The sequence below is a fragment of the Nicotiana tabacum genome, chromosome 5 (assembly GCF_000715075.1).
Source record: "Nicotiana tabacum cultivar K326 chromosome 5, ASM71507v2, whole genome shotgun sequence".
Taxonomy (NCBI): domain Eukaryota; kingdom Viridiplantae; phylum Streptophyta; class Magnoliopsida; order Solanales; family Solanaceae; genus Nicotiana; species Nicotiana tabacum.
The window spans coordinates 146,721,508-146,793,596 of record NC_134084.1 but is presented as its reverse complement, the minus strand read 5'-3'; the positions used below and the strand labels follow the sequence as shown (position 1 = coordinate 146,793,596).

The 72,089-nt window shown below is 40.1% G+C and overlaps 1 protein-coding gene and 1 long non-coding RNA gene across 2 annotated transcripts in view; both read right to left on the bottom strand.

Annotated features, from left to right (window-relative positions):
- The window catches only part of LOC107770204 (uncharacterized), a 10,148-nt gene extending 7,056 nt beyond the window's left edge, over positions 1-3,092 (bottom strand). The window contains exon 1 of the long non-coding RNA XR_001644557.2: positions 1-3,092. This exon is cut by the window's left edge and continues 5,859 nt beyond it. This is a non-coding gene — a long non-coding RNA (uncharacterized LOC107770204).
- A 28,760-nt stretch (positions 3,093-31,852) lies between these two features.
- Positions 31,853-39,812, bottom strand: LOC107770203 (ataxin-3 homolog). The gene is made up of 2 exons (XM_016589481.2): positions 39,359-39,812; positions 31,853-32,653 (listed from the first exon to the last, which is right to left on the bottom strand). Exons 1-2 carry the CDS (start codon positions 39,590-39,592, stop codon positions 32,072-32,074), a joined length of 816 nt encoding a protein of 271 aa, XP_016444967.1. The 5' UTR covers positions 39,593-39,812; the 3' UTR covers positions 31,853-32,071.
- Positions 39,813-72,089: the final 32,277 nt, after the last annotated feature.

Sequence of the window (72,089 nt, the reverse complement as noted above, 5' to 3'; positions counted from 1 at the left end):
AAAACAATCATTAAGCAAATAGCGAGGGTGATGCCTAACTTCATTGTGAATCAGAAGGTAAGAAAAAACATCATTAGATATCTTGGAGAAAGTTGTGCTTTCCTACTGACTAGGGAGATGCAGGTTTTAGACCAATTCAAAGCTACTGTGATGCATTCCCCGCCAAGAACTGGTGGAATTTCAGAACTAACTTTTCTATGCTCAAGGACTTCTTGAAAGCTAAGTATTATAAAAGATCTCATGCATTTCAAAGAGACGGACTTATGTTGATTCTCATACCTGGAGAAGATTAATGGAGGCTAAAACTAATTTTGAGCAACATATTCTTTGGAAGATAGGTTATGGAAACATTTCCTTTTGGTGGGATAACTAGTTAGGGATTGGACCTCTAGCTAGACAAGTACCACAAGGTTATAGATCCAAAAAGATTACAGTTTCTCTCTTCATTAATTCTAACAGGTGGAAGGAGCAGGAACTCAGAAAGATCCTCCCTGATCACAATGTATATCAGATCCTTAATATCACCATTGAGCCTAATAGAGAGGATTATCCTATTTGGCTGGCTGATGAAAATGGCGAGTTCTCATGCAAATCAGCATGGAAGGCTACCAAAGTAAACAGAAATTCCTCTCTCACTCCCAAGAAAATCTGGCGCTCCAAAATCCCCTTCAAAGTATCCTTTTTATGCTGAAACTATTACATGAGAGCTTGCCTACAGATGACAAGACTCAAAGATTTAATTACCAGGGACCATCTAAATGTGATTGTTGTGGGAATCCTAATCAGGAAAACTATTGAACTTTTATTTTGTGAAGGGGATATGAAGCTGATTTGGACTTTCTTTTCTACTTCGTGTGAGATCCCTTATCAACCTCAATCCACCAGAGATATGCTTATCAAATGGTGGCTTGCTAAGCCAAAAAATAGCATACATGAACTACTTCAATGTACCCCCTCTATCATCTGTTGGGAGATTTGGAAGAGTAGATGCACCAGGAGATTTGAACATACTACTTTATCTATTATGAGAATCATTAATCGAGTCATCTGATTAACTAGTCTGATCTTGAATAGCCAATTTATCTCTTTGAGAGTTAACAACAAGTGGATGTATATATATGACAGAGTAGAAAGGCTAAGCAAAAACTACACATCAAGTTAAATACGGATGGATGTTGCAAAGGCAATCCTAGAGAAGCAGCCGGAGGTGATATTCTTAAAGACCATATGGACAATCCGATCCTGCCACTATTCTTACTTTGGTGTTTGTAGAAACAACAAAGTTGAGACTATGGCCTTACTTAAAGGGTTGCACTGGTGCATCAACAATGGGCACACCAATATTTTGGTGGAAACTAACTCCTTATTACTAGTCAGAATGATTAAAGGGGAGAACAAGATTCAGTCATACCTCAGGGATTATATCCATCAAATCAAATACCTGATGATTTAAGGGCAAACTCATGTTGGTCACTGTTACAGGCTCGTTTGCTAATATTGGAGTGGAGACTAAACAGGAGAGATTCTTCACTCATGGCCTCACCACGAGAGACTAAAACTTTATTGAAGAATATCAAAATGGCTTTATTCGCTCCAGAATAAGGTCCAAGAAGGGGCATTTCATATTTGATAATAGTTAAGACTACTCAAGTTGTATTGACATATAGGTTTCATTTCAAAGCTAGCTCTTTCATCTATAACATGATAGGGAATTCCTCTCTTAGTGAAAACTTAGACAATGCACAGAATTATCTTCGATCTCACTCACTCACTCTCCATGTATCTCTAGAGGCTAAGGTTTATGTCCTCCTCTGTGTATTCTTTTGGATTATCTAATAGACAGGTAAGGGCAATGCCAACCCCCCATCCCAACTACCATAGGGCAGCATACCCTGGGTGATGGCTTGAATAAAAAAAATACTAGCACTACTATACCGGATCTCATCATAATGTCAAAGTTAAACGTGCTTGGGCAAGAGTATACTGTGATGGATGACTCCTTGAGAAGTCCTCGTGTTGCATCCGGACCTCACTTGTGGATATTCAAAAGGCGAAATACATAAAGCGCCCCTTTAAGTTGTGCCCAACGATCATTTGAACATCTTAACTTGCCTTATGACCAGACAAACATTTCTGCTTGGTAGAAGTATATTCTCTTAAACACCATCCGCTGACATGACAAATTTTGTGTGTTACACTTACATCTACACGTGTGAAGATCTTGAAAATTAGGTTTATCTTTTTTTCCCTAAAACCAATGTGGACCCTACCACCTCCTCCAATTTTCTCCGTCTTCTGCGCTGCGCTGCACCATTTATCTTCTCCATCTTGAAAATAAATTCGAAAAAAGACGAACAAATAAAACAAGTTGAAACAAAAACCCAGCTGATAGCAATTGAAAAATGAGAAAAAGGGTTAGAGAAGAAAAGACAACTCATTCAGAACAATAATAGTAAAGATTAAAGAAAAGCAAGCGAAATTTGTAAAGCTTTTCTACACCGACTACCGGCGGCGATATCGCATTTGCCATTGTTTCACCGTTGAAGACCCACCATGCCTTTGAACCTCTTCAAATTCAAACCCACAAGAGTCATTATAAACAGGGGCATAAAAAATTAGAGAAGGAAGCAATATCACCGAAAACTTTTTGGCCAGAAAAGTGAGTACTTAACGGAAACTTTTCTGCAATCTTCCCTCTTTCATATTGTCCCCAATTATCTTCTCCATCTTCACCCTCCATGACAGAAAAAAACACAAAATTTTCATCACCATCCGCCATTAAACAAATCCAAAAACAATAAATCTTCTCTATTACACCACCACATAACCACTAACACTTCCTTCAATTTCCCTTATCGACCCCAAATCTGAAAAACTAAAAAGAACCCATCTAAAACCTTTGTCTGGTTTTGTTTATTCTGCTCCTATTGGCATTCCTCGATGTGTTTAGGCACGGAGTAGAGGTTTTCGGTGGCAATGTTTCCGGTGGCAATGTATAAAGAGGAAGCTGCAACTTCCATGGTGTCCAGCGTCCATGGTGTTGGTCTAAGTAGGTTTTATGGTGGTTTAAGGTCTGATTTGGGAAAATAGAGTCTTTTTCTTATTTTTTAAATTAAAAATAACAACTATTTCTTAATATAAACTATACTTTATTTAAGAAATGCACGTGTCATTTAATAATTTGTCAAATTGACATGTCATCCGCGAGCGTAACTTATGAGACGCACCTGTGTTAAAATAGAAGTGTCTGTATGGTGATAAGGCAAGTTAAGTTGTTCAGATGATCGTTGGGGACAACTTAAAATGGCGCTTTATATATTTCGCCTATTCAAAATAATTTACAGAATGAATTGATTTAGCTCTCTATTAAGAAAAAAAGTTGCTTGTAAGTTGTTGCTAAGAGTGTTCATAAAAATTCGAAAAATCGAACCAAACCGAAAACCAAACCAAATCGACCAAAAAAAACCGATACTTTTTGGTTTGGTTTGGTTTTGGTTTTGAATTTTAAAAAACCCATCAAATTTGGTTTGATTTTGGTTTTAATCAGAAAAAAATCAAAAAAACATCGAACCAAACCGACTATAGGAGTAGCTATTTTAAATTTGTTATTACATCTATATATATGTATATTTTTATACAAAGTTTCAAAAATTTAATGGTAAATGTTAATAGTTTGCACTTTTGTATAGTTATTGACCTTTACATTCTAGTTTGATTGGTAGTTTTCTTTAGTTAAGTGTAAGAATCCATTTCGTATTAAAAATAATATATTTTTAATTGAGTCCTTAAATTATTCATCATTATTTAATTTAATTATCATCAATATATCTTGGTAAATAATAGATTTTTCAAAGGGAAATTGATTTGATAGTGTTACATTGAAAATGTGGTCTCCGAAATATGTGTTTGTTAGTGATGTCTTATATTTAAGAAAAAACCGACAAATAATCGAAAAAACCGAAAAATTGACAAAACCCGACATAAACCGAATCGAGAAAAAACCGACTTAATTAGTTTGGTTTGGTTCTAATATTTAAAAACCGACTTACTTGGTTTGGTTTCATTTTAGAGAAAAACCGATCCAAACCGAACCATGAACACCCCTAGTTATTGCAGTGCTAATTGTGAGCCCCTTCGGGAAATTGCTTGCAAGCTACTTGCTTGATTGCAACCAGTGGCAGACCTAGAGCATTGAAGGTGAGTTCTTCGGAACTCAGTAATTTTTGCGTCTACTCTGTATATATATTAAGAAATTCATTAAATATTTATAAATAATTAACTGTGAACCCAGTTAGTATTGCATATTAATTTAATATTATGGTAGGACACCATAAACCTTAAATCCTGGATCCGCCTCTGATTACAAATTTACAACCCCTTCAGGAAGCTTCTTACATGCTACGTGTTTGCACTATTAGTAAGTTATTTGCTTGAGTGCAAGTCTCTTCAAAAAGCTGCTTGCATACTACTTGCTTGATTGCAATTTTTTAGAATGCAAATCTCTTCAGAAAAGTACTTTCAAGTTGTTTGCAAAGGAGTACTAATTATGCACAATTTTATGTATTCATAACACGTTTACATTTTTCAGTGTTCACGTTCTTTTTACGTTTGTACTGCATTGAGCCTTTGCAAGAGAATTTTACGTTTCACTTATTTTTTGTTTTTGCTTCACTAGTGTTTAACCGAAAAATAGATTTTTGGTCAAAATTAAGATTTAGAAGAAAACGGGTTACTAATAACCAAGTTTTACTTCACTTTCCTGATCGGCTATTTGTAAAATAGTGAAAATTATAGAGGGAATTAGCAAAAAGAAATAAGGAATAATCCAATAATAAATCCCTAAAATCAAGGTTATAAAGCAAAGAATTATAGAATGTATTTCAGTAGTACTTGGAATTTGTCCTTACAAATAAAATTATATATCCTTATATAGGAGTGTACAATCATAACGGTTTTTCATATAATTTAGGTTTATTATGGGCATTAATTGTATTGATTGCCCATTACCACAGATAGTCGTAATTGGCATATTTATTGCTTTGAATGCCTTATAAATGTTCCGATTTCCCTTCCTTATTTACTTCTGGTTCATGTATCCTTCCTTTTTTTTATCCTTATTCATTCCGTCCACGCCTCTTCTTTGACAAATGTCAGGCCCGATTCTTTTTTCTGTACTGTCTCGTGGGTATTTCTCCCGTGTCTTCCTATCTTAATTAATTCTATTAATTGAGAATGTCATTTGTTGCTATATCACTGCTCCACGCGTCATGCTTCGTCAGCATACTAGCATTCCATGTGTAATGCCTTTTTTCCACCAATACAGATAGCCCCTCCACTTTTTGAATATTATGGACTGATTATTCGGGAAGTGGAAATCTTTTATGACAGGAACTCTCTGCCGTTGTTTTTCGAATATAATCATGTCTTCTTCAGAACCGATGTGACATACATCACATCCATTTAATGCCCATGCCACGTGGCCTCTAACGATTGGTGCTGCAGTTTCTCAGCGCTTTTTAGGGTTTCTCTGCGGCCGCGTCAGTCACGATGTGACGGTTCCATTATGATGCTTTATAATGACCAAATTTAACAATGATCATGTCTCCTTATAAATACTTCATTCTTTTTTGATTTCTTAGAGTCTTCCTTCTTTAATATCCATCATCTTACTCCTGCTTTGTATCTTTCTGCATCTTTCTTCTGCCTTTCTTTGGACAATCATGTCTTCCCCAGATCTTCGCAAGGTAGTGATTATTGATGAGTTTGTTCCTTCTAATGCTCCCACTAGAATCAGGAGGGGTGGTAGGTTTCATAGTCTTGGTTCAATATCTAACTATGGTTATTCCTCTTAGAATAATGCTACTAAACCATCTTCTTCTAGGCCTGGGGCTCCTTTAACTCCTAGATTTTCTTCTAAAAATAGAGATTTAGCTAATCTTATGCGTGAACCTATAGTTGCAGAGATTGTTCCTCAATAATTTTCTTTTGTAATTGATCGTGAAACCATAAGAAACCAAGTTTCTTCCATGGCTTCCCTTAGCTCTGCTGGCCTTTACCCAAGTTTGATCACTACTGGCCTTATTTCCCTAGTTCGTAGAAAGTGTCACTAGAAATAAGATTTCCCAATTTTAGTTCCTGGTGACAACCAGAGAATTACTTCCTATCATGCAGGTTTTTCATTTGTCTATACCTACCCCTTCACTTTAGCGTTCAAACCTTCTATTGATCTAGTAATCTTTGAATTCTATCATTATTTCAATATGTGTCTTGGCCAGATTGGCCCCATAGTATGGAGGGCTGTTGCATGCCTTCATTATTTAGCAGAACCAGTTTTCGTGCCTTTTACTTTTCGGCACTTGCTTCACCTGTACTCCTCAAAGTTGTTTCGTGAAGTTGTCTTTACTCTCGTGGCTAGAAGTAAGAGAGTTTGGTCAGTCTAAAGACGGTAGGGACCGTGGCTGGTATGTATGTTTTGTTGCTGCTCCTACTAGTGGATTAGTGGGCGAAGAAAATATTCCTTTCCCGAAGAAATGGAACTTTGCATGTAAGTTTTTTTTCTCTTTAAAATATCTCAAAACACTTTATTATAATCAGATACCCAATTTTTCAGTAACCATGGAGGTTTTTGATGAAATTTCCAACTTTTGTGCTTGGGTAGAAAAGATGTTTACAACTGCAACTATGGAGAAAAGATATTGGAAATACCTTTCTCAAAAATTTAGTTGGAAAGTAAAGACGCACGGTAATTTTTACCTTCATAGTCTCTTCCTTTCTCTTCCTTGTTTATTCATGAATTTATCACCCCCCCCCCCCTTTAGGGTTTCCTATTCGTGGCACTAGTCATAAGTCTTGCTCATGAAAGAATTTTAAGTGCTTCTTCTTCAAAGAGGAAAAATGATGGGGCCCGTGGCTCTGATGGCGAAGAGGAAATAGATGAGGTTTCTTTAGTGTGAAGACCACGAGTTAGAAGACGTGTGATTTCTGATGATGAAACTACTCCTTCTCGTGACCCTCCAACAAGTTCAGTACCCTTTAGACTCACGGATGAGCTAGAGAGTGCTCTTTCAGTGATTTCCGATGAAGATGCTGCTATCCTCCCCCTGACTTTGTTGATTGATTGTTTGATCATGGCTTCGAGAGTGATAAAGCTATTGGGCTTCTTTCCGAAGAATTGCCTCTTGCTTCCCTTCCAGTTTCGGTTTCTATTAACCCCCCTCCCCCCGTGTCTCTTTCTGATGCTACCCCTGTTGTTACTCTCGTGGCTGCTCCACTTCGTCTGTTATTCCCATGGCTACCTCCCATGTAGAGACAAAACCTTTTAGCAGCAGGATGACAATGAAAAGAGTTGTTGTTGAGGTTCCTGAAGGTGAAAACTTACTAAGAAAATCTGGTCAAGCCGATGTATGGTTGAAGCCTCTACTAGGTCCCGTGAAGAAGAGGAAGTTAGAAAGCCATATCTCTCTGACTTTAATGAATGATATCGTTCATTCTTCTTTGAAGGTACAATTTTAATTGTATTTCCTTTCTTTTCTTTCTCCTATTCATCACTCTTTTTTTTGCAGATCAACTTGATTAGCACATAACCTATGAAAAGAGTTTCTCAGACGGAGCATCAAGTTATAGATTTTCACACCGAAGCTGACAACTGGAAAGAACAATTCGAAGGTCTTCAACTGGAAAAACAGGTTCTGGCAGAAGAAAAGAATGCTTTGGAACAACAAATGAGGGTGATTGCTGCTGAATAGCGATTGACAAAGCTTCTTCTAACCAGGTTAAAAACGACAAGGATATACTTGAGTCCTCTTTCACTGAACAACTTTCAAAGGCAACTGAAGAGATAAGAAATTTGAAGAACCTCCTTAACTAGAAAGAAGTTTATACGAGTGAATTGGTTCAAACACTTACTCAAACTCAAGAAGATCTCTGTATCTCTACTAGTAAGATTCAGTTCTTGGAAAGTTCTCTTGTATCTTTGAAGACGACTTATGATGCCTCTGAAGCAGAAAAAGAAGAGTTGAGAGCTGAGATTGACCAGTGGGAGAAGGACTATGAGATTCTCGAGGATAAACTATCATTGGATGTGAGCTGGGCTTTCTTAAACACTCGCCTTTAGACTCTAATTGAAGCCAACCAGAAGGGTTTTGACCTTAATGCTTAGATTGTTAAGGCTAAAGAAGCAATTGATAAAACTCACCAACATCAAAGCTTTTCTTCACCTGAAGACAAAGGTCCCGAGGGTGATGGAAATGGACTTGTTCCTGGTGAAGCTGATATTCAAGCTTCTTCTTCTCAAGTTAATCCTTCTTCTCCCATTGATGATGCTCCGGTGGATGATGCTCCTTAGTTTTTTCTTACTTTTATGTTTGTTCAACTTTTGGAAGTTTGTTGTTTTTGGGAAGGCTGCTTTTCGGTTACCCCTATCTTCTTTTGGGGTTTAATAACAAACTAATACCTCTATTTTCCCCAAAGTAATATATATGTGTTTCGGTTAATTTTACCATTTATTTTGCTCTTTGATATTTGAGCTTTTTCCTTGCATTTAAAAATGCTTTAATAATCCATGATTTTGATTAACACGGATTTTTATAAAAAAAAGGGCCCTTTTATGTAAACGACACTAATGAAGATGACGTCTTATCTTCATATTGGTGTAAATATATGAAAGACTAAATAGACAAAAAGGAAACAGTTTGAGGAAGTTTTATGTTTTAAACTTTCAAATAAATTCCGTACATCATTTTCTCTATTATTCGTCCAACACTTTCACAACTGCTTTTTTTGTAGCATATTTTCAGATACAAAATCGGGTTTATTATACCGTGACTAAATTTTGGACTTAACCTAAAACTCGTAGGAATTTGGAATGTATCTTGTATCCTTCTCGCGAGTTCACACCTTCTCAAGGTTGCTTCAAGGTTTTTGATTTAGGCTTGATTTTTGGCTCTTTTGCTTCTTTCTCTATATGCATAGTCCCCATAATGTTAGAGCTTTGAAGTATAAAATCTCGAACACTGGATTACTCCTTCTTTTTGGTCCATTCCCTGAAAAGGAAAATACAAACGGAACTCGGAGATATACGTTTAGATGATGACTGCATAACCCTTTTTTCCATCAGAAAGGTTGCAATCTAGATCGTGAATAATTTAGTATTCCCGCGTCTTTTAGGTCTAATATCATCATTTGGTACGGGCTAGCTTTTTGCCTATCATCTAAAATTATTAGTAAAATTCAAAAGAACAAAATAAAGTTATATCTAAGTGATACCTAACCATGGGTACTTCCTTTGTCTAAAAGTAATACTTCTTTGGAAGAACAACATTCTAGTTTGATGGTAGTATGCTGTCATCCATGGTCTCCAACTCATATGCTCCATTTCTAGTGATGCCTCGAACACTTATAAGAGCCTTCTCAATTTGGACTTAACTTTCCCGCATTAGTCGCTTTCGTTGATCGAAACACCTTTTTAAGAACGAAGTTCCTAATCTTGAAGAAGTACCTCAGATTTGCTTTCCTATTGTAATATCGCTCAATCATCTGTTTTTGAGCTTCCATCCTTATTCGCACTGTTTCTCTCCTTTACTCTAGTAAATCCAAATTCATTTGCATTTCTTCCTCATTTGATTCCTCAGTAGCATGTGTGTACCTCGTACTTGGTTCACTTATTTCTACTGGAATTAAGGCTTCAGTGCCATAGACAATTGAAAATGGAGTCTCATCCGTATTTGTTTTTGCTGTCATTCGATTAGCCCATAATACTCCTAGTAACACTTCTGGCCAATTGCCTTTTGACTCCTCTAATCTTTTCTTCAAACTATCAATAATAACTTTGTTTGTTGACTCAGCTTGCCCATTAGCTATGGTATGGTAAGGCGCAAATGTAATCCGTTTAATCTGCAAACTTTGAAAGAACTCTGTGATTTTCGTGCCTATGAATTGTGGGCCGTATCACACACGATTTCCTTTGGATCTCCAAAGCGACAAATAATGTTTCGCCAAATAAAGTCCATGACTTCTTTTTTCGCACCTGTTTGAAAGCTCCTGCTTCTATCCATTTTGAAAAATAATCTGTTAAAACTAATAGAAATCGTACCTTTCCTTTAGCTTGAGGTAACATATATCCATGCCCTATTTCATAAAAGGCCATGGCGAGATAACTGAATGTAACAATTCTACTGGGCGATGCATGTTATTGGTGTATCGTTGATACTTATTGCACTTGGCCACAAAGTTTTCTGCTCCTTCCTCCATTTTTGGCTAATAGCATCCTGCTATTATTAAAATCTTCACCAATGATCTTCTCCCATCATGATTGCCATAGTGCCCCTCATGTACTTCCCTTATCACATATTCCGTTTGTGAAGGAGCAAGGAACCATGCCAAAGGTTCACCGAATATTTTTCGGTATAAGTTTCCACGAATTAAGCAATATTGGGTGGCTTTTTGGCAAAGTATCTGTGACTTCTTCTTGTCTTCGGGTAAGATTCCATACTGCAAAAAGTTGACAAACTCGTTCCTCCAATCCCAAGTTAAATTATTAAAATTTACCTCGTTCTTGTCTTGATCGACCACCGAATGAAACAAATGTATTACAATAGCATTTTCTGCATTTGTTATCTCCATAACAAACGTGAGGTTGGCCAACACATCTGCTTCTGCATTCTCCTCCCTGGGTATTTGCACAGCCTTCCACAATTGAAATTGTCTGACTAATTCCCATAGCTTTTCCATGTATTGTTGCATTTGTGCCTCTCTTGCTATGTAAGTCCCCTGTATCTGGTTAACTATTAGTTGCGAGTCACTTTTGATTACAATATGTTCTATTAGCTTCGAGGAACCGCTAGTAAATAAAATACAAGTCCCCGGATTAGATCCGGTAAATACCTGTAATTCCTTTTCTACCTCAGGAATTAAATTCGTGCTGAAATCTGTTACAAAATATGCTAAAACCTATGATTTTATTGCCATTCTAGGCTGATATATGATATCATACTCACTGAGTTCTATTTATCACTTAGCTAACCTACCAGATAGTTCTTATTTATGCAACATATTCCTTAGAGGGAAAGCAGTTATTACTGAGATAGGATCACATTGAAAATAAGGTCTCAACTTTCTAGATGCTTAACTAATGTTAAAGCAAGCTTTTCTAGATGAGGATATCATGTATCGGCATCTAACAAAGATTTACTAACATAATATATTGGATATTATTTATCTTTATCCTCTCATACCAACACCGCACTTACCACCACTTCTGATACATCAAGGTAAATAAGCAGCCTTTCTCCGTCTTTTGGTTTGGCTAGCAAAGGCGGATTTGAAAAATACATTTTTAGGTCCTTAAGACTTGTTGGCATTTATCAGTCCATTCAAATTGATTCTGCTTTCTCAAAACTGAAAAGAATTTAAAACCCTTTTCCGAAGATTTTGAAATAAATCCGCGGGCTGCTATTCTTTATGTTAATCTTTGCACTTCTTTTTTGCTTGTGAGTGCATTCGGTGTTTCTTCGATAGCTTTGATTTGTGCATGATTCACTTCAATACCCCTGTTAGAAACAATAATACCTAAAAACTTACTTGAAGCTACGCCAAAAACACACTTTTCTGGATTTAGCTTCATATTGTATTTGCGGAGAATCTGAAAAGTATCTAACAGATGTTGAAAATGATCTCCCACTTGTGTTGATTTGACTAGCATATCATCAATATAGACTTCCATAGTCTTTCCCAAATATTCTTGAAATATTTTAGTTACCAATCTTTGGTACGTGGCTCCAACATTTTTTAGACCAAATGGCATGACTTTGTAACAGTAAGTCCCCTAGTCTGTGATAAACAAAGTTTTTTCTTCATCTAGAGGATCTATCTTTATTTGGTTATATCTTAAGTATGCATCTAAAAAAGTTAACAACTCATGTCCTGTGGTAGCATCAATTAGTTGATCTATATGCGGTAAAGGAAATGAATCTTTAGGACAAACTTTATTTAAATCAATATAATCTACACAAACTCGCAATTTCCCGTTCTTTCTTGGAACTACCACAGTATTAGCTAGCCAGTTAGGATATTTTACCTCTCGTATTGACCCAATTTTTAAAAGCTTTTGTACCACATCTTGGATTACTTGATTTTTAAAGGATCCCTACTTCATCTCCTTCTGATTGACAGGTGGATATGATGGGTCATCATTCAGTTTGTGGGTCACCACCTCAAGTGGTATACCTATCATATGTGAATGCGACCAAGCAAAGCAATCTGTGTTAGCTTTTAAAAATTCAATTAACTTACCTTTCATTTCTGGGCTTAGGTTTGCTCCGATGTAAAAATTTTTGTCTGGCCGGTATATAAATAGCACCACCGCTTCAAGTTCTTTGGTAGTTGTCTTAATATTTTTATTTTCTTCTAGCTCTTGAATAACATCGGGTCTTGAATCAACATCAGTTTGTCCTGGAAAGGCTTCGGTTGAGGTTTGTATTACGATGTCCTCAACTGAATTCTATAGTTGCTATTTTTCTCCTGCAACATCATTTACCGTGCTTGTAGCTACCATTGAATTGATACTTCTATAAGCTTGTTGATCTCCTCGAATCTGCTGAATCCTCTACTGTGAAGGAAATTTAATAACTTGATGCAATGTGGATGGTACAACATCCATATCGTGAATCCATGGACTTCCTAGAACTATATTTTAAGTCGTGTCCGCATCTATCACTTGGAACTTTGTGTCCTTGATAACCCCTTATGCAAATATGGTAAGCACAACTTTCCCTTTTGTGATAATGCTTGAATTATCAAATCCAGACAAAGACCATGCCTTTGGTATCACCTTGTTGTTAGCTTGCATTTCATCCACCACCTTAGTAGAATGATATTCACGGAACTGCATGGGTCAATCAAAACTCATTTTACGTTACTATCATGTACGAATAGAGATATTACCAGCGCGTCATTGAGAGGAATTCTGCATCTTCGTCATCAAATGTTATATTGTCTCCATCCAAGATTTGGCAAACTCGTTTCCCATGAGTGACTGTGACTTTTGACATCTTTTTTTGCAGCTGGTGTCACACCATAGACATCGTCTCCCCCCATTATTACATTGATTGTTCTTTTTGGCGACGGGGGTTTCTGTTCTTTATATACGATTGTCTACCTTTTTTGCTGAACAGGTCAGTTAGATAACCTTGTTTCAACAAATACTCGACTTCTCCCTATAGTAACCTACAATCTATTGTTCTATGACCATGATCGTTGTGAAATTCACACCAGAAATCTGGATTTCTTTTGCTCGGATCTGATCTCATCTCTTTAGGTCATCTCACCTTGTCTCCCATACCTCTTAAAACAATCACTAACTCATAGGTGTTGACATTAAAACTGTAATCACGACCCTCGCATTTGTATTGGAGTCATTGCTCGTGCATCCCATTCCTTTCTGAATCTAGATGAAGAACCCGTATATTTTTGCCTTGATATTGATTCAGACCGTGTGTTTTCTTACTTAGAATGAGAATCTCGCTCTGCAGGTCCCATGTAAGGCTTGTACCTATTTTTCCCGGTCCTTATTTCTGATTCTGAACATCTCGATCCTGCTCTTTCATCAATCCTTGGCTGTGCAACCATATCTTTTCTATCCGCAGCTTCGTGTTGTACCTATTGTACACCTCATTCCAAGTTGTTCCTGGAAATTCTCACAAACTTTCCTTTAGTCTCCTCGTGGCTTCTGAAATATTCTCGTTTAAATTGTTTGCGAATGCCATAGTTTCCCAGTTGTCAGGTACTCGTAGTAACATCATCATCTCCTATTGAAATCTATCCACAAACTCCCTGAGTAATTATGTATTTCCTTGTTTTACTTTAAAGATGTCTTCCATCCCTTTTTCCACTTTCTGAGTTCCGAATATGCTTTTATGAATGAATATACAAGCTCAGCAAAATAATCAATAGAGTTTTCAGGTAAAAAAGAATACCACGTTAATGCTCCTTTCGTGAGTCTTTCACCAAATGTTTTAACCAAAACTGATTCGATTTCCTGCTTGGTTAAATCATTGTTATTCATGATAGTTGTGAATGCAGTTACATGATCTCGAGGGCCAGTTGTTCCATCATATTTTGGAATATCAGGAATTTTAAACTTTTTAGGAGTCGGCAAAGGTGTTTCACTTGGCTTCCAGGGATGTTTTGAATATTTATCAATAACTACCCCTTTAATAACGGGCGGTATGCCAGGTATTTGCTCTATGCGATTATTTTGCTCTTTCATCTGTTTCTACAAAGTTAGTACCAAACTTTGTAAATCAGAATTATTTGGTATACCTGACCTTCCATCACGAGATTCACTGGAGTTCCTCCGCTTCCAAAATTGTCGATCCCAGAGCGTGGGTTTTCTAGGGTAGCGGTATTAACTGGTGGAGTAGTTTGTGGTGCAGTTGGCAATCCCATAACAAAGGATCTAAGAGCACTGTTCACATGCTCTGCAATCAATTGTTTTAGAGCGTCTTGTTCGACAATTTATTTGTCCCCTTGCTGATCATTAGCGTGTGACACAAATCTTTCAGGTGATCCGTCACGAGAATGTTGAGGAGATCCTTACGGAGAGAGGGGAGGTGGAGTTGCTCCCTCATGTGGGTTTAGCTGGTTGATATCATTAATAGTCGACATAGTTGTTTGTCAGAAAAAGAATTTGAAAAGTGAAAAAATTATCAGATTCCCAGTAACGGAACCAATTTGTTTAACTGAAAAATTGATTTTTGGCAAAGCTTAGATTTAGAAGAAAATGGGTTACTGATAACCAAGTTTTACTCCACTTTCCTGATCAGCTATTTGCAAAATTGTAAAAATTATAGAGGGAATTAGCAAAAAGAAATAAGGAATAATCCAATAATCAATCCCTTAAATCAAGGTTATAAAGCAAAGAATTATAGAATGTATTTCAGTAGTACTTGAAACTTGTCCTTACAAATAAAATTCTGTATCCTTATATAGGAGTGTACAATCATAACAATTTTTTCACATAATTTGGGTTTATGTTGGGCATTAGTTATAATGATTGCCCATTACCACAGATAGTCGTAACTGGCATATTTATTGCTTATGCCTTATAACTGTTCCGATTTTCCTTCCTTATTTACTTCTCGTTCATGCATCCTCCCTTTTTTTGATCCTTATTCATTCCGTCCACACCTCTTCTTTGACAAATGTCAGGCCCGATTCTTTTTTCTGTACTGTCTCATGGGTGTTTCTCTCGTGCTTTCCTCTCTCAATTAGTTCTATTAATTAAGACTGCCACTTGTTGCTATATCACTGCTCTACACGTCATGCTTCGTCAGCATACTAGAATTCCACGTGTAATGCCTTTTTCACCAATATAGATAGTCCCCCCACTTTCTGAATATTCTGGACTGATTATTCGGGAAGTGTAAAGCTTTTATGACGGGAACTCTCTACCGTTGTTTTTCAAATATAATCATGTCTTCTTTAAAACCGATGTGGCAGACATCACATCCATTCAATGCCCATGCCACGTGGCCTCTAACGATTGGTGCTACAGTTTTTCAGCGCTTTTTAGGGTTTCTCTGCGGCTGCATCAATCACAAAGTGACGGTTCCATTATGATGCTTTATAATGACCAACTTTAAAAATGATCGCGTCTTCTTATAAATACTTCATTCTTTTTTGATTTCTTAGAGTCTTCATTTTTTAATATCCATCATCTTACTCCTGCTTTGAATCTTTCTTCTGCATTTCTTTGGACAATCACGTCTTCCCCAGATCCTCGCAAGGTTGTGATTATTGATAAGTTTGTTCTTTCTAATGCTCCTACTAGAAGTAGGAGGGGTGGTAGGTTTTATAGTATTGGTTCAATATCTAACCATGGTTCTTCCTCTCAGAGTAATGCTACTAAACCATCTTCTACTAGGCCTAGGGCTCCTTTAACCCCTAGATCTTCTTCTAAAAATAGAGATTTAGCTAATCTTGTGCGTGAACTTAAAGTTGCAGAGATTGTTCCTCAATAATTTTCTTTTGTAATTGATTATGAAACCATAAGAAACTAAGTTTCTTCCATGGCTTCCCTTAATTGTGCTAGCATTTACCCAAGTTTGATCACTATTGGCCTTCTTTCCCTGGTTCGTGGAAAGTGTCACTGGAATCAAGATTTCCCAGTTGTAGTTCCTGGTGACAACCAGAGAATTAATTCCTATCATACAGGTTTTTCTTTTGTCTATACCTACCCCTTCACTTTAGGGTTCAAACCTCTTATTGATCTAGTAATCCTTGAATTCTGTCATTATTTCAATGTGTGTCTTGGCCAGATTGGCCCCATAGTATGGGAGGGTTGTTGCATGCCTTCGTTATTTAGCAAAACTAGTTTCTGTGCCTTTTACTTTTCGGCATTTGCTTCACCTGTACTCCCCAAAGTTGTTTCGTGAAGGTTTTTTTACTCTCGTGGCCAGAAGTAAGAGAGTTTTGGTCAGTCCTGAAGACAGTAGGGATAGCGGATGGTGATAACTAGGAATTATAATGCATTTTACACTCCTTCATGCTCAGGTTTTGATTAGAAATATGTACAAAATAGTACCAAAGGCTCACAAGTTGTGCATGATTGTAGGTTTGATCAACAAGGTGACAAGGTATCAAAAACCAGCTCAAAAGGGAGTGAAACTTTCACAAGTACCAAAACCAGGCAAAGCTCAGTCAAATAAGGCTAGTGCGGCCGCATACCATTCTGTGCGGTCCGCACAAGTGAAGTTCAGAGAGTGTGCATCTCAGGCCAAAAGGCAATGCGGCCGCAAAGGATTTTCTGCGATCCACATTGGATTCACTACGGCCGCACTCGATTTAGTGCGATCCACAGAGCTAAGGTTCAGAGAGTTGTCAGTTTGAAGATTGAAGCCCAATGCGGTCCACGCTCCATTTCATGCGGACCGCACTAGAAGCCACTGCGACCGCACTCAATTTTGTGCGGTCCACATTGCCCAAGTTCAGAGAGCTGGATATTCAAGTCAAGAGCCTTAGTGCGGCCGCACCTTATTTTGTGCGGTCCGTACTAGACCCCGCAAGGGTATTTTTGTCCAGATTTTTTAGCTTAGTATAAATAGCTTCTTTTCCCATTTTTAGGTCATCAGATAGTTTGTACTGAAGGTTGCGCTCGTGACTTCGATATTTTTAGCTGTTTTGAGTAATTTTAGCTTTATTTCAACATTGAATCTTCAAGTTTAATTTAGCAATTAATTAATATGAGTTTTTCTTCATCTATTCCTTTGTTTTCTTCTCTAATTATGAGTAGTTAGACCCATAAGCTAGGGTTGTGGCTCAACCCTAGTTTGGGTAATTGATGAGTCTTGTGTTTTGATGCTTGATTGTCTATGGGTGTTTGATATTTGGACTAATTTCATGTTTAATTGCTGAATTAGTGGTTGCAAACACTAGTTTGTGTTTAGTTGACTTTGGCTCTTCTTGAGAAAGAGAGCCTAAGTCTCTGAAATTGGTCCAACAAGGAATTGGGGCGTACCCGAGATTGATAGCCCCAATTAAAGGGTTAAACCTAGAGATAGTAATACCCGACTTGAACCTTGATTGCTTGTGAAAATTTGCATACCCAATTGGTCATGAGAAAGTCAATTCGTGCCAAATCACTCGAACTACCGAGAGGTATAGAGTGAGTAGAATCGTGCAATGGTTATATCATACTCCCCAAATGTGACAATCTAGCTTTAGACTCAAGAATTCGTCAATTGACCACCTAGGCGAAAGTCACTACCCTGGTGCCTTTTTAATCATTTGAACAACTCGCAATAGTTTAACTTTAGATTATTTTAGTTTAATTGAGCATTGTAGTTTTATAAAATTAGAATCATAATCAAAACCAAAAATGTGTAGAAGTGCAATTTAGAGCAAATGCACAACTCCACTTTAGATAGACAACCGACTCCAATATCTAGCTCCCTGTGGAGAGCGATCCCGACCTTAATCAGGTAAAAGCTGCTTCAACCTCTCTCGCTACTCAATAGTAGTGCAGGGTTGGCCTCAATCACTTTTTGGAACCGTTGCCAGGAAGCTAACGGTTTTGGATATCTATCTATATAGTTTTGTGTATTGTTCTTCTTTCTTTCTGTGTTACTAATTTTTTTGTGTCACAACTTTAGGTACAAAATGGCAGCAAACTTAAACAATGCACCTCTTGGAGATCTTCCGCCGAGGGAGGAAGTAGATGATAATGTTGAAGATGAGGTCCTTGCTGTGCCTCACGGACAAAGGAGAGGCCGCCAGTCCAATGATAATATTCCAAACCCTCCCCTGCCACCTCCAAGAGTGGCTCCTAGAGTGCTTCCAAACCAAGGCTATGCAAGTGCAATTGTCCCACCCCGGATCCGGGTGGGAAATTTTCAAATAACCAATGTGATGCTAACTTTGCTGGAGCAGCGTGGGTATTTCACGGGCGCTGCAAATCAAAATGCTTACAAACATCTCAAGGGGTTCGTGGATACCTGTTGGGGGAGCAAGCAAACTAATGTGTCCGAGGATGCTCTCCGGTTGAGACTCTTCACATTTTCACTTAGAGGGAAGGCATTGGATTGGGTTGAGCGACTTCCCAACCATTCCATCACTACTTGGGATGAGTTGGCGGATAAGTTCATTGCAAAATTTTTCTCACCTGGGCATATGGCTGTATTAAGAGATGAGATCTTGGCGTTCAAGAAAGATCCCACAGAACCTTTGCATAAGATTTGGGAGCGCTATAGAACAATGGTGAAGGAATGCCCCAACAATGATATGACCGAGGCGATGATCCAACAAACTTTTTAACGGGCATTAACACAACAAACCAATGCATAGTGAACTATTGGGGGCAACATTATGAAGTTATCTTATGATGAGGTTTGTGACATACTTGACGAGATGGCTGACACTTCTTCTGCATGGCAAAGTAGAGCTAACGTGCCCCAGAGTGACCCCACGGTCACTCATTAGCACAAGGAGTTACATGATCATGGGCAGGCTATAGCTGAGTTGACAACTACTATGAACCAACTAGCAAAGGCACAGTTGCAACAAGTTCAAAATCTTCGCCAAGTGAATGCCATGGAGGGTGTTAACATGCTTGTCAACAAAAGAAGACAAAGAGGTCAACAGAGCCAAGGGAATTCGGAGCAATTTGACAATGATTGTGGTGGATTTCAAGATGATGGTTTTGATGGACAAAGTGAAGAGGTGTAGTACGTGAATAATTATCAAGGCCAAAGAGGCAATTCTGCCAACCAACAACAATGGAAACCACAAGGCAATTGGGCAATCAACAACAACAAGGCAATGGTAATTGAGGGAATAACAACCAAAACTCCAACTGGGGCAATCAGAACAACAATCAAAACAATCAAGGAAATTGGAATGGTAATAACAATTGGGGTGGCAACAACAATCAAGGTGGATGGAATAATGGAAACCAAAGAAATCGGGGTCAAGGCTTTCAAAGGCCCTCAATGTACCAACAACCGAACAATCCACCCCCATTTCTATCTCAAGGTCCCAGTTCTTCTAGCAATGATATGGGGAAAATTGAAATGATGTTTGAACAGATGATGAAAAAGAGCACGGATTCTGATGCTCAGTTGTCTTCCCACAATACTTCGATTCAGAATTTGGAGGTTCAGTTGGGCCAAATCTCACAGTCCTTGAATACTCACCCTAAGGGTGCTCTACCAAGTGATACGGTAGTAAACCCGAAAGGTGGGAACAATCATGTTATAGCAGTAATTACAAGGAGTGAACGAGGCGGTGATGTGAATGCCTCCAAACAAAAGCAAATCTTGAGTGATGATGTTGAGTTGTAAGAAGATGAAGTTCCTTTTGTGGTTGAAAATGTGATTGATGATAATGTGAATGAAGAAGTGAGGATTGATATTCAAGATACCGAGGTAGAAACTCAAAATGATGTGAACCCATCTAGGGAACACGTAATTGACATGCCATAGCCGGTTGTGCCTAAAACCAAGGCTCCTTTGCCAAGCCCACCTCCACCTTATCCTCAAAGGCTTGCGAAGCAGAAAAATGAGAACCAGTTTAAAAAGTTCATAGACATGATGAAGAGCTTATCCATTAATGTGCCTTTAGTGGAGGCTCTTGAACAAATTCCAGGCTATGCTAAATTCATGAAGGACTTGGTGACAAAAAACGGTCTATGGATTGTGAAACCATAAAGATGACTCACCAAGTTAGTGCAATAGTGCATTCAATGGCCCCGAAGCTTGACAATACCTGTGCTTTCACTGTTCCTTACACCATTGGGAGTGCGGACTTTGCAAAGGCTCTATGTAATTTGGGGAATAGTATCAATTTGATGCCCTACTCAGTTTTCAAAACTTTGTGTATTGGGCAACCTAGGCCGACTTCCATGAGGTTGCAAATGGTGGATAGAACGATGAAGAGACCATTGGGTATTATTGATGATGTGCTCGTCCGGGTGGATAAATTTATCTTGCCATCTAACTTTGTGATCTTGGATTGTGAGGTGTATTATAAAGTTCCTATCATATTGGGGAGACCTTTCCTCACTACGGGGAAGACCTTAGTTAATGTGGAAGCAGGGGAACTCACCTTCCGGGTGGGTGATGAAAAAGTGGTCTTTCATGTGTGCAAGTCAATAAAGCAGCCCAACAACACCGAGGTGTGCTCTTTTGTGGACCTTGTCACAGCAGTGATAGTCGATGACACCAGTGCAATGATCAATGTAGAGGACCCATTCGAGGCCGTATTGTTGAATCTTGATGTCAATGATGATGAGGGCCGAGTGGAGTGTGTGAATGCTTTACATAGAATGGGCTCTTACTCTTATGAGCCTAGGAAACTCTCTCTAGATTTCGAGAATAGGAAGACTCCACCAACAAAACCTTCAATTGAGGAGCCTCCGGTGTTGGAGTTAAAACCGTTGCCTCCACACCTCCGGTATGAGTTCTTAGGCCCAAGTTCTACTTTGCCAGTTATTCTTTCCTCTTATATTACTAACATGCATGTTGATGCTACATTGGCGGTGCTTCAAAAGTGGAAAAAGGCAATTGGATGGACTTTAGCTGATATTCGGGGGATAAGCCCCGCATTCTGTATGCACAAGATTATTTTGGAAGATGATGCAAAGCCCTCATTGGAGCATCAAAGTAGGTTGAACAAGGCAATGCAAGAAGTTGTGAAAAAGGAGGTGATCAAGTGGTTGGATGTTGGGGTTGTGTACCCCATCTCTGATAGCTCTTGGACTTCACTTGTGCAATGTGTACCGAAGAAGGGTGGCATGACCGTGGTTGCAAATTAACAAAATGAGTTGATTCCTACCAGAACCATCACCGGTTGGAGGGTATGCATGTACTACCGCAAGTTGAATAAAGTGACCCGCAAGGATCACTTTCCTTTGCCTTTTATTGATCAGATGTTAGACCTACTTGCTGGGCGTGCCTTCTACTGTTTCTTGGATGGGTATTCTAGGTATAACCAAATCTTGATTGCTCCGGAAGATCAGGAGAAGACCATATTCACTTGTCCATATGGCACCTTCGCCTTTTCTAGGATGTCTTTTGGGTTGTGTAATGCACCAGCTACATTCCAGCGGTGTATGATGGTCATTTTCACTGATATGGTGAAAGAAATTTTGGAGGTATTCATGGACGACTTTAGTGTTGTGGGAGATTCAATTGATGAGTGCTTGAAAAATCTTGATAGAGTCTTGGCCCGTTGTGAAGAAACCAATCTTGTTTTCAATTGGGAGAAATGTCACTTTATGGTGGAAGAGGGCAAAGTTGTTGGGCATAAAATTTCAAAACATGGTATTGAGGCAGATAAAGCAAAAATTGATGTGATTTCAAGGCTCCCTCCCCTACATCTGTCAAGGGAGTTCGAAATTTTCTTGGGCATGCGGGGTTCTACCGGAGATTTATCAAAGACTTTTCGGAGGTAGTGAATCCTTTGTGCAAGTTGTTGGAAAAAGATGCCAAGTTCGTGTTTGATGACAAATATATGCAAGCCTTTGAACTTCCCAAACATAAGTTGACCACCACTCCTATCATTACCGCATCTAATTGGAGCTTACCCTTTGAGCTCATGTGTGATGCGAGTGATGTTGTAGTTGGGGCGGTTTTGAGTCAAAGAGTGAACAAAATATTTCATCCGGTGTACTATGCGAGCAAGACAATGAATGATGCTCAAGTGAACTACACGGTGACCGAGAAAGAACTTTTGGCTATTGTGTTCGCAATGGAAAAATTTCGGTCGTATCTCATGGGTGCCAAGGTCATAATCCATACCGTCCATGTCGTACTCCGGTACTTGATAGCGAAGAAGGATTCTAAAGCTAGACTGATACGATGACTCTTGTTACTTCAAGAGTTTGATTTAGAAATTGTGGACCGGAAGGGTAGTGAAAACCAAGTGGCGGACCACTTGTCCCGCTTGGAGGAGGAGGGGAGGCCTCGTGATGGCCTAGAGATCAATGATTCATTTCCCGACGAACAACTCCTTTCGGTGTCGATGAATGGTATGCCATGGTTTACAGATGTTGCTAATTTCCTTCTGACTGGTATAACCCCGTGTGAGCTCTCTTCTAACCAAAGGAAGAAGCTCAAGCGGGATAGTTTGGATTTCTATTGGGATGAGTCGTACTTGTTCAAGATTTGCACAGATGGTATGATCCGAAGGTGTGTCTTAGAGAAAGAGCAATTGAGTATCTTAGAGGCTTGTCATTCCTCTCCTATGGTGACCATCATGGCGGGACGAGGACGACTTCTAAAGTTCTTAGTTGTGGGTTTTATTGGCCAACTTTGTACAAAGAGGCAAGTGAACTTGTGAAGAGGTATGACTAATGTCAAAGAGCGGGTGAAATTTCGAATAAAGATGAAATGCCTCTCAATACCATCCTCGAGGTTGATATTTTTGATGTATGGGACATTGATTTTATGGGCCCATTTGTTAGCTCGTGTGTGGGAACACATACATTCTTGTGGTGGTGGACTATGTTTCAAAGTGGGTTGAATCCGTGGCTTTGCCCAACAATGAGGCCCGGATTTTTGTTGCATTTCTCAAGAAGAGCATTTTTACAAAGTTTGGTACTCCTTGTGCAATCATAAGTGATGGGGGGTCTCATTTTTGCAATAGAGCTTTTGACACTTTGCTTGCAAAGTATGGTGTCAATCACAAAGTTTCTACTCCCTATCATCCTCAAGCGAGTGGCCAAGTTGAAGTCTCCAATAGGGAAATCAAGAGCATATTGTCAAAGACGGTCAATGCAAATAGGACCGATTGGTCAAAGAAGTTGGATGATGCTCTATGGGCTTATAGGACTGCTTACAAGACTCCGATTGATATGTCTCCGTATTGATTGGTGTTTGGGAAAGCTTGCCATCTACCGGTTGAGTTAGAGCACAAGGCCATATGGGCTTTGAGGAAGCTAAATCTTGAGTGGGATGTTGCAACCAATCTTCGTGTATTCTGATTCCATGCCTACACTAGTTCGTCCTTATACAAGGACAAGATGAAGTACCTTCATGATAAATATGCTCGTAGCAAGGAGTTCAAAGGGGTGATTTGGTTCTCTTGTTCAACTCTCGGTTACGTCTGTTTTCGGGAAAGCTTAAGTCAAAATGGAGTGGACCTTTTGAAGTGGTATGTGTGACCCCGTTTGGTGCACTTGATTTAAAGAACAAAAATGGGAAAGTTTTCAGAGTAAATGGGCATAGGGTCAAGCACTACTTGGGAAATATTGATGACACCCACGTGGTGGCATTTCTTCATCTCAAATGATTTGATGGTAACCTGCGTCATGCCGCGATGTTAAATCAGGCGCTTCTTGGGAGGTAACCCATATGTTCTTCTTATTTTTCTTTGATTTTCATTGTAGTATAGGATTTATTTTTGGACTGACTGTTGTGAGATACTACAGGATTGTGTTGATACAGTGCAGGACAAAGTGGAAAAAATTTGTTCAAGTCTCTGAAGTTTGCAATGCAGATCGCACTACATTTTGTGCGGCCGCAAAGAACTTAGTGCGGGGGCACACAAATCAGTGTGGTCCGCACTGATAATGGACGAAATAACCGCGGCCGCATTATACTTTGTGCGGTCCGTGGTGGACCATTGCGACCGTAGTGGTATTTTGTGTGGACCGCAATGGTTGCCTTTCTCAAACATTTACAATGCTGTGTGGTGCAGACCGTACTGCCTTTTGTGCGGTCCGCGGTGGGTAGGTAAATTGGGCCCAATGACTTTTTCTATAAATAGTACCTGAGGCCCACTATTTGAACTTTTCGATCATTTTGCTCTAAAAGCCCTAAAATCATTGTTCATCACTAAAATTGCACGAATTCATCTGCATAGTCTCGATTAATTATCATACGTCTCACATCTGGTAACTTTTACTTCTTTTCAGTTGTTTAATTTTATTATTTTCATTAAATTTTTGTTTTCTTAGCTTTTCTTCTATTCTTTCCCGTATTTCTTTTGGATTGGTAGCTTAGGTTAGTTCATTTGCTGCTTAAGTTAGGATTAGGTAGTTAAAATATTGGGCAAACACTTAGGGACTCTTTAATTAGTAAATATTTGGACTTAAAATGAACATTTGATAAACCCTAAGTTGGTGCTATGTTTTGGTACTCTGTGCGGACCGCGGTGGAAATTGTGCGGTCCGTAATGGCATTTTGTGCGGACCGCATTGCTCAAAGTACTGAAACCTGATCATTGAGGACCGCTGCCGCATTGCATTTTGTGCGGTCCACGGTACCTCAATGCGGACCGCATTGCCATTTTGTGCAGTCCGCAGTGTATTTAGTCAGAGAGTGGGTAGTCTGAACCCCACCTTTGTGCGGACCACGGTGCCATTTTGTGTGGTCCGCATTGGCCTCTGTGCGGATGCACTGCATTTTATGCGGTCCGCACTCTGTAACATTTGATACTGTCTGCAATATTTTCTTTCCTGCAACTGTGAACTTCATTGCTTCTACTGATACTAACAAACCATAACTGAATGTTGTTTGCAGACAATGGTGAAATCTAGAGGCAAAAGTGGTAAACAACTAGCAGAGGAGAGTCCTCCCAGGATGGTAAAGGTAAGAACATGATAAGACTAACCCCACATGTCCGTCAAAACATAAAGAAATAAGGAAAATCATCAGAGCGGCAGATAGGGCCATTGACCAGTCAGGGAGTAAGTATGAGCCCTCCCGGGATATATCTTCAGACTCCGTGCCAGAGTATGTTGAAGACTGGCCGGAGAGAAACAGATTGAGAGATACACATTCACCTCCAGCTTCTCCCACTGCCCAAGCTTTAGTACGAGTTTCTTCTGAGTCATCTGAGGGCTCAGCTGACGGTAGTAGAAATGAATACTCCACCTCTCCCACAGCTTCATTATCCGGAGAGGGTGCAATACTATATAACGGGGAAAAAATAGAAGGGGTGAGCCTCGGGTTGGCGGGGTAGAATGAACTAGAAATCCGGAGGTGTGGCAAGACCGCTTTGTGAGTGAGGTGGCCTATTATAAGTTCAGAGAATGGTGGCATGTGAGGAAATTGATTCTGGAGCGGAGTTTTGTGGATAGAGACATCTTGCCTCACAACCCCAATGTGAGAAGGTAGTTTAGAGAGAGAGTGGGCCGGGAGTACTTCTTAAACACCTTTGAGGATGCAAACGATCACATGGTCAAGGAATTCTACACCAATGTTGCCCACATCAAAAAGGGCACCAAAGTGACCAAGGTGCGGAATTTGAAAATACTATTTGAGGGGAAAGCAATAAATGACTACTTGGGCTTCGATGAAGAGGATGAAACACTGTATTTGGCAAATATGGAATTAGGTGAGAAGGTCCGTCCTTGGTTGGCACAGTATCTGGCAATCCCAGGTACCACCCCCAATTGGTTGAATGCGGGAGTGAAGATCTTAAGGAGAAGTTTGAATTTCGAGGCTAAGGGGTGGGAAACATTCGTGTACAGCAGATTGGACCCCACTACCCGTGACAACTCACTCCCTCTTCACTAGGCAATACTGGTAGAATCAATTATGGCGGGGTACCCGATTAATGTCGGGAATGTCATGTCTCGGGTGATTATGCAGGTAGTCAGTGAAGGTGACAGAAACTACCCCTTCCTCAGCTTTTTAACCATGTACTTCAGGGACCTAAAAGTAGAGAAGCGTCCATTTGATATCAAAGTGAAAGAAAAGGCCCTGTTCTTATGGTACAACATGTAGGGTGATGACAACCCTAAAAGAAAGAACTACAAAGGAACAACCACTGCTTCAACTGGCCAGTCTGAAAAGCCAGTAGTGGTAGTGGCTCCTACTTAGACTTCTTCCACCTCAGCGGACATGCCCCCTGGTCCATCCACTTCAACAATTCCAGACATACCTTCCACCCTGACCTACCTAGTGATGGCCCACCGTCTGAGCCAGGCCCTTCTCAGCATCAACAACTGGCCGTAGACAGCTTCTTCTAAGTTGTCTGTCCTTACTTCTACAATGGTAGCTCAGTCGGGACCTCCGCCTCCACGGGTCCCACAGTCAATTGAGGATGCTCTCAAGGATATTCTGGACAATCAAAAGAAAATCCTTGACACTCAAAAAGTTATTACGGATGCTGTGGATTCTCATGGGAAAGCTCACAAGAAGCTTTCTAGGGAGGCTAAGAAGATGAGGAAGATGCGGGCTTCCAAGGAGTCCGTGAAGGAGTTGAGGTTGACAAGTTGAAGGCAAATCACCTGCCTTTGGATTTATTGCTAGATGACCCGATGCCAGCAGCCCATCCCTAGCCAGTGCAGTCGAAGAGGCCTCACAAGAAGAAGAGGGTGATTCCCCGTGCAGATGACGCAGTCATACAGTTGGAGGACCCACAGGGAGATTCCTCCAGCCAGCCCCAGGAGTTAGCCCAGGCCTCGGTCCAGGTCCCAGCAGAGCAGCAGGTCATAGGGAGCCAATCTCAAGTTCCCGAGCTTACAGAGGACCCAGGGACCACTCAGGATCCCATGCAGACAGATGAGCCATAGGGAGTTTCTATATCCTCTTCCCTTTTATTTTTGGTGCTTATTTTCTTAGTTGGCATTAAGGACAATGCCATCTTTCATTTGAGGGGGTAGACCCTACTTTGATTTGATTGGATGAATGTATATATTTGACAGATTTTATGCTTTCTTTATTTTTCATCTTTGGTATGTATATAATTTTAGCACTTTATTACATTTCCCGCACTTTTTATCTTGGGTATGTATATAAAAGTATGTTCCATTGTATATATTCATCTCCCTTATTGTATATTCGATTAAACCCCCCCTCTTGTAAATATTCATTTTACTTTCCGCAATTTTTTCTTTCTTAACTTCTTATTTGTGTTCGTAGCTTCTTGTTTTGGATTTTTGCAATAAGCCTTTGGTTTTCTTAATGCCACGGTTCTTTCCAAATGTGGAATTTGTGTGAACCGGGTGGCTCTTCCCGATGATGGATAACATGACTACCTTCTTAAGGGTTTGAGTCTGTTTTTCTTTTCTCTTTACTTTTTAGTAGTTAGTGGTTAAGGGTGCCTCAAGCAAAGCTTCACTTGGGCCTAGCACATTTGCTTTTGATCTCATGGTCAAAAACAAATTGTTGTGTTTAGAATGGTGAAAGTCGTGACCTTGAGACTCTTTTGTTGACCGATAATCATCAAGTGTTTTTTTGAGACCATTGTGTGCTCAAATCTTATCTAATATTGTTGTGGGCCCCCGACTCTGTGTCTTTAGCGATCCCATAGCTTGTGTGGTGAGAAATTTGCATTGCAAGTCTAAGTCTCGAGCCATTGGTCTAGAACTTGCCCTGAATGTTTGTTGAGGCAAAATCCTAAGTGAATTTTGACTTGAGACATGATTATAGGCTCTCCTTGATCCAAATGATAGCTTGAACACTTCCATACCCCACCAATGATAAAAATCCCTAGTCAACTCTTTTGAGCCTTAGACCTTTTTCCTTCAAGAACCATAATACAAGCCTTTACCCGTTCTAAAAGATACCCTCTCTTGGCACCCGATCTTTACTTAGCACATGGAATAAGTATAAGTTTGGGGGAAGAGACGAGGATGGCAACAAAGTGATAAAAAGGTACAAAATGAAGAAAAGAAAAGGCAATGAAAAAGAAAGAAAAGCAAAAAGACAAAAAGAATGTTCAATGTAGAAATGAATAAAAGGGATTCAAGAAAATCAAAGAATGAAAGGTGTGGAAAATTGAGAAAGGAGAAAAGATTTGAAATGAACAAGAAAGAGTGACAGTGTGTCTCTATAACCTCTTAGAAAGAAGTGAAATGACTTAAAAAGTCAAGTGAATGTGTGCCAAAATGAAACAAAAGAAGTGCTTAAGGGAAGAGGGAACCTACTTAGACCAAACATTTCCTACCCTGAACCAAAAGCCTTCACTATGTCTCCACAAAAGCCCTATATGATCTTGAGTTAAATGAAGCTTACATTAGTGGTGACTCACATAAGGGGTAAGTATATGGTACTTAGAGCCGGACTTGTGACTTTTCCTTGAGAGAGATGAGTGTGTTTCCATTAACCTCGTTCTGAGTGCCACTATCCTAAAGGTGAGGTTTGCTTAGGGAAAGTTGAGGATGTATGAGTTTGGGTTCCACAATGACCAAAGTAATAGAAAAAGTTCATTGATATGTAGAGTCAACTCTTGATGCTCTTGTGTCTCACTTAATCTATGGTGTTTAAAAGAGTAAATATTGTTAATGATTCATTTGTATTGAGGACAATTGTTAGTCCCAATTGATGCTAGATGAGGTCACTTTAGGACAGCTGAATTTTCTTGGATTTTCTCTTAAGGGGTGGGTCTTATTTTGTTTGCTTGAGGACAAGCAAAAGCTTAAGTTTGGGGGAGTTGATAACTAGGAATTATAATGCATTTTACACTCCTTCATGCTCAAGCTTTGATTAGAAATGTGTACAAAATAGTCCCAAAGGCTCACAAGTTGTGCTTGATTACAGGTTTGATCAACAAGGTAACAAGGTGTCAAAAACCAGCTCAAAATGGAGTGAAACTTGCACAAGTACCAAAACAAGGCAAAACTCAGTCAAACAGGGCCAGTGTGGCTGCATGCCATTCTGTGCGGTCCGCACAAGTGAAGTTCAGAGAGTGTGCATCTCAGGCCAAAAGGCAATGCGGCCGCAAAAGATTTTCTGCGGTCTGCATTGGATTCACTGCGGCCGCACTCGATTTAGTGTGGTCCGCAGAGCCAAGGTTCAAAGAGTTTCCAATTTGAAGATTGAAGCCCAATGCGGTCCGCGCTCCATTTCATGCGGACCACACTAGAAGCCACCGCGGCCGTACTCGATTTTGTGCGGTCCGCATTGCCCAAGTTCAGAGAGCTGGATATTCAAGTCAAGAGCCTTAGTGCGGCCACACTTGATTTTGTGCGGTCCGCACTAGCCTCGCATGGGTATTTTTATCCAGAATTGTCAACTTAGTATAAATAGCTTCTTTTCCATTTTTTAGGTCATCAGATAGTTTGTACTGAAGGCTGTGCTCTTGACTTCGTTTATTTTAGCTGTTTTGAGTAATTTTAGCTTCACTTCAACATTGAATCTTCAAGTTTAATTTAACAATTCATTAATATGAGTTTTTCTTCATCTATTCCTTTGTTTTCTTCTCTATTTATGAGTAGCTAGACCCATAAGCTAGGGTTGTGGCTCAACCTTAGTGTGAGTAATTGATGGGTCTTGTGTTTTGATGCTTGATTGTCTATGGGTGTTTGATATTTGGACTAATTTCATATTTAATTGCTGAATTAGTGGTTGCAAACACTAGTTTATGTTTAGTTGACTTTGGCTCTTCTTGAGAAAGAGAGCCTAAGTCTTTGAAATTGGTCCAACAAAGAATTGGGGCGTACTCAAGAGATTGATAGCCCCAATTAAAGGGTTAAACCTAGAGATAATAATACCCGACTTGAACCTTGATTGCTTGTGCAAATTTGCATACCCAATTGGTCTTGAGAAAGTCAATTCGTGCAAAATCACTCGAACTACCGAGAGGTATAGAGTGAGTAGAATCGTGCAATGATTATATCATACTCCCCAAATGTGACAATCTAGCTTTAGACTCAAGAATCCGTCAATTGACCACCTAGGCGAAAGTCACTACCCTGGTGCCTTTTTAATCATTTGAACAACTCGCAATAGTTTAACTTTAGTTTATTTTAGTTTAATTGAGCATTGTAGTTTTATAAAATTAGAATCATAATCAAAACCAAAAATGTGTAGAAGTTCAATTTGGAGCAAATACACAACTCCACTTTAGATAGACAACCGACTCCAATATCTAGCTCCCTGTGGAAATCGATCCCGACTTTAATCGGGTAAAAGCTGTTTCGACCTCTCTAGCTACTCAATAGTAGTGCAGGGTTGGTCTCGATCAGCTGGTATGCACGCTTTGTTGTTGCTCCTATCAAAAGACTTCATTATAATCAGATACCTAATTTTTCAGCAACCATGGAGGTTTTTGATGAAATTCCCAACTTTCATGCTTGGGTAGAAAAGATGTTAACAGCTGCACCTATGTAGAAAAGATATTGGAAATATCTTTCTCAAAAATTTAGTTGGAAAGTGAAGACGCGCAGTAATTTTTACCTTCAATGTCTCTCCTTTCTCTTCCTTGTTTATTCAGGAATTTCTCATCCTCCCCCCCCTTCCCTTTTTGAGTTTCCTATTCGTGGCATTAGTCCCTCGTCTGTTCCATTAACCAAACTTTCTGTAAGTCTTGCTCAGGAAAGAATTTTAAGTGCTTCTTCTTCAAAGAGGAAAAATGATGGAGCCCGTGGCTCTGATGGCGAAGAGGAAACAAGTGAGGGTTCTTTAGTGTGAAGACCACGAGTCAGAAGACGTGTGATTTCCAATGATGAAACTACTCCTTCTCGCGACCCTCCAACAAATTCAGTACCCTTTAGACTCACGGATGAGCAAGAGAGTGCTCTTTTAGTGATTTTCGATGAAGATGTTGTTATCCTCCCCCTGACTTTGTTGATAGATTGTTTGATCATGGCTTCGAGAGTGATGAAGCTATTGGGCTTGTTTCCGAAGAATTGCCTCTTGCTTCCCTTCCAATTTCAGTATCTATTAACCCCCCCCCCCCCCCCCCCACACACACACACCCCGAATCTCTTCCTGATGCTACCCCTGCTGTTACTCCCGTGGCTGCTCCACTTCGTCTGCTATTCCGTGGCTGCCTCCCATGCAGAGACAGGACCTTCTAGCAGCAGGATGACAATGAGAATAGGTGTTTCTCTCGTGCCTTCCTCTCTCAATTAATTCTATTAATTGAGAATGTCATTTGCCGCTACATCACTGCTCTACGTGTCTGCTTCGTCGGCATACTAGCATTCCACGTGTAATGCCATTTTCCCACCAATACAACTAGACCAGTTGTTGAGTTTTTGCTGTGTTTGAAAACGTAGCCTTTTTCAAACCAAAGCAGCACAAACAATAGTTTTCAATCTTTTGAATCATGCAAACTATTTATTACTTCATTTTACAGAATTTGTATTGTCCGGAAAAAAATAAATTAGAACTTAATAACAGGAAATTGATAAAGTGGCTTTGTTCTGGAGGCGCTTATGCTTTACTTATCATCGAAGACCACAGTTTACTAATAAGATGCTTCCAGCTGAAATTTCAGATAAGTACCAGTCTAGCAGATGCCTGAACAAAGCCAATAAAATTATCACAGGACTAAAGAAAGAAAAGAAAGTAAAGTGAATGGAGGAAGAAGAAAATATAACACATAAGAAAACAATAATTGTAACTAAATTGTATCGTAAAAACAGATTGAATGGAGGAACTAAATAGCTACAAAGTACAAAGTCCAGGAAGATATAGGTTTTCCATTTTTGTTTTCAAATTTGTATAGCTCCATCTTGGTCTCAGCCAACAAACAACATCACTGTGTATTTTTCTTTTTAAATAAGTAAAAACATCACTGTTTAGGCTGCAGATTATGAACTAGTATCCAACACTGGATACAATTTTGAATAAAAACTGTTCATAAGTTTTTTCGGCTTAAAACACTGTAAAATATTTCCTTGTCATGCATTAGCTGCACTTTTGTCCTTATTTTCATTTTCCGAGGTGTCAGGTTTGCTGCTGACAGCGGGGGAAGAATCCATCAAGCTGGCAGCAATTGCAGCTTTCAGATCCTCATCTTCTTGATCTAAAAGCATTCCATCTTCCTCATACTGGCGGTATGGGTCAGAAGGCCACGAAGTTTGACCACTTCTGCCACCAGTTCTCTGTGCTGCGTTGCAGGACTTGGTAATCCTCTCTGCATCTTCTGGTAACAGCCATTGTCCATATCCATTAGAAGCTTCAGAAGAACTGATCGGACATTCCTTGGGAAAATTTCCCTTCACCAGAAAAATGCTCCAGCCAAACCCTTTCAAAGAGTCTAAATAGGCTGAAAGGTAAAATTTGGAAAGGTGCTCAGGCGCAGCCTTAAGACTGTCAAAGTTGTACCACTCCCCATTTACTTTCCTGATACAGAACCAATGGTCCTGCAAGTGACAGATAAATGCACTTTCCAGTTCTGGATCAATCTGAGCCGGCTCAGCAACTGGGCTGTCCAGTGGAATGATTTGCAGATCCCACACCTCCAGTGCCTTTTGCAAAACCTGCCACCCAATTTCAAGTTAAAAATTAAGCTCTGCAGATAAAGCATAATGGTAATATAAGAAAAGCAATGGAAAAATAGATGCCACAGGAACAAGCAAGTTGTATGTTCATAGTGCCTGATTCCCTAGTTATGTCACACGCTAATTTGTCTTGCTCAAACTCAAACAGTTTAAACAAAACTTTGGGCTACATAAATGAGCAATAAACCCAGGCTAAAGCTAGACATTTCACTTGCTAACGGGGCAAACTAGATTTGCATTTCCACCATTCTTTTATGTCTAGCTAGTATATTTAATGGTGGCCTCAAAATCAATACCACCTGCATATCCAAGGAACAGGTAATCATTTACCATAGAGGATAAACAACATGAGAATAAATAAAATGCATGTCGGTAGGTTGCATTGAAGAAAGGAGAATTATTAAAAGGTTAACAAGAACTTTTAAATTCCAAACCAGCATACAGACATGTAGATCCAGTATTGGCTACATATCTATCTCTCTTTATTATCACCTGTGAATTTACATGCTTTTGATAGGGACAATTAATTGGTGATCTTCAAGAAATAAGATGGCAATGAGCAGCACTCCTGCCTCTCAACACCTTCCGTGATAATTACCTTATTTACAAAAATTTCATCCCATAAACATGCTCTTACATGCTAAAAGTAGACCACTAGGGATATTGACAATCATTATAATTCCTTCTTTATTTTGGAAGAAGGTATGTGTATAATAATCTTTCCTTCTATATCTGTTGAAAAAATAGGCTTGCCGAGCTTATGTTTTCAATTGATCGAAATTGGGACCCTACCAGATATTTAAATATTTGAAAGAGAAGATGTGATATTTGATTAGGAGACTAACATCAGACAACATTTACTGCAGTCACAAATGCTACTTTCTAATCTTTTTTATTTTTGCTTTTTTTAATAACGGAGGTGTTTAAGCCCGTGTGCTGGCACCTCAACTATTCCATCGAGTACCCATTACCTTTTCACTAGCACAGGCATCAATATACTATCAATCAAAGCTCTTTCACAACTAATATGCCCTAAACTATAAATAAAGTTCTCAAAGAACTTTCAAAATCAGGATGAAGAGAAAATTATAACTAAAGAAGAAACCAGGATCATTTGCCAAACAGCATTTGCAAACAGCAGGAATCAGAGCAAAAGCTCATCAACAGTTTGACAACGAAATGCCATACAAATACATAGTGGTTTTCATCCATATTATGTTCTCTCCTCATTGTTGCTCAAATTCTATCACTTTTTTCCCCTTTCTTTTTCTCTCTTTTTCCCTTTTTGATACAGTGGCGATATCAAGCCAGCTTTGCATCTCGGCTAGTCCATTAAATACTTGTTACCTCTCACCAGCACATGTACCAGGTAAGTCTGTCCACCAAGACCTAGACAGATAACACAAGTTCACCTAGTTTCATCTCTATTCAGATTTCACTAGATTGTTACTCCACCTCTTTGACCGAGGGCCTCTTTTCTCTTTCTTTTTATAAAAAAGTTCTTTTTTGTTCAAAATATGACATGTCATACTTTTGCGTAAGCTGGTGATCAATCCTTAGATATAAGAATGATTACAAGACCATCTCATATTTAAAAGTTACACCCATCAGCACTCAAACTAAATATTATTGATTGTATTTCTCCTTTTTAAACTTCAAAGTTCAATCACGTCAAGAAAGAAACTAATTTACTTCTTTGATGTTGAGCTTGAATCTAGTCTCCTAATTAGAAATCTCTTCTTTAGTTTCCACAAACGCAGAATTCATTATGCTTGGTACACATTTACAGAAGTCCCATAAGAACATTAAACTTTGTTACCTGAAGAGAATATAAAACCAGATTGCATTTGGTAATAAAAAATTTTAACAACAACAACAACATACCGTGGGGTCTGGTAATAAAAAATTTTATTTACCAAACAAAAAAAGAATATAAAACCAGAGGAAAAATCTTGCTCACTAAAAATATGGAGCCTTCTCTTCAATACAGACTCAAATCCATTGCATACACACTAAATGTTATAGAAATAGTTGACAAAATAATCTGATAAGATTCTTATTGTGTTGGAAATTGGTATCCATTCCATTCATAGACAGGATATATCATATTAAACTTGGATTTTGCATCCTTTATATACAAGATTTCATTACAATAAAAGGCTGGATCCTGTGTTCCTTGGTAATCAATAGTTTTATGACAGTTCAAAACTGATGAGATATTTCCTCAGTTCATATGTCTACATATTTCGTCAGATCTGAAATTGCACTCCTGCTGAAGTCAGCTCTGCCTAAAGTGAATAAAACACGCACCATAAATCAACTCAATTACTATGACAGAAAGTGATACAATTTCTACACTCATGGAAGTTCAATTGATGACTATGTTTTTTTTTTTTAAAAACTGAGGAATATCTGATGGCAACTGGTGCACGGTTTAAAATTCGGTGGATAATGGGTCCGACCTTCTGCCCTTCTCCAATTAATACCAAGCTTTTGTTTTCGGGCAGGGTTCGAACATGTTACGTGCACCTAACCCACAGATCACATGTTGCGCCCTTACTACTAGATCAACTCCAAGTCCCTGGGGCCAAATGATGGTAAGCTGCGCATTCAGATTTTAGAAAGAATAAAATATATTCATCTCACAAACTTCATCCAGAAATACAAAGCAACACTCCACCACTATCACCCCATAAAGGTCCCTTAATGACGTGTAATTCAAACCGGTAATAATTATGCTACAGAAAAGGGTTTTCGACTTCCGTATTACGTATTGTAAGTGACCATGATAACTCTTTATGTAGGAAAGAGATAATATTTGATTAGGAGACTAACATCACACAACATTTACTGGGGGCTAACATCACACAGCATTTACTGCAGTCATATCAAGGTGCTTTAATCAAAATTCTTTCACAACTAAAAGACCTTAACTCGACATAAAGTTTCCAAATTAACTTCCAAAGTGAGGATTGAAGGGAAAATTTAACTGAAGTAGAAACCATAGTCATCTGCAAAACAAAAAGGGATCAGAGGAAGTACCTATCAAGGACTTTGTTAACAGAAGAATATGCTAATACATAGTGATCGTCATCTAAGTTATGACCACCTCCTTTTTCTTTTTTTAAGAAAATGTTTACCTCCTTTTTCTTCTCCTTCCTTTTTAAGATAATCTTTTTTTGTTGGGAAGTCGGGTGGTTATATTAGATCATTTCATATATGTCTTGTGATGTGGTGATTATTTGCTAGATTAACGAGTTTAAAAATTGAACCCATCAGTGCACAAACTTGGGTTTAAATAATACTTCTCCTTTCTTCACTATAAATCTCACTGAAAAAATTTACTTCCTTCATATTGATTCATGGTAGATCTGCCAAGGACAAATTTAATTAACTGGCATGATATTACAACTAATAATCTAGTATGAACCTGGTCTACTGAATAGAGATCTCATCTTTAGTTTTCACATATATAAAGTTATCATGCATACGTAACAGAATGTTTACCGAAAATTAAAAATTTTATTGTTCACTGAAGAGAACCAAAACACAGCTTGCACGACGAAGCATCCCAACAGGCAGTTTGGATCTAGAAACCAGGCCCAGACAGAGGTAACACATGGACCCCACTCTCCAATAGAGGACGCGTTCCAGTCCCCCAAATCTATTGTCAAAAAGGAAGCAATTTGATATAAATTTTCGACACTATACATTCAGATGTTTCCTCTTCCTGCTACTACTTTGATATCCTTTTCATTTATAAATAAGATATTGCATTAAAGCTGGACGAGTTCCTACAATATCAGTACTTAAGTGACATATTTAAAATTGATAAGATATTTGTTTACGCAATTTGTTGGGGAGGGGCGTGTTGGCTTGGGGAGTGGGTGGTGGGGGAGGTAGTGCGGAGACAATATGTTGAGGATTGCTTTCCTGGTGGGAGGTAGCACTATAGCAGGTAACGGGTGGAACAATCGAGGTGCACACAAGCTCGTCCAGACACCACCATCATTAAAAAAGAATATGATTATGATTCTTGTAAATGGAGTTAGGGCGTAGTGCACGATTCATAGTAAGGAGGTACTATGGTAAGTTGCTACTTGCAAGTTAGAGAGAAGTCGTGTTTCCTCATCTATCAATTTGGATCCTAGGGTGCCAGAAAGATATGCTTTTTATGCTTGGTTAGTGGTTAGGGGTGCGATTCTGACGGTCAAAAACCTGGGAAGAGGAGGATCACATATGTTAGTTAGTGTTTAATGTGCAAACAGTTGGGAGAAGACGTGGATGATCTCTTACCGCATTGCGAAGTAGCATCAAGTTTGTAGTGGGAGTTTTTTAGATGGTTTGGAGTACATGAACATGCCGAAACTATGAAGAATGCACTATTTAGTAGGCCGTTTAAAGGAAGGAATTGAAGACACCTTGTGTGGGTTGTCATTTTATTAGCACTTACGTGACAACATGGGGGGAAAGAAATAGCTAACTTTTGAATGGGAAAGAGCTTGATTTTGTGCAGTAGAGGAATAACCTCATGATTTTAGTTTTTTTTGGCGCACCCATGAGATTCTTATTTGTATAGAAAATTAGGCGTCTTTCGTAGAGAATCATAAATCATATCTTCATGTGGATTCTCTATTTCTTTGGTATATCTCTGTGCTTTTGTATGGAGTGCTTTTCCATTATTAGTAAAATTATTCCGTAGGAACATGCTATCATGCAATACGTGAATTTCCACCTTGTTGAAGATCTATTAGCGCACCAGAATTTCCACCTTGTTTAAGATCTAGTGGTACTAGCGAAAGGCTTAAATGAATAACCATCGTTGTCAAGAACTTTACTTTTTGAAATGGAAAGTACAAATTTTGTTTAGGCATTTTATCAAATCCAGAATTCGAGACTATTTCTGGAATCCAACTTTACCGAAAACAAATGCAAAATACACATTAACCCTAAATACAATTATAGGAAGTTCCACAATCTCTGCATTCATGGAAGTTTACTTGACTGCTTAAGCTATTTTTGCATATTTTAGAAAACAACATACTAAATTGATCCCACATGCATCTCCCAAGGTTAAATAACAGATAAAATACCACGATAGCAACGAGAGTCCAGATCAGCAAATTCAAAATGAAAGTATCTCATCAAAATAATCATTTAAATCTTCAAAATGTAGCCAAACTCATTGGGAACTCTTGACTTCCAAATTTAAATATCATTACTATTTAGATTAACAAATTAACATTTTTCACATCCAAGGACGTGGCCCAGTGATCAATGGTCAATGATGGGTGAAAACCTTGGAGACCAGGGTTCAAATCCATAGACAAAAAAGGCCAGGTTATTTATTCCAATCGATCTAAGGCTTGGTGGATGGAGTTATCCGATACTTACGTCGGTGGAAGGTAGCAGGTACCCGGTATAATAGTCGAGGTGCGCGCAAGCTCGCCCAAGCATCATCCTTATTAAAAAATAGAAATTTTCCAAAGTATGGTAGGGCATATTGACAAAACATGGCAATATCCATGAAGATGAATTTGCCCATTATATTCAAATGGTAGCAATACTGGTAGAAAGGAATGCAAGGGAAACTACGTCCTGCACCCTTGATTATATTGCAGGTTTTGGATACGAAAAACAGAGGAATAGGTTTAGAAGATACAAAAGTGATCTTTTTTGTCCCAATTTGGTACCTTATTAATAGAATTTTTACCTTATCAAAAAAGAAGAAGATACAAAAGTGTGTTCTCAAATGATGTTCCGATCCAAGTACCATATCATTATTATAAAATACAGAAAACCGTCTCTGCTTCTCATTAATCAAGTACAAACTGCAGATATTGCTATCAGTTTATAACTCTAAGCTATACAAGTAAGACTTGATTGTGAATCAGCAACTCCGTGAGAGAAGTGTCATCCATTAGGACTTGAGAGAAATTTCAATTCCATAATTGAGCAAGTGAGCTAGGTCAGATGTGGAGCTACACAGAAGATGGACCTGGCTCTTTTCCTATTGAAGCTCGATTGAGTTTCTGGCAAATCATTTTCACCTAATTACATGCTTGCATATTATACACAATCAACCAAGCTTGAGCCAAAAACATTTAGCACACACATGACGCATTACAGGACTATGTATACCAAAGAAGTGTTAATTTAGATTTTATGCATCTAATACAAGGGTTTCAATCAAAAAGCGAGTTGAAACTCAGCTGGAACAGTTCAAACCTTATCACAATAGGATTATGAATTTCAACACAGGATTTCAAAAGGGTTTAAACTGCTCAACACTACTGCTTTCACATCAATGCTAAATACTCAAGATAAACATCATACAATAAAGAGCTCTAGACTACCGAAAACCTATCATTTCCTTATCAATCTTAGTTTGAATTAGCATTATTCAAAAGCTGACTAAAATTGACTCCTTGAGTCACACCAATAGTCATCCGATGTCAAACATAGCACAAAAGATACAAAGCAGCATTCAAAATAAGCAACTTACGCATCAATTTTCCAACAAAAATCCTGTCTTTACTTCCATATACGCTCAATGAAAAAGGTAAAAACATTAATTACACATAAATTTAATTTCCATTCATAAATCACTGCAGAATCACAAGACTTCAATTTTCAATTAGCATAAAGCGCATAAACATAAAATACACGTGTCTGTGTGTGAACCTGGATGCTGAAATCGCCGTCGAGGGAAACATTATGAGACTGTTCCGGAACAAAGTCGCCGCCACCTTGTACCATCATCTGCCGCTCCGCACGGTCCAGATCGGAAGCCACCGCCGCCAAATCGAACTCTGAGAAGAACGGCCCTTGTAAAACGGTGTTCACACAATGCACTGCGCAAAGCTTAGATTCTTGTACCTCATGGTACAACATCCCTCCATTGCTCACACCTTCCATTTTCCCTTCAACTTTCTTTGCCTTATCACGAAGCCAAAGCAAAAAAACCCTAGCTTTTCGATCAGAACACGCCTTTTATTTTTTTATTATCAAAATATAGTCTGGGTGAGAGATGTGAATGTGAAGTTCAGTTAATTTGGAAGGTAGAACAGGTTAGACTTGAGGGTGCAGAAACAGAGTTTGGTCGCTTCTTTATCCTTCTTCCTAATTGACACGTCATCTGCTATTCTCGGACCCAAAGGTTAAAAAAATTGATATATATTCATTTATTTGCATTAAATCATAGTATAAATAGATTATTATGTCGATCACACGAGCTCTCATCCATTAATGATGGTTAAATGATACAAACAAGTAATTTTTTAGCTGTTTTCGCATAGATTAAGAAATTCACATTTTAACATTAATTAGTAATAAAATTGATCACATTAATATTTATTATCTCTTCACATAAATACTCCAACATTATTTACTCCAAGGGGAATGTAGAAAAAGAATAATTAATTCATTCTTGAAATCTGAAAAAATCACTTATTTTGGACACAAAAAAAGACCAAAAAATTACTTATTTTGAACAGGAGAGAGTAGTATTCTCATCCGTATTAATCAATTAAAAATGATAAAATAACTATGTATACATTAATTGTGAATAAATATTTGCCGAGTTGAGAAACATCTCATTTATTCATTGTCTTTTTTCTTTTCTAATATTGTTTGTCTTTTGGCAAAATACATAAATATTCCCTTTAAGTTGTCATGAACTATCCGGCAAATATCTTATATGAGCTCATTTTCAATTAAACACTTTAAGTGATTATAAAGTGTATCAAGTAAATACTCGACGTAATCAGCCGATGTGTGTGATACACATTTCAAAATAATTTTAAGAACCAATTGGTATTAACACGTGGCTAAACAATTAAAATAAAATTAATAAAAAATTAGAAAACCTAATAAAATATAAATTACAAATTAGTCACCACCACTACCCTACTTCTTTCTTTCTTTTCCCCTTTTCCTTCTTCAACTCTTCTTCCCCAACAACCACATATAACAAAATACACAATCTTTTAATCCAGAAAATAGCTTAATTACATAATTATTTGTTTTGCTGGTAGGTTAAATCAGGTTTTCACATAATTTTGCAGGTGCTTCTTTAAGGGCCCATTATGAATAACATTATTGTGCTTCATTTCTTATAATTCCGTCGCCGCTGATGACACCGAGCAAAACAGGTAGAGTTTCGCTACCAGTTGCTAAACGACAAATTAATTGGACCATGAAATTTTTCAAATTATAGCCTCAAAAGGGAATTGGAGAAGGTCGATTGCCGGAAATGAGATTGAATTTTTATGCATGATCAGTGACTTTGTTATGGAGTAGTGGTTGTTATTGATTTTTTTTTTAAGATTGAAGGAGAAGAGATGAATTAATGGCGGAAAGTGGAACCGTGAAAGAGTTGTTGATATTCCTGTGTTTAGGTCAAGAAAATTTGGTGATGGAAATGAATTATTTTAGGAGTAAAATGGAATTAATATGGGAAAAATTAAAACAGTGGGATCCACATTAAAATTATGGTGGAGATGAATTTTTCGGTGAAGAAAGTGAAATTAACCGGGGGGAGGTTATAGTGGGACCCACAAAAAAATTAAGTTTAATTTGAAAGACGAGAACAGAAAAACACAATAAGATCCATGTCATCCTAAGGTATCTACTAGGCACACTTTTACCGAGTAGAAGTGTCTAACCGAAAATAGACTCAGTTAAGGGGTTTGCCTCATGATTGAGGACAATTTAAAGGGACTATTTATGTATTTCGTCTTTCATTAAAAAAATCCTAATATAACTGCATTCCAAAAGTTAGTTTATAAACTAAATAGTGCTAGACCATATAAAGATACTACTATTACTCAGTATCTAAACCAAATTACCAATAATATGATATATATAGAGAGAGGATAAATCAAGATCAAAGAAAGGTGTGTACGGGTAAAATCGGGGGCAAAGTTTCCTACGATTCCCCGGTGAGAGGACGAAGGGGAAGCACAGATCGACGAAATAATAGTTGAGGTCGGCAACCCCTCATATCGAGACCTAGGAAGAGTGAACGATATATATGACATCCGACATGGTAAAGCAACGCGCTCCGGACCGAGTATAACTTCTAGACCTCGGGAGAGGCGGTGAATGGTTATGCATGACGGATAGGGGACCGTAATATTTGTCCTCAATCAGATATGACGGCGCGAATCTCGTTCAATATCGATTATGGATCAATAATTACCGGAAAAAGAAGATTTTACCTTTTTTAGACTTATACTAGGACTGAAACTCTCCTACTATATAAAGGGGAAGTTTATCTTTAGTCTGACACATTGTAATACGCAATTCAAGGCAATATATGTAAGCCTCGTGAATTTTTATAATTAATTCAGACTAATTTCGAGATTTAAGGATGTAAGTTAATTAAACTGAACTATAAAAGATTAATTAATAAAATTATATTATTGGATAAGTAAGAAACTAAGGGTTGTCCATGACTAAGGGGACAAGGAGACAAGAGCATTAAATCGAATTAAAAATGAACAAAGGAATGGAAATTAAGAAAAATTTAGTAGCTTGATAATGGAACTCATTTGAATATAAAATGAGAAGTCAAAAGAAAGAGGTCCAAGGCAAGTTAGAGCTTGCAAAGGCAATGAACTGAAGTGGTAGCGCCAAAGTCGGCGTCCGCATTTTTTAGGAAATGGGATAGGTCGCGCGATATTGGCGCGTCGCGCCTGCCCCCGCGTCCCAACGACTAAAGCTAGTTGTTTCTTTTTTGGCAAGGAATAAGAATGGGCCATAAGACAGATATTTTAATACTTAAGATATTTTAATTATTTGGGACTTAATTATTGAAAATCTAGAGAGAAGGAAGAGCCATCTACCATTAATATATCTTTAAGGTATGAATTAAATGTCTTTCTTTAGTAAAATTTGGTTCATTTATTATATCTCTTAACTCTCCAACATCATGGAATTCATAGATCTTTGAAGAAAATCTCAAGGACACTTCAAGAACTCAAATCTAGAAAATTCTAGGGTTTGACAAAGAGGTAATATCTTCACTCCAAACTTAGGTATTATACTCCATGGGCGTAGTAGAGTGTATTATGAAGGTAGAATTTTATTTAAACTTCTATTCATGAAACCCTAAAAGAGTTGGTTGGTAGGGAGGATGAATAGTGTTGGGTCTTATTTGAACGATGTTATTTCAATCTTCTAGTGGAACGAATAGATCCCACAATATGTTTAATGAAGGATTTGGAGTCAAAATTCAAGGATTTACCTTCAAGTGATGAAATGGGGATTTTTGCTAAACTTATGAAATTAGACTTAAAGTTTTAGACACTTAGTTGGGTTAGTTAGTATTGTTGTGACGCGTTATTGAATTATGTGAGTTCGTATATGTAGATTGAGGCTTGTCGGCATTATCGGATCATTCGGGTAAGGTTGGAAGCGATTTGAGGTACGTTGAAACTTATTACCTTCAGAGCTTTTCTCCAAACTCATATCAAAACACGATTAAATTGGGCTTCTAAATATGAGTCCTATCTTGTGGGGACGAGCGAGTTGGGATTGTACCATTTCTTGCATCATAGAAGATTTGAGTGCTATGAATATTATTTTGTTGAAATGTTATTCAAATTTTAAAACTAAACAAATGAGAATAGCACTTGTAGTATTTTTTTTTTTAAAACGCAAATACATGAGTTGTGAAATATTTTAGATTTAACTATTTTCAAATAATTGATTTAGCTATGAATATTGTCATCGATAAATGTAAAGGTTTTGGGAGTTACTTAAGTTCACCGAGATTGACCTTGGATATTTTTTCTCATTAGGTCATGAAACTACACGTGCCGGTGTAGGCGTAGAACCTACCTTACGGTTGGGGACTACGACAGTGTACTTCCCATTAGGGGGTACTATCGTGCTACTTTATTAGCACGGCTGAGTCGATTCGTGCGGCACCACGATGAGACGACCTGAGCAAGTAGGGTATATGATACTTGCCGCTAGGTACATAACCTAGTTGACCTTTCCTCGTGTCAGTGATAGTATAGTGCTCCCGGTAAATGAAAAATCTAACATGATTTTGTAAAGATCAACGCTAAAGGAAGACATTGAAATGTGTTTTATCTTATTATTTTATTTCTAAATTGTTAATTGATATAAATGTTTCCTTCTTATATCAATTGTTATTGCATATCTTACAACTTCTTAAGGCTTGTGTTATATTTTTTGTTGGGGAACGGTTCGTGATTCGTCCTAGACATGTGGAGCTTAGGCCTTTCGGCCACATTTTTATTTCTGTTTTTAGGGACTGGACCTGAGCAGCTTGGACCACGTGGGTAGGACAGCTCTACATTTCCTGTTGATACTTTTGGCGAGACTCCACCCTCGCACCCGTGGAGGACTTTATTATATTATCATTCTTTTGAGCCACCGGGTTATGCCTTAGTTGGCTATGTCATTCCGTATCACAGAGATTCCATAGACAATAGTAGTATTCATTTGACTGAATACATAGGCAGCCCCTTAAACTTGCACCTATTGAACCTGTACCTATTAGACACCTATTGTTGTAAAAAATGTATCTTTTAAGCACTTTTTGCTGATGTGTCAAACGCGCGGTTCTCACTTCTTCCTAACACGTAAAAGCATTAATTTTACACTATCCTGCCGGAAGCACGAGTTCTCTCCGAAAAAATAAAAATTCAACGATCATCTTTTTTAGCCTACATTCTTCTCTTCTCCGGCTATATCAACCAAGTCAACCATTTTTTTCCTTTTTCTTCAGATGTAGCTATCGCTACCACCACCTCACTCGAAAGGCTTGTTCCTTTTTACCGCATTAACTTATGTAATTATCTGAGCATATGCCAAATTGGGCGGCCATGGTTTTTTCCTTCCAGAATTCGATGGTGATAACCAGTTGTGTTGATACCAATTAGATTATTTGAGTCAAATATATCGGTCAACGCCATCCACTATGAAAAATCCACAAAACATAACCATGTTCCTCACCTTCTCTTTTTCTTCAACAAAACCCATTCATTAATTCAACAAAACAGAGCCTTGTTTTCCTCGCCTCTCTTTCTTCAACTAAAACAACTTACTCAATTTTGAGTTCTTCAGTAGACCTCTTCCCCAATTCTTGAGGAATTGAAGTATGTAGGCTTCTCTTCTTCAACGCCCAGTTGAGGATTAGTGGTGTATAACATTAAGCATAATGTGGCAAATTGTACAACTCCATGAATGTGTGTCTGTTGTTTGCTTTGATCGATAAAAGAAGAGATCTAGTGGGTTTACCGTTCGTTAGACAGATTATTTCAGTTTTACTTTTTATATATCTTTTCTTTGTTTGCTGACATGTAATATTTTTATTAGTTCTGGTTGTTAGGTCAGAAGAGAGTGATATGCACGCACTTCATTTGGTTTAGAATTGTCATATTTGTGTTTAATAGACACATTTTGATAAAGATAAGGTGTTTAATAGGTACAAGCCTTAGTATAAGTGTATAATTGGAAAAACAGTACAAGTTTAAGAGGTTGTTTATGTATTCAGCCTATTCATTTTGGGTTGTAATCCTATGGTTACTCATATGGCATGCATGAATGAAACTTTCTTCTACCTTTTTGAAGTTTTCTTTCGAAGTAAAATAATTGCTTAAAGATTATTTTTTTATGATTTGGGTTATATATAAAGATGATTGTATTTGAAGAGGCTTTCATATCCCCTATTAGGTATATAGATGAATATTAATTTATGGGATGGTTCACTCAGGTCGGGTAGAGTACCGGGTGCCGGTCACGTGGTTTTAGGGCGTGACAATACAAAAATTTACTTTTGTCTTCTAGCTATAGTTCAAGGCATTACTTGTTTGTCATGACCGAGCTTGCACCGAGGGTCCGATCGAGGACGAATTCCTCTGTTCAATCTAAGATTAGATTTGGTCACCATATTGCAATTGGTTTGATCATCTATTTTGTTACTAATTCATCTATCTTTTCTTCTTAGTTGTTCATATTAAATTAAACCATGTATCCTTCAAAACGCATATAAATTTAATTGTTACTCATTTTTGGGGTAAAACAATTTGGCGCCTATTGTGGGGCTAAGAATAATAGTGGTTATTTGATACGAATATTCATAACACACCCTATTTATGCTTACTCTTTGAAATCTTAATTTCAGGTCAAGCCTAAAAATGTCAAACTCTCAGTCTGCTCATTTGACGTTGAGTCAGTCCACATTGGCGAAAATAATAATGTGGTTCCCATTAATGATTGTAAGCACGTGATTTTTGCTTCACGGACAATCACTCCAAAAGAAAACAAAAAAATAGTGACAAATGACCTCGCTGTGCAATTTTTCGATTTTTCGTGACATGTGCTGTTAGTCATTTGTGGTTCGGGCTATTTTGCATTTAATCTTATCGATCAAAATACAAAGTATGTCTGTCATGGTAATCAAACCATAATTCGGTCATTAAAAGAAAATTCACAAAAAATATGCAGCTTTTATTCTAGGCTGTGATTTTAACCATTTTTAAAAATTTTAATATGTGTGTGATAATTGTTTAGGTGTTGATTAATGGGTGTTTTTAAATTCATTTTAATTTAGTTGTATTATAACAAAAAAAAGTGAAGAAATCGGATTGGACCCCAAATGAGGCCCAAAGCCAATGCAAGACCAAGCCCAACCCAGGCTGCCCCAGCAGGACCCCAAACGACATCGTATCAGTATCCCTGTTGGAACCGTTGATCTGATTCAAACGGACGGTCTTGATCAGACTGCTCATTTACCCAAACGACGCCGTTTCAGGCAAGATGATCTAAGCCGTCCAACCCCCATTGATCCAACGGATCCATGTCCTCCTCTAGACCCGTTAACATGACCCGGTCCATTCCCCCTACCCGGTCTCACCCACCATCACCCTCAAACGACGTCGCCCCCCTTTAATGAATAGATCCTGGCCCTTGATCTCACATGATCCGACGGCCAGGATCTAAACCCCTAGATCGTATATAAGCCTTCTATCATACCCCACGCCCCCTATCCGAACCCCCCCTTCACTCGTCTTCTTCACCAAACCCTGAACCCCCCCGAAACCCTAGCAGCCGCCATGGCTTCCCTTTCACCAGAACCCGGCGGCATGGACGCCGGTGACCACCCCCTGAACACCCTAGGACCACCTCACTGTCCTGAACACGGATCTGCTATCCTTTTGCTTCGAATCAGTCCCTAGTTTCTCGAATCTTCATTTGAAGATTCAAGTCGAACCATGACCTACACCAAACCACACCATACTCGTACCAGACACTCCCCAGACCTCCCTCGTGACCAAACCAGGCTTGGTTTGGTCCGAATCTAACTAGGGAAGCATAAATCTCAAATCCGCCTTTAGAAACCCTAAAAATTCTGATGTCCGGTCGGTGTCCATTTGAACCAGACGATTAGGGTCTAATGGACCTTAATCGAAGTGTTCTCAGTGGAGAACACTTCGATTAAAGCCCGTTCAACCCCAATAAAGGTCGATTCAAATCCGAGTTAGGATTTGCTGATTCCTTTTCCAAGACTCCCAGGTATTTTTACTTTATTAGTTCATGTGTTTTGTTATAGTTAAAGGTCTGTTTGTATGGCCAATTGTCTGTAGTTGATTTGCTGTGAATTCTAACTGCCCCGTCCATTTTGCCCAAGGTTTCTATGTTTGGTCAAGCCCTTCTTCATTTTTTGTGTATGTTTGTAAGCTGTGCAGTCAGCTGAATTTAAATTTGATCGATTAATTAGTCCCCAGTACAACTTGGTTTATGTCAGTGCAATTTGAATCACATACTGATACTTTTGGATTTCTGGTCATTGGTTTCGATTGTATGTATTACAATTAGTATAGTCGAGTCGATATACGTCGTCAATTAGTTCAGTTTGGAATGGCGATAATCTGATCTTTGTCATTGGTTTGTCTGCTGAGATTTTGTTGAATTCAATTAGGAACTGAGTGTGTGGCTTGAGATTTGTTCAAATTGAATCAAAAAACATTTGAGGGTGTGTTATAGTTGCAGTTCAGGCTGTGATTTTTAAATGGATAACATGTTCTCTTGGTTTAAATTGTGGGTAGCATGTGTATGGTTAGCTGTTAAGGAATTAAAATAATTGGACAGCATGTGCTGTCAGATTATATTCCTGCTGCCCATGCTTTGGCTAAATAAATAAGAGATTAGGACACTTTAACAACAAAATAGAGAGGGTCTGTCAGGGACCTCATGGGAGGTCTGGTTATTTAAAATAACTGAGTGGAAAAACAGCAGGGAGAGGGAATTCTGAGTTGTCCAGCAGACTGTAAAGTGCTGAGGGTAGGCTATAAAAAGGCAGACCTTCCGTTAGAACATGGGGGATTTTTTTTGGAGCCTGGAGAGAAGGTTTTCTTAAAAAAGGCTTAAAGAAAGAAACATAAATTCTCAGAATATTGTAACCAAACACTGTCTGAAACTTACATAAGAGTTCAAGCTAGTCAAAGCTGTCTTGGCCAATTGTTGTTGGTTATTTGCCAAGTTGTTTGGGATCATTGGATTGTTGTTGCTATTGCCATGAACATTCTGGTTCTCGGTTGTTTTCTACTCTGTTTTCTGGGATTTTCTGCTTGGTTCTCTATCACTTGAAGGCTTCATAATTGAGGCTGGTTATTGCTGTTGGTTGTTGTTGCTGTGTTTGCTGCTTGGTTGCCCGTTGCTGACATCTTTCTTCTTCTCCTGTCTATTGTTCAAACATCCAGGTACACGACTAATACTGTCAATGTAATCTGAAGTTGAGTATGAATACAAAGAGAAGAGTTGAAGATCGTTTATTTTATGTATAGCCTGTACACTGAATGATATGTAATGTATGATAGTTTACATTTTGTTCGGATACTGAGTTAGTTTTCACACATAGCAACTGTCAATGTAGGGTAATTTGACATCCAATTGTGTGCGTAGGCTGTTGGATAAAAAATTTCGACCATGTAGTAGGTTGTAGCTCAGAAATTAATTGAGTTTGTGATTAGCATGTCCAGTAACGCGTGAACTATTCATCATTAATTAACTGTTTTTCCCTTTAATGAACTGTCCCGTTATAACTGATAAACCACGCCTGTAGAACAAAGAACAAGTTCACGGCCTCAACTTCACGGGGGTCGAGCCCAGGTTGAAACAGACCAAGCAGGCCCGCACCGGATAAATAGTGGCCCAGGTCTGGCCCATCCCGCATGAGCTGGATTTGGGCCCATAATGTTCGATCCGCTGTCCGTGCGCGTAGCCACGTTTTCTTATTATGTAAAAGCATTTTGAATCCTGCTATAGAAAAATCTGCAAGCATGTAATTAACTAGGACTATCTCTGTTTTCAATTAGTAGAGACAAACGCGACAGGAAGCGTAGTTGCTATAGGATATCCTTTTAAAATAAGAATGAGATGAGCCTCGACAAATAAAAAACGCACAAGATGCGGGGCCCTCGTTAAATGTATATATCAAAGCATTCAGTTTCCAAGGCGGGTCGTTTAGCAAATTTCACGACCCTCCCGGAATAATAACGCGATAGTATCTTTAGGCGCGTGTTTAATAATCTATTTTCTTAAACTCGGGTGTGCATTTCATGCGACCCAAATCCAATTCCTAAAACATTGAATAAAATATGTTCCGGATCGCGGGTGCATTTCATGTGACGCAATCCAAAAACATGTTTTAAACGATGTTCACATTCCTTGTAAAAATAATGATAATAATGATAAAAGCGGTTAAAAGATAAAATTGACACATAAGTTCACATTTGTATAAAATCAGATAATCAAGCCGAATATAACAGTTGAGCGACCGTGCTAGAACCACAGAATTCGGGAATGCCTAACACCTTCTCCCGGGTTAACAGAATTCCTTATCCGGATTTCTGGTACGTGGACTGTAATATGGAGTCATTCTTTTCCTCGATTCGGGATTAAAATTGGTGACTTGGGACACCCTAAATCTCCCAAGTGGCGAATCTGAAATAAATAAATCAATCCCGTTTCGATTGTCCTTTAATTGGAAAAAACTCCTTTGTACCCTCTCGGGTGTGGAAAAAGGAGGTGTGACAGCTCTGGCGACTCTGCTGGGGACTTCCTGACCCAGAACCACTGGTTCAGGGTTAGAAATTCGAGCTTAAATAAATTGTTATATTCAGCTTTATCTGATTTTGTTACATGATCTGTGCTCAATGTGCTAACTAACTGCTTTACCGCTTTGATATTTTGTGAACTGTATATAAATTGTGCCGAAACCCATATCCTCTCTGAGTCTTCTAAATCATGAAGAAGGGCGTACTTCGTACGGCTTCTTTTCTGTATAGTGTCAAATCCCAATTTAGAACGAGGTTCGGACAAGTTGCTAAGCCGGTGAAGCTTCTGTATTCCCGGTACGCTGCCCCTCCGGCTCGAGCTGTCCGCTTGGGTAAGCCAGGTCTAGAACAAACACCCAGGTTCTGAACCTAGAATAACTCAACTTCATGCCGGATCCCTAGTAGGAACGCTTATTTGCATCATGTGCATTTTTGACTTAGGGGACTCAACACAGGGGTTGGGTCCGTCTAGGAATAGCAACCTGAAACAGAAAAGGCCATCCTGATGCATCCTGCTCACTGCTTGAGCATTTATTTGCTTCGAACATGCATGATGACCGGTTTTGAATGTTGGGAATTTTTTACAAAAAAAAAATGACAAAGTTCAGATATAAGAGAAAATGGGTATATTTACTTAACAGTTTGTTTTACTAAAAACAAGGGAAAAGAGAAAAGAGAAAAATAAGAAGCTGAGAATGAGGAATGAGTTTTTATTTTAGTTTACTTTATTTTCAAAAAAAAAGAAATAAAAAATAATAATAATAAATAAATAAACTAGTTAGTTTATTACCCGAACTACGTCGGTTTGATTCTCACCGGATGTGGGATACGTAGGCAACCCTCATCGGGTCCAACTCCTTTTTTTTTCATTTTACCAATAATGATATACCATATATACTTTATTATGACCTGAGAGTCATGGTCTGTCCACGTATTGTTTTTTTCCAAATTTTTTTTGTTTGGAGTCAAAATAAAGGTTTTTGTTTTTGCCTAAAAAATCACCTTAATAAATGTGCAGGATGAGCACAGAGCAAAATGAACCATTCTCGGCCCTCAGCGAGGTCCCTCTACAACTACACATGTGGTGGAATGACTTGGAAGCCGATAGCAAAGGGATAGTGGGAAGAGTATTGGAAGGTTTTGTCAATTTGTTGAGTGTTAGGCCGAGGACAGATATTCTGGAAGCTCTAATACCATTTTGGGACCCAACCCGCAATGTATTCCGCTTTGTTGACTTTGAACTTTCACCAACACTTGAGGAAATCGCCGGATATGCGGGATTGAATGAGAGGTTAAGAGGGCAATATTTACTTTCGCCGAGGCCAGTATCTCCGCATGCGTTTCTGGATCTGCTAAGCATCAGTCGGAAGATACAACATGATGATTTATCGAGAGGATGTTGTGATCTCCATTTCTTGTATCAGCGGTACGGAGCTCCGCAAGGTTTCGAGGAACCAAACCTTGGACTAACTCATGGCGGGAACAGAAACAAATGGGAAGCAAGACGTACTTTGGCTTTCATTACAGCGTTCTTGGGAGTCATGGTCTGTCCTAGGAAGGATAAAAAGATAGAGATAGGCCTTGTAGGGATGGCCGACGTTGCAATCAAAAGAGCCGACAGTACTGTGGTCCCTCTGATTTTGTCTGAAATCTACAGAGCTTTGACTATATGCCGAGAAGGGGGCAAGTTCTTCCAGGGCTGCAATCTGTTACTTCAGTTATGGATGCAAGAACACCTCCATCACCGAGTAGGATACATGAACCACGGGTTAACCGAGAGGAATTGTATCAGCGGTTTCGAGAAGCGCATGACAGGCGCCAGATTTCCTAAAGGTGTCGAAGCATGGTTTACACGGTTAAGGTCAACAACAGCTGACCAAATTGAATGGGCATTCGGTTGGTTGATTGTTACTGAGGTGATCTACATGTCGGCTGGAGAATGTCATGTTCTCTTAATGGGACTTCGCAGCATCCAGCCATATGCCCCTCATCGGGTATTACGACAGCTGGGCAGGTTTCAAGTAATCCCTACTGATGAAGATTTGAGCAAGCATGCCTTGGAGCTGAGCCCGGGAATCATATTTCCTGAGGGGAAGATTAGAAAGCTGTGGCACGAATGTAGATTCTTGGAACCCAAGACCATGGTATGAGAACTAACTAAAGGTGAGGTAGACCCAAAGTACGATGCTTGGTTCAAAAGAAGGTTTCAGATTCGGCAAAGACCTGCTAAAAGAGCCCACGTCCAACAATTCACAGATGATTCACAGGAGCAATGGGGATGGTTAAAAAGGGAGGAAGGTTACCGGATTGAAATCGGGAAGCTAAAGCAACAAGTTGAAAGGCTTGTATTTGAGAACAACGTGCAAGTCGCCTCGGAGCAGGCTGAAAGAAATAAGTTAGCCCAAGAGAACCAAACCCTGAAGGCCTACCTTCGCCAAGCCAGTAAGAGTAACGTTGACCGACAGAAGCATCGCTCCGATGAAAGATTGATAGCAAGTTTGAGAAATCAGGTCGGCCAAAGCCAAGAAGAATTAGAACAATCAGAAGCTTGCATAGCAAGGATGAAGGTCAGATGGGCAAAATACACAATGGCCCAGAAGCAGCGTCTGCAATAGGTCATAAGGGATTATGAAATGAGCATCGGGATATTAAGGGAAACGAACTCCGCTCTACATGATCGGATCGTCAAACAAGCACGAGACGCTCAAATCGACAGGAGACATTGTTACGATGCAATGGCCTGCATGGAAAGGCAAATGGAGCTGTTCCAAGATCGACTTGCCAACAATGCTCAAGCACTGAGATTGAAGAACCGGCAAATAGAGCGATTATTCGCTGAAAGGGACAACATTCGAGGAAGGATCGACGAAATTGGGCACTACATCTACACGAGATGCCTAGCATATGAGCAAATGCCTCGGAAAACCCTCCTTGATTCCATCATGGGCTGCGTCCACCGGATCATGAATGAATTGAAAGGCTTGCAGAGGGACCTTACACCTAGAGCCGCGAAAAGACCGAATGACGCCTCGCGGGCCCTTAAGTTGGAAAATTAATCCTTGCTCAAGTCCTGTTTATTTGGCTTTGTTTTCCCATATGTTGTTTTCGTTTAGTCAAATCAAGTTAAAACTGTGGAATCTGTACTGTTGCTATTCTTTTGTTTGAAGTAATTTGTAATAGCAAATTTTGATGATGAATTCAATGATTCCAAAAAGAATTTTGTGTGTCTTTACTTTGTGGCAGAACTACGCCTGGTCTGATTCGCGCGGGGACGTGATATGTAGGCAATCCCCATAAGATTCGACCGCTTTTAATAAAGAAAGAAAAGAAAATACAAAAATAAAATAAAATAACAGAAAAAGGGGACAAATGAGCAAACCGGGATGACGCATGTTGTTTGAAGCGAAGCATGTAGAAACGGTTAACTGCCTAGGAGCATTGCATCATCTATGTGTTGAGATCAAATCTGTTAAACTCTAACGCTAACAAAGTTTGTTGTTGTTTGATCCAGACAGTTAGTTGTTAAAGAATTCTGGCAACACACCCTTATCAAACCAGATCCAAAGGACCGGTAGTAATAAGCATGACTACTTCAGAGAATAATGAGGAAGAAAGGTCGATGAGCCAGTTGTTGAAAGAAGCGATGGAAAAGATTGAAAGGATGGGGATAGAGATGAATGCAATGCAATTAGCTTTAGCCAAAGCACAAAAGAGCCATGAGCCACTGGGGCGCATGCCGGAATACCCCCATTCCGGCCCTTCCACAAGCTTTCCAAATCCCCGCTATCATCAAGAAAGAAGCCCTCATGATTCCCAAGCTCCACCACCCCATCAACCTCTCCCAACACCAAATATTCCCACCTTTGTGGGACCCACATCAGCCACCTTGCAAAGAACGACCAGTGAGCCATTGTTTCAGGCTCCCGATACGCAATACTATCCCCCTGAGCCCATATTCCATGCCCCCGAGCCCCAGGCCTACAATCCGCACTTGGAGGTACCGGCAGAGATTGAAAAGCCGGTTAAAGCCCCTGAACAGGATGAGGTATTGAGAAAGTTCAAAATCCTGGAGCAGTCCTTCAGGAACCTGCACGGTTTGGGCAACCAAGTCAGCGTAGCTTACAAAGATCTATGCCCTTTCCCGGACGTCCAACTCCCAGCTGGGTTCAAGATGCCTAAGTTTGATTTATATGAAGGGCACGGCGATCCCATGGCACATTTGCGGGGATTCTGTAGCAAAATGAGCGGGGGCAGGCGGCAAAGATGAGCTGCTGATAGCTTATTTCGGCCAAAGTCTGAGCGGATCTGCACTAGAATGGTATACCAGGCAGGATTCCAGTAGGTGGTACACTTGGGATGATTTGGCGCAGGCTTTCGCAGGTCATTTCCAGTACAATCTCGAGATAGTCCCTGACCGTCTCACGTTGTTGAGGACTGGGAAGAAACCCGGGGAAAGTTTTCGCAAGTTCGGTTTCCGCTGGAGAGAGCAAGCGGCCAGAGTCGATCCTCCCATGAGAGAGGGAGAGATGGTGGATTATTTCTTACAAACATTGGATCCAACCTACTTTGGTCACTTGGTGACAACGGTTGGAAAATCCTTCAACGAGGTGGTCAAGATAGGGGTCATGATAGAAGAAGGTCTGAGGTCTGACAAAATCTTGAATTATTCGGCACTCAAGGCCACGACCCAAGCTATTCAGAATGGCACCGGAGGTGCGTTGGGAAGAAGAAAGAAAGAAGAAATTGCCACGATCGAGGCAGACAATTGGTCCAGGGCTAGCAAGCCACACTACAACCAACCCAGGCCTCACAGGCCAAACTACCCATACAACCCACCACAACACTACTATCCACCTCGAGAACCACATTGTTTCGTACACCAGGCCCAGACATACGCTCAGCCTCCGGTACGTCCGCAATGGCGTGCGCCGGTTCCCCAGAACACATATGCACCCCACAAAACACCTATCCTCCACCAGGAGCATATAGAAACCCTCCAGGGGTTGTCTTTCGAAGAAATCCAGCTGCTAGGAATGGCAGGTTGCGGAAGCAAAGAACTTTCACTGAGTTGGGAGAAACCTACACTGCTTTGTTCCACAAATTGAGGCAGTTGGGTTTGGTTAGTCCGGTCGAGACTCGAGGACCAAACCCCCCGCCCCAAAACTTGGACCAATCAATAAGCTGTGAGTATTGCTCAGGGATGTTGGGGCATGATACCGAAAAGTGTTGGAAATTGAGGCATGCCATACAGGATCTTATTGACACCAATAAGATCGAGGTCCAGACACCGGAGGCTCCCAACATCAACCAGAACCCACTGCCAGCGCACCACGAGACTCACATGATTGAGTTGGTGTATGAGGGAGGAGAGTTGAGAAAGCCTTCACAGACAGTGATGATGATCCAGGCCGCCCCGAAAGAAGGATCAACCAGTGGGGGAACGAGGGTACAGTCGCAAGGGGAAGGCGTCAAGCCAGTAGTGATATTGGGAAAGAGTCTGTCCGCCATAACAAGCAAACCCGAGCCAAACAAGTTAGTAATATCAGGGACTCCACCTACGCCTGTAGTTGTGTTGAAAGGGGTGTACAGGGAACTGGTCACTATAAAGCCTGTAGTCCAGCTACCGATGATTGATAGCAAGGTTGTGCCTTGGAAATACGAGAAGGCAGTGGTGATGTACAAAGGAAAACATGTGGAGAAAGTTAGTTGCGAAGCGCAAGGGCTGACTCGATCAGGTCGGTGTTTTGCTCCGGTAGAGTTAAGAAGAACCAACCCAACTGCAACCAAGAAACCTGTATCCGAAGAAGAGGCTGAGGAGTTCCTGAGAAAGATGAAGGTACATGACTACTCCGTGGTCGAACAGCTGAGGAAAACACCGGCCCAGATCTCGTTGCTGTCATTACTGATCCATTCTGAGGAGCATCGTCGGGCCTTGATGAAGATATTGAACGAAGCTCATGTGCCCAACGAGATTTCTGTAAACCACCTGGAAACCATTGCCAACAAGATTTTCGAGGTGAACAGGGTGACATTCTCAGATGATGATCTGCCGGTGGAAGGTACGGAGCATAATAAAGCTCTATACCTAGCTTTCAAATGTGAAAACTCGGTGGTAACTCGAGTATTGGTGGATAACGGATCAAGTGCCAATATTTGTCCACTATCTACCCTGAACCAGTTAAAGATCAACCACGGAAGGATCCGCAAGAATAGCATCTGCGTCCGAGGATTTGACGGAAATGGAACAGCCACTGTAGGGGATGTTGTACTTGAATTGACCATCGGTCCAGTCCTGTTCACCATAGAGTTCCAGGTGTTAGATGCCACAGTATCTTATAACCTTCTGTTAGGACGACCATGGATTCATGCAGCCAAAGCAGTGCCCTCCACCCTACATCAGATGGTGAAGTTCGAGTTGGAAAGACAAGAGGTCGTGTTACACGGCGAGGACACGGCATGCACCATGGGTGGCGCTATTGTACCTTTCATAGAGACCGCTGATGACAAAGGTCCTTGGTCTACCAGATTTTCGATACAGGGTCGGTAAACAAAATTGCTGAGGGAGAAAGCATCCCACACCCTAGGGTAGCTGCTGCGACAGTCATGATAGTTTCGGAAATGCTGGGTAATGGATTTGTGCCGGGAAAGGGCTTGGGAGTCGAGCTTCAGGGGATTGTCCAACCTGTTTCCCTGCCTAAAAATCTGGAAACTTTCGGATTGGGGTTCAAACCAACCGCAGCAGATAGGAAGCAAGCGCGAAAAATGAAGAAGAAGGTTTGGTTTCTGCCCAAACCGGTGCCACGTCTCTCAAGGTCTTTTGTCAGAGCAAGCGCCCAAGGGCCGCCGGTCCCAAATATTCTAAGACCATTGATTGGTATGGATGGGAACTTGAATCAGAGTTTTGAGAGGCTATTCGCTGATGTCAGTATGGTAGAAGCTGGAGAAAGTTCCAGCAGAGCAGAGATACAGTTTGTGGGGCCTGAGGCCAAAACCAACAATTGGACGGTTACTCCTCTCCCTGTCCGAGGGGAGTCTTGGTAGTAGGCTTTGATTTATGTTTTGTTTGTTTTGTTTTGTTCGGATTATTCAGGGTGTAATCCAAGTTTTACTTTTGTTTTGTAAAAGTGTGAACCCTTTTATCCCGCAAGTTTAATAAAGTTCTCTTCTTTTGTCCCTATTTTAATTTTTGTTTTGTTCTTTTTCTTTCTGGACAGTTCTCTTTTTACTGGTTCTAACGACATGGCATGCACAGCAGATCTTCGACCTAGTCTAATAAATCAATCTGAATCCGACTTAATGACACAAGAGGTCGTTTGCGATGATGAATCTGAATATGACAAAGATAAAGCCTTCGAAGAGATAAACCGAGAATTGTGCCAATTTGAAGAAAAACCCAAACCTAACCTAAATGACACTGAGGCTGTGAATCTAGGAGACGTTGATAATGTCCGAGAAACCAAAATCAACATCCATATTGAGCCGAATGTCAGGGAAGAATTGATCAAAACCCTCGTGGAATTCAAAGATGTTTTTGCATGGTCATACGATGATATGCCGGGATTAAGCACCAATTTAGTGGTTCACAAATTGCCCACTGACCCAGCATACCCTCCGGTCAAGCAAAAGCTAAGGAAATTTAAAACAGAAATGAGTGTAAGGATCAAAGAAGAGGTGATTAAGCAGTTGCAGGCGAAGGTCATTCGGGTCACCCGATATCCCGAGTGGTTGGCCAATGTGGTACCAGTTCCAAAGAAGGATGGGAAAATCAGGGTGTGCGTCGACTACCGCAATCTCAACAAAGCAAGTCCCAAGGACAACTTTCCATTACCCAACATCCATATCTTGATCGATAATTGCGTTGGGCGCGAGATCGGATCATTTGTGGATTGCTATGCGGGTTATCATCAGATCCTAATGGACGAAGAAGATGCGGAAAAGACAACATTTATCACGCCATGGGGAACTTACTGCTATCGGGTAATGCCGTTCGGACTAAAAAATGTCGGGGCAACCTACATGCGAGCAATGACTGTTGTGTTTCATGACATGATACACAAAGAAATCGAGGTGTACGTCGATGATGTGATCATAAAGTCTTGGCGTCAGGAAGACCATTTAGCAGACCTAAGGAGATTCTTCCAAAGACTCCGAAGGTATGATATCAAGCTTAACCCGGCCAAATGCGCATTCGGGGTTCCGTCAGGAAAGCTGTTAGGATTCATCGTCAGTCGACGGGGGATTGAATTACACCCATCCAAAATCGAATTCATCCGAGATTTGCCACCGCCAAAGAACAAAACAGAGATAATGAGTTTGCTGGGTAGACTCAATTATATCAGCAGGTTCATCGCTCAACTCACAACAACTTGTGAGCCCATATTTCGGCTGCTGAAAAAGGATGCTGCGGTAAGTTGGACGGCAGAGTGTCAAGAGGCTTTCGACCAAATCAAAGGGTATCTGTCTAATCCACCCGTATTGGTCCCGCCTAAGCCAGGGAAGCCCTTAATTCTTTATCTGACGGTCCTGGAAAATTCATTTGGTTGTGTACTGGGGCAACATGATGACACAGGAAGGAAGGAGCATGCCATCTACTATCTTAGCAAGAAATTCACAGTATATGAAGTCAAGTACACTCAACTCGAGAAAACATGCTGCGCCCTAACTTGGGTAGCTCAGAAGTTGAAACACTACCTGTCCTCGTATACTACTTATCTCATATCCCGTTTGGACCCATTGAAGTATATCTTTCAGAAACCTATGCCCATAGGGAGGTTGGCAAAATGGCAAATTCTGCTCACAGAGTTCGATATCGTCTATGTGACGAGGACAGCCATGAAAGCCCAGGCGCTGGCCGACCATTTGGCAGAGAATCCCGTTGATGAAAAATACGAACCCTTAAGAACGTATTTTCCCGACGAAGAGGTATTGCATACAAATGAGTTGGAGTTACCCGAGGAACCGGGTTGGAATCTTTTCTTCGATGGAGCTGCAAACGCGAAAGGGGTTGGAATAGGAGCCGTACTCATTTCTGAAACAGGATGCCATTATCCTGTTACGGCTCAACTACGCTTCTATTGCACCAATAATATGGCCGAGTATGAAGCTTGCATTTTGGGTCTACGATTGGCTGCGGACATGGATGTCCAAGACGTCTTGGTCTTGGGAGACTCGGACCTCTTGGTACATCAGATTCAGGGTGAATGGGAAACGCGGGATCTGAAACTCATACCATATCGACAATGCTTGCATGATCTGAGCAAGCGATTTCGATCAGTGAAGTTCAAACATGTCCCGAGAGTTCATAACGAGGTTGCGGATGCATTGGCCACCTTAGCATCAATGTTGCACCACCCTGACAAAATGTATGTTAATCCTCTGCACATCCAGGTCCGTGATCAGCACGCTTATTACAACGCCGTAGAAGAGGAAGCAGATTGCGAGCCCTGGTTTTATGATATCAAAGAATACCTCAGAATGGGGATATATCCGGAACAGGCCACTGAAGACCAAAAAAGAGCCCTTCGGCGTTTGTCAAATGGTTTTTTCCTCAGCGCAGGGGTGCTATACAAAAGAAACCCGGATTTGGGATTGTTGATATGTATAGATGCCGGTCAAGCCATGACGGTTATGGCAGAGGTACATGCTGGAGTTTGTGGGCCACATATGAGCGGATATGTATTGGCAAGGAAGATCCTTCGGGCAGGGTATTATTGGCTCACCATAGAACATGACTGTATCACTTTCGTGAGGAAATGCCATCAGTGTTAGATACATGGAGATTTGATTCATTATCCACCAACAGAGTTACATACGATGTTCGCACCCTGGCCGTTTGTGGCATGGGGCATGGATGTCATTGGACCTATCGAGCCAGCAGCATCCAACGGTCATAGGTTCATTCTAGTAACCATTGACTACTTCACCAAATGGGTTGAGGCTAAAACCTTCAAGTCGGTAACTAGAAAGGCAGTGGTAGATTTTGTGCACTCCCATATCATCTGCAGATTTGGGATCCCAAAAGTGATCATCACGGATAACGGTGCGAATCTTAATAGCAGCCTGATGAGAGAGGTATGCCAACAATTCAAGATTACACACCGCAATTCCACCCCATATCGTCCCAAGGCGAATGGAACAGTCGAAGCAGCCAATAAGAATATCAAGAAGATACTGCGAAAAATGGTAGAAGGGTCCAGACAATGGCACGAGAGATTACCCTTTGCTTTGTTGGGTTACCGCACTACCGTCCGGACTTCCGTAGGTGCAACTCCTTATTTGTTGGTGTACGGAACTGAGGCTGTAATACCAGCGGAGGTCGAAATTTCATCCCTCCGGATTGTCGCTGAAGCCGATATTGATGACAATGAATGGGTCAAAGCTCGATTAGAACAATTGAGCTTGATAGACGAGAAAAGATTGGCAGCAGTGTGCCATGGTCAGCTGTATCAGAAGAGAATGGCGAGAACATATAATAAGAAGGTACGCCCCAGGAAGTTTGAAGTAGGGCAGCAGGTGTTAAAGAGAATCCTCCCGCATCAGGTTGAGGCAAAAGGCAAGTTCGCCCCAAATTGGCAAGGGCCTTATATTGTGACCAGAGTGTTGTCCAACGGTGCTTTGTGTTTGACAGATGTCGAGGGGAGATGTGTCGACATGGCTATCAATTCTGATGCAGTCAAGAGATATTATGCGTAATTTCTTTAATTATGGCAATTATTGGTTCGTTTGTTTGTACTTGGTACTTATTGGATAATGAAATGACGAAGGCAATTCTTTCTTCTATCCAAACACTTTTACCCTTGTTTTCCCCTTTTGAGCCTTAAGTTATTCTTTCATACCCCTATTTTGGAATCACTAACGGAAAAGATATGAAAAGAGAGAGAAGAAGAAGAGAAAATTTTAAGAGAAAATGAATAAAAGAGAGAAAAAAAAGAAGAAGAAAAAGAAAAAAAAGAAAAAAAGAAGAAGATAAAAACCACAAACCTAGGGAACTACGTTTGACCTGATTCCTCAAAGAGGATACGTAGGCGCCTCACGGCTCAGTCATAGTATGCTTCATAGTGTACATAGGATGCATAGTGTACATAAATACGCATAATAAGGCACAGTGTACATAACGCACATAGCTCAACATAGAGTAAAAATAGAATCCCCCAAGCAAGAAAACTAGGGCAGAGGCTATGTTTTAAAATTCCAACCAAGGTTTGATTCCAAAAGTTGTAGCGGATCACCCGTCAAAGTCATTTCATTTTTGATAGCCTTTCTTTTAGCCCCACACCAAAACCAACATCTACGTCCAAAAGACCTCCCGATCAATATCCAAGAGATGCCAAGTCAGGCAAATGAAGCCGAGAGTAATACACTGTTCCCCGGCAAAGAAGAGGATCATAAAACTGGAAATGAATTGATAGTCCAAAGGAATCGCCAGAAGAGAGGGTCATATTGACAACACTCCAACTCTCCGGTGAAGAAATAAAATGAGAGAGTCTTATTGGTGAAAACTTTCACAGGCACCATAAGACGACGAAAGATGAGAGATATAAAACGAGAGAGTCTTATCGGTGAAAACCTTCACAGGCACCATAAGGCGCCGGGAGCTGAGAGAAAAGAGAGAGTCTCATTAGTGAAAACCCCTCGAAGGGCACTATGAGGCGACAAGGCAGATCAGCAAAAGGGTCCGCGTTCGCAAGAAATGGACACTCACTTATCCCTAGCAAGTAAGACCATCGGGCAAGTCGATTGATACAAATGGACTGGGTCGGGAATCTATGGTGCACGTCATGATCACGGGGACCAGTCATGTCATCCATGTAAGTTCTTTTGAATTTCTTTTCCCACCAAGTATTGGTTCAGAAAGTTTTCTCCTTTTCTATCTTTTTCATTTCTCTTTCTAAAAATTTTGTCTTGAAAAGAATTTTTCAAAGCTTACTACCAGAGACCGGAGGGGGATCCATCCGATGCAGGGTAACCCCAACAGTCTTAAAGGCTAGCCCCGGGCAATACAATGTTGAGCCCTGCAGTTTTGGAGGAAGTAAACTCCTAAAGGGAGTGGTTTCGGGAGTAAAAGCAGACTCCTACAGCATGTACTGTAAAGAGAAAGCAGAAAAGGGGATAAATTGAAAACCAATCCCCAGCAGGCTGGAAACCTCCAGCAAGCAACTTTGTCCCCTAACCAGTTATGGGGGCACAGAGCAAGAAAAGGGAAAGAGAAGGAAAATCATCCACCGGAAAGAGACCTCTTCCCACCATGAGAGAAACTGACTAAATCCTTTTGTCTGCTGCAGGAAAATAAGAATTGATGATGGCAGCAAGACGCGATGCCAGGGAAATCACCAAACCGGGGCAGAAAATTTTCTGTCGTTGTCAAAAAATTTCTCGGAAGAACGAGGAAACAATTTTAATACTTTTCAGTTTTAGGTCGCCCACCAGTAAAATGCGGGAATACTTTTCAGTTCTAGGTCTCCCACCAGTAAAATGCGGGAATATTTTCAGTTCTAGGTCGCCCACCAGTAAAATGCGGGAATACTTTCAGTTCTAGGTTGCCCACCAGTATAATGCGGGAATACATTTCAGTTCTAGGTCGCCCACCAGTATAATGCGGGAATACATTTCAGTTCTAGGTCTCCCACCAGTATAATGCGGGAATACTTTCAGTTCTAGGTCGCCCACCAGTAAAATGCGGGAATACTTTCAGTTATAGGTCGCCCACCAGTAAAATGCGGGAATACATTTCAGCTCTAGGTCGCCCACCAGTATAATGCGGGAATACATTTCAGTTCTAGGTCGCCCACCAGTATAATGCGGGAATACTTTTCAGTTCTAGGTCGCCCACCAGTATAATGCGGGAATACATTTCAGTTCTAGGTCGCCCACCAGTATAATGCGGGAATACATTTCAGTTTTAGGTCGCCCACCAGTAAAATGCGGGAATACTTTCAGCTCTAGGTCGCCCACCAGTAAAATGCGGGAATACTTTCAGTTCTAGGTCGCCCACCAGTAAAATGCAGGAATACTTTTCAGTTCTAGGTCTTCCACCAGTAAAATGCGGGAATACTTTCAGTTCTAGGTCGCCCACCAGTAAAATGCGGGAATACTTTCAGTTCTAGGTTGCCCACTAGTATAATGCGGGAATACATTTCAGTTCTAGGTCGCCCACCAGTATAATGCGGGAATACATTTCAGTTCTAGGTCGCCCACCAGTATAATGTGGGAATACATTTCAGTTCTAGGTCGCCCACCAGTAAAATGCGGGAATACTTTCAGTTCTAGGTCGCCCACCAGTATAATGCGGGAATACATTTTAGTTCTAGGTCGCCCACCAGTAAAATGCGGGAATACTTTTCAGTTCTAGGTCTCCCACCAGTAAAATGCGGGAATACTTTCAGTTCTAGGTCGCCCACCAGTAAAATGCGGGAATACTTTCAGTTCTAGGTTGCCCACCAGTATAATGCGGGAATACATTTCAGTTCTAGGTCGCCCACCAGTATAATGCGGGAATACATTTCAGTTCTAGGTCGCCCACCAGTATAATGCGGGAATACTTTCAGTTCTAGGTCGCCCACCAGTAAAATGCGGGAATACTTTCAATTCTAGGTCGCCCACCAGTAAAATGCGGGAATACATTTCAGCTCTAGGTCGCCCACCAGTATAATGCGGGAATACATTTCAGTTCTAGGTCGCCCACCAGTATAATGCGGGAATACTTTTCAGTTCTAGGTCGCCCACCAGTATAATGCGGGAATACATTTCAGTTATAGGTCGCCCACCAGTATAATGCGGGAATACATTTCAGTTCTAGGTCGCCCACCAGTAAAATGCGGGAATACTTTCAGCTCTAGGTCGCCCACCAGTAAAATGCAAAATGCACAAGCCTGCCATGCTTGTCCTACTTGAAATAAAGATGGCAGACCACCAGAATCTGGCTCAACAACTTCAGTTCAAGATGATCATTCAGTCTCCGGTAGTAGGGCTATCTGGGGGTATAGTGTTTATGTGGAAAGAGGAGTTTGTGGCAGTTAAAGAAGTGGCAACTACCCCTCAAGGCATCTATGCAATGGTTAAGGTAAGTCCCAACCACCCTCCATGGCTCTTCTCTGCTATTTATGCTAGCAATTTCTTAGAAAATAGGAGACTCCTATGGGAGAACCTAATCACAATATCCAAAAACCTAAAAATCAACTGGTTTATAGGAGGAGACCTCAATGAAGTCTTAAAGGCGAGGGACAAATTTGGGGGCAATCCCATAATCCTGAGCCGCAACAACTTGTTTTGGAACTGTATAAATGAGTGTAACCTCATATACCTAGGCTATAAAGGAAGAAAATACACTCGGACTAATAAAAGGTACAATAACAAAACCTCTCTAATCCTAGAAAGAATAGATAGTTGCTTCGCAAATAAAGGCTAGATTGAACAGTACCCTGAAGCTACTGTACTGCACCTTCCTAGGACCCACTCAGATCATTGCCCTTTACAAATTAACTTGGTAGGGCCTCCAAACAACAAACTATCAAGGCCTTTCAGGTTTGAGTCAATGTGGGCTAGCCACCCTTCTTTACCTAACATCATCAATAGGGCATTCTCAAACCATTCCACCCTTCTTCAATCCACTGAAAGCTTCAGGACTCTAGTCACCAAGTGGAACCAGGAAGTCTTTGGAAACATCTTCCATCAAAAGAGGAGAATCCTGGCAAGTTACCAATTCAGTAGTTACCTGTTATACCTTGAAACAAAGTTAAATGTTGAACTCAACCTAATCCTCAAAAATGAAGAAGACTTTTGGAAACATAAGTCTAGGATTAACTGGCTAAATGAGGGTGATGCTAGCACCAGATTCTTTCACACATCCACCCTCAAAAGAAGAAGGAGGAACAAAATCCTCTCCCTTAAAGAGGAGAATGGAAACTGGCTTCATGACCAGAATGATATTCATACATCAATTGTGGGTTTCTTCACTGATCTATACACAACATCCCACACTAAAGCCCCTGGGACTTTCACAATCCACTATATCATGTCACCCATTCTATCTGAAAGCCAAAGAGCTTTTATGGACAAACCTCTTCATGTGAATGAAATTAAAATGGCAGTCTTCTCCCATAAATCCTTCAAATCTCCTGGCCGTGATGGCCTCTACCCCTTATTTTACCAAAAGTATTGGGACATAGTAGGGGACCCTGTCACAAACTTCTGTCAAAAATGCTTCTCTACAAGCTCTATGGATAACACCATGAACCAAACTCTCTTGTGCCTAATCTCTAAATGCCCCCAAGCTTCAATGCTAAATTTTTTTAGGCTCATTGGACTTTGTAACACCATTTACAAGTCAGTCACAAAAATCATTGTGAACAGAATAAAGCCTATTCTGCCCCATATCATTGGACCAAGCCAAGCAAGCTTCCTTTCTAATAGGAGAGCCTGTGATAATGCCATCATTGTCCAAGAATATATCACACACTTCAGAAAAATGAGGGGAAAAAGTGGCAACATGATCCTAAAAATAGACCTAGAGAAGGCCTTTGATAGGCTAGAATGGTCCTTTATTAGAGACACTCTAGCTGCTTTCAATTTTCCCCAAGGCTTATCCAAGTTCATCATGTCATGCATCAGTACATCATCCATTTCCATTCTTTTCAATAGGGGAAAACAGAGTCTTTCAAACCCTCAAGAGGCATTCGGCAGGGAGACCCTATGTCTCCCTACCTATTCATTATGTGCATGGAAAGACTATCAAGATCTATTGATAAGGCAGTCCTACATGACCAATGGCATCACATAAATATAAGTAGGTCTGAACCAAAAATATCCCACCTCTTCTTTGCGGATGACCTTACCCTTTTTCTAAAGCTAATGACAGGAACTGCAGTACCATTCTTTCAATATTGTAGAACTTCAATGAGTAGTCAGGATAGAAAATCAATCTCACCAAATCTAGAGTCTTGTTTTCTTCAAACATTCCAGAGGATGCCATATAGAACCTCTCCAATTATTTGTCCATCAGACACATAACATCCTTTGGAAAATACCTTGGATTCCCCATTCTTTAAAAAAAAAACATCTGCAGACTTTGAATTCATCATTGATAACATGCAATCCAGGCTGGCTGGTTGGAAAACCAAATGCCTCAACATGGCTGGGAGAACAGTCCCGGCCAAAACTTCTTTGAACAGCATTCCAAGCCTTACCAATCAGATTGATAAAATACAAAGAAACTTTCTTTGGGGCACCACCCCTTAAAGGAAGAAGTTACATCTGATCAAGTGGGACGTGGTCACTAAGACCAAGGCTGGGGGGGGGGCTAGGGCTCCAAAAGGCTAGTATCAAGAACAAAGCTTCCCTCACAAATCTTGCATGGAGGACCTATAAGAATACTAATAGTCTATTGGCTAGAGTTCTAATTCACAAACATTGCAACATGTGTAATAATGCTAGATCAATTAGGACATTTAGACACCCTAGACACCCAAATTCTCCAATCTGGCAGGGCATCCTAAAGGGCTAGGAGATATGCAACAAAGCAAGTAGATGGGTAGTCCACAAAGGAAATAGAGTTAGTTTCTTAAATGACACATGGATCCCTAATCAGCCAGCAATCAGATAGATGATTGAGGGCCCATTAATCCAAAATGACCTAGACGCCAAGGTTAGCTCAATCCACAACCTGGGCAATTGGGACTTATCAGCTTTGTCCATTACCCTTCCTCCACATATTATGAACATGGTGAACTCTGTGTTCATTCCCCCTGTTACAACTAAGGATGACAATCTTATATGGGGTTTGACTCCTAATGGCCAGTTCTCAAATAGTTCTGCTTACTCTTTCCTAAGTGGGACTGACACCAACCTCCATTCTGGTGAGGAAGACTCCTTCAAATGGATCTGGAAGCTACAAGCCCCCAACAAAATCAAGTACTTCATCTGGCTCCTAACCCATAAGAGACTTCCAACTAGGAGCTTCCTCCCCTATAGTGGAATCAACTGTGTCCCACAATGTTATTATTGTAACAATGGACAGGAAGACATTGCTCATATTTTCTTTGAATGTCCTAATGCTATCCATTTCTGGAATGAAATTCTCCAATTTTCAATGGCCACCAGTGGAAATCAACATGGAACTCTATAAAAAATGTCCCTTTCAACAACTATATCCTTTGGGACAACCTCATTCCCTTTTGTTTATGGCACATTTGGTTAACCGAAAACAACAATTTATTCAATGATAAGAAGGAGCACACCAATGCCACAAACACAGTCTCAAAAGCAATTGAATACCTTATTCTTACAAAGAATGACTCAACAAAGGTAACTCACCAGATCTTGTTAAAATAGGAACCACCAACCAGAGGTTCTTACAAACTAAATACAGATGGAGCAGCAAGGGGGAACCCATGAATAGGAGGATCAAGAGGAGTATTCAGGAACCAGAATGACGACTGGATATTGGGTGACATGGATAATATCCCTCGCACAACAAACACTAGGGCAGAAGTACAGTCCCTCATACGAGGTCTACAACTAGCGGAGCGAAACAATTTAGTTCCATTAGAAATAAACACTGATTCAGCTGAAACAATCAATATGCTTTTAAATGGAAGTTTGATTTATGACCCTCTAATTTGTGAATGCAGGTCAATCATCCAAAGGATGGACAACGTGGTAGTGAGGCACATCTACCGGGAGCAGAACATAGTAGCTGATGCATTGACCAAGGAAGCAGCAAAGGAAATATTTTTGAATAAGTTTATGACATTATCAGTTCCTCCGATGTTTGTCAATGATGTATTTTGGGCAGACATCCTAGGAACTGAACTAGTTAAATCTTTTGTGGGTTGTAACTTAAACACAATCGTGCATAACATTACAACTATGGGGTCTCTTCGATTCTCCAATAATGCCCCTGATGTAGTTCCTTTTGTTAACTAGCATATAAATACTATATCCCTTTTAACCAATAAAATAAAATAAAATATATTTGTTATTTTTATTTAGTTTAGATTATTTATTTGCTTAAAGACTAGTGCCCTTTTAGCGTAGTAAAATATAGAGTCTTTTAACGTAGTAAAATATAGAGCCTTTTAGCGCAGTAAAATGTAGAACCTTTTAGCGTAGAATCTCTATAGTTTAAGTATCTACTATATTGATAGATCAAACACAAACTCTATCCACTTATAATTTACAAAAATTAATTATTTAATTTATAAAACAAATACACAGAATTATGAAAAATATTGAAATTGATACACATAAGAATTCAGGATAGCTTGGTGCTACTGGGCCTCAAATATCAAGCCTGTAACCCATAGGTATATACTCTATCCAATTAAATATTTAAATATTAATTATTTACAAAACAAAACAAACATACAAAATTCTAAAAATATTGAAATTGACACACATAAGAATTCAGGAAAGCTTGGTGCTGCTGGGCCTCAAATATCGAGTCTGGAACCCATAGATATATACGTTGTCCAATTAAAATTTAATTATTTAATTTTCAAAACAAACACACAAAATTCTAAAAATATTGAAATTGACACACATAAGAATTCAAGAAAGCTTGGTGCTACTAAGCCTCAAATATCGAGCATGAAACCCATAGATATATATGATGTCCAATTAAAAGTTAATTATTTAATTTTCAAAACAAACACACAAAATTATAAAAATATTAAAATTGATACACATAAGACTTCAGGAAAGCTTGGTGCTACTGGGCCTCATATATCGAGCCTGGAACCCATAGATATATATGTTGTCTAATTTAAAATTAATTATTTAATTTATAAAACAAATAAAATTATGAAGAGTATTGAAATTGACACACAAAAGAATTCAGGATAGCTTGGTGCTACTGGGCTTCAAATATCGAGCCTGGAACCCATAGATATATACTCTGTCCAATTAAATAATTAAATTTCTTCTGTGTAGCTTGGTGCTACTGGGCCTCAAATATCGAGTCTGGAACCCATAAATATATACTCTATTTAATTTACAAACAAACATATAAAATTATGAAACTAACATGTAAAATAATAAAATTGACACACATAAGAATTCAGGATAGGTTGGTGCTACTGGGCCTCAAATATCGAGCATGGAACCCATAGGTATATACTCTGCCCAATTAAATAATTAAATATTAATTATTTACAAAACAAACACATAATTAATATTGTTTAATTTATAGTAGACGACATAGACGTGCCGCATGTGCATCCTGGACCTTTCTCCGATGAACTATTACTGTTACAGGGCGATCATAGGTCCACCTACGTATGGGAGGGAGAGTTACTGGACCAGACTCTCCACGTCAGGAGAGTGGATGACTTGTGGGACTTTATGAGGGGTAGATATTTCCATTCCCGTGTAGTCCAGCACCTGCGGGATACAGGCTTCTATAGGATTTTTTAGATTGGGCGGCTGCAACTTGATTGGTCTATGATCACGGCCTTGATAGAGCGGTGGCGACCGGAGACACACACTTTCCACCTGCCCATTGGCGATGTCACCATCACGCTGCAAGATGTTGAGGTTTTATATAGGTTGCCTGCTGATGGACTGCCCGTTGCACTACCTCAGTAAATGAGATCTATGTCACGTGCCCAGTATTTGGACTTGCTGCAGCAGTTCACTGGTTTCAGGCCACATGATGCAACTACAACTTCAGGGGCCAGTCGCATGGCTTTGATAGCTATTAGACAGCATTTGGAGATATTGCACCCCGATATCACCGGCGAGACAGATGATCTACATATTTACGGTACACGAGGTTGGTGCTGCTCCTTATTTTTGGGGGTGTCTTGTTCCCGAACACTTCGGAAAATCTAGTGAGTTTGCGATTTCTACATCATCTTCAGCAGCTAGATGATTTACCCCTAGTACAACTGGGGTGTTGCTGTTCTCGCCTACTTGTACAGGCATATGTGCCGGGCGAGCATGGGCACCCAGAGCGACATATGTGGTTTTCTGCCGTTTCTACAGGTGATAACATATTCGAATACTCTGTTCATTACTTCCAATTCTATCTAGTCAAAAATTTTCTTAAACTTTACGTCAACCTTGTATGTTAGGTTTGGGCCTGGGAGTGGATCCTGCAATTGCGGCCACCTCTACCACTATTACCTCCAGATGTAGCACCTCCGTTTCTCCCTCAAGGTAGGGGGTGGATTTTCCGGCGTGGAAATTACCGAGCCATTGAAGCTCATCATAATCTCCCCCTTGTCAGGGATGTGTTGGATATACTGGAGGGTGCACAAATAAATGTGTACCTAAATTTACTTGTTATAAATTCACTTGTGTTGCACATAGTCACTTTTATGTTATTATTTAATAGTTCATCTGGATGTCATACATCGACGACTTGATAGTTGGCCTGCCCGATTATACTCGGTCCGCCGACTGATTTGGAGCACTTTCATCCCGCTAATGTGCCTCGATATTGTGGAGCATCATGCCACAGAGCGGGTACTTTGCCAGTTTGGCTGTCCGCAGACTATACCGAGGGGGCCTACATGGCAGGCTACACATTATCAATGGGATAACGTTCGAGGGCGGACAATGCATTTGTAGCATGGCTAGAGGCACATGTCCATACTTGGGACCGGCGAGAGGACCTGATTCCGCCCCCACCTTCACAGATCCAGGCGGCGACTATTCAAATGTATGCGTCCTGGTACCGCCGCATTACCTGATTTTTTATCGAAAACCCCATGCATCAAGATGGAGGTCGGTACAGACCATACGCCGGGAGGCACGAGTCACTAGTATGTTATTTGGTATTCTTACTAATAACTGTGATATAGCATTCTGTAATTAATATTTTAAATGTTGTGCAGGCTATTGGTCATCATCTATTCTACCAGTTGGGACTGCAGATGCAGCAGAATGCCGGCGATCCTGCGGTCGCTGAGTATGGACGGCAGGTGACAGAGCTGGCTCTCCGGACACTGCAGCGAGCCAAAGAGGGTGAGCGCTTAGATCACGACACTGATTATGTGACGCCAGAGCACCACCATCGGGTCGTGGGGGCTGGCGAGGAGGTGGTACCTAGCAAGGGGGCGTTGAGGCACCTGTTGAGGCACCTGATTAGGAGGTTGGAGCTGATCTGCCGGGTGACATTCCTCATCCAGACGAGCATCCCAACAGCATGCCATCGTACAACATTCAGCTGGCGCTGCCAGTATCGCAGGTGACCCCATCAGATCCATTATTGATTACGGGCACGAGCTTCACCGGAGGTTGGGAGCATCTCTTTCCAGGCCCATCGACCGCAGCTAAGGATCGCCCGACCCGAGACATGGATGGTGGGCGCAGGTTGAGTTTTAGCTCTTCGTCGTCAGGTGCGACGAATCTATCACATGCGCAAGTATGTTTGTATTACTATTAAATTTTAATTTATTTTTTTCTCAATGATTTGCCATAAATTAATTTTTAATTTTTTTATTAAGGCTTCATCCCAGCCCATCACTGAGGCCACTTTGTGCGATGCTGAGGACACCACGAATGCTTATATTCAGGAGCCTGATGAGACCATGGTAAGAAAATATTTTTGACTTAACACGTACATTACTAATATACATTTTCATATACTGAGCTTACTTATTATTTTGTAGGTTGATGATGGACCGACGACCCCTTCTACCGACCCTGCCAGCCCAACTGACGATCATGCTGCAGCGCATCCTCATAAAGAGGCGACTTGATGAGGATGATCCTGATAGTGTATCCGGGCAGGAGGGGATGCGCCTCAGGCCAGCAGCTGCATTGAAGCACAAAGGCTGTGGGACTCATTGATTTTTTTTTTTTATATTTTATGTAAATAATAAATTATGTAAATAATAACAATAATTTTTTATGCTTACATAATATACGCATTATGTTTTTATTACCCCGTTTCTTCTTTATTTTAACAGTACAACACAAACACAAATATAGAAACGTAACATAACTTAAATTCAGTACAACTAATGAAAACACATGACACGGAAAACATAAAGATACACTACTACGCTCAAGACGTACATGTCATTGTTTAGTCACCACCTCCTAGTATTCTCTGCTCCAACCACTTAAATTTTTCTTCTAGCTTATTTTTTTCTTCTTCCACCTCTTTGAGTTTCTCCTTCAACTCCGCAACTTCTCGTTTGGATTGTCGCTCTCTTTTCCACTGTTTCAAACACAAATAATGAAGATGCTGCAACTTTTCTTTGTAGTATTCCTGCAGACAGGGTTCATCAATCCATACCTCAAAATTGCAAACAGGTTCGTCGGGAACCCTATAATACTTTTTCATACACGCCCAATAGCGGCGTTCAACTTCACCA

Excerpts from the sequence above, each read along its gene's own strand:
- LOC107770203 (XM_016589481.2), bottom strand. The coding sequence starts at position 39,592 with ATGGAAGGTGTGAGCAATGGAGGGATGTTGTACCATGAGGTACAAGAA. Across the intron at positions 32,654-39,358 it reads ACGGCGATTTCAGCATCCAG|GTTTTGCAAAAGGCACTGGA; the intron begins GTTCACACACAG and ends ATTGGGTGGCAG.